Source organism: Tenrec ecaudatus, chromosome 4 (assembly GCF_050624435.1).
Source record: "Tenrec ecaudatus isolate mTenEca1 chromosome 4, mTenEca1.hap1, whole genome shotgun sequence".
Taxonomy (NCBI): Eukaryota; Metazoa; Chordata; class Mammalia; order Afrosoricida; family Tenrecidae; genus Tenrec; species Tenrec ecaudatus.
In genome coordinates this window covers 51,829,423-51,901,511 of record NC_134533.1, presented here as the reverse complement: position 1 = coordinate 51,901,511, position 72,089 = coordinate 51,829,423, and the positions used below count along the sequence as shown (strand labels likewise).

General features: G+C 44.8%; 1 protein-coding gene across 1 annotated transcript; it reads right to left on the bottom strand.

Annotated features, from left to right (window-relative positions):
• Window positions 1-44,237: 44,237 nt before the first annotated feature.
• On the bottom strand, window positions 44,238-47,852 carry LOC142445809 (mas-related G-protein coupled receptor member X2-like). The gene is made up of 4 exons (XM_075547698.1): window positions 47,722-47,852; window positions 47,532-47,662; window positions 45,801-45,939; window positions 44,238-45,222 (listed from the first exon to the last, which is right to left on the bottom strand). Exons 1-4 carry the CDS (start codon window positions 47,850-47,852, stop codon window positions 44,238-44,240), a joined length of 1,386 nt encoding a protein of 461 aa, XP_075403813.1.
• Between the last annotated feature and the right edge of the window lie 24,237 nt (window positions 47,853-72,089).

The window sequence follows — 72,089 nt, the reverse complement described above, 5'->3', positions numbered from 1 at the left end:
GAATTATAAATTATTTTCATATCTTACAAAGGCCTCTGTGTGTGTGTGTGTGTGTGTTTAAGCTATCAATCATTAAAAGTTTATTCAAAAAATAAAAGTTTATTCATCTTTCTTTCTGTCCCACTTGTCTTTGTTGTGCTTTTGACTGCCTTCTTTGCTTTTAGGCTTAAAAACGACTGTTTAAGCACAAACACAAGTTAACTAGTGAGCCTCTCAGCCGTGCTTGGGCACGGAAATACAAGTATATGCACTCTAGCAAGCAAAGGGTTAAAGGTTATTCTGAGAAAGGCTCATTTCCGCTTGAGTGAGTTTTTCTTGGGAGAGTTAGAAGGGACCAGGCAGTTCCCCTGAGTGTCCTTTTGCCTTGAAGCTGCTCCCCGATTTTACTCCCTCGTCATGGTCAGTGAATGTCCCTAGGTGTTCCTGATACGCGGAGGGAAGGCTATGTCTGTCTCTGAGGAGGGGATTTTATTTCTGCTGGTAAGTAACCTAGGGAATGGTAGTCTGCCCTTGGGAAGAAACACTAAACAGTGTTCGATATAAACCCCATGAGAGGATCCACCCATATTATGGTGCTAATTATATATTCTTAACTGAACATGTCTTTCTCTCTTTGGTAATACAGGTCTCATGCCCTAAGCAAGCACAATTTCAGATTTTAGCTTTGTGAAGTCAGCTCAGAAGGAGTTGATTTGGAAACCCCCTAAGGGATAGAAGGCACACCTGTTGCGGATTAGAGGAACCGAAACACCCCTTTGGGCTTAGAGCAGAGGCAGCCTGTGCATACAGAAGCAGATGATGGCTAGATGGCTATCCCAGAGTCGTAGACTTTGAAGTTATTAGACTCTGTTCATTCTCTATTGATTTTGCAGTTGCTCAATAATTGGAACCTGGACTACCATATATTTACTATTTTCAGGTTTTTCTTGATTTTTATTACATGTCTTTCTTAGTTGTGCAGACTAATAGTTTTGCTTGGGTGAAGGTGTTATTGGAATTGTTTTCTTGTGTAAAAGTAATTTTTTTCACTTAAGTTTTTTAATCTGTGTAAATGAACCTTTAAACACATTTTAGCCTAAAAGACCTTCCTATGTATGTATATTTTCCTTTTCTCGTTAGTGTCTTACATTTATACTTGTATTATGTATGTCTCATGGAGGTTACTTATTATTTCTAAAACGCTGATAGATATGCTGGCTCTGAAGTGGACCATAGATACATGAATAGATTTTGATCTTATACTTAACTATGCTGTAATCAGAGAACAATTTAATTTTTATGATGTGGCCCAGCTCCATACTGACTCTCACTAAGTAATCACTGAAAATATGAGTACTATAGAAATGTGTAGCAAAGAAATAAGATGGAGTCTGGATATAAAAAAGAATAGCATCTTAAAGCATTGTCTTAAAACAAGCAGCCATCTAAGTGAGGTCACCTACTCCACAGGGAAGAAGCACAACAACCTGTATGATCAAAGGATTGTTCATTTAAAATCCATGAAAAGCAGAGGGGTTATATGTTGTTGTGGTTGGATGCTATTGATTTGGCTCCAACTCATGGCTATCTGAGGTACAACAGAAAAAAACACTGCCCCGTATTGTGACATCCTCAGAATTGTTGTTCTATTTAAGCCCATTGTTGCATTCACTCTGTCACCCCTTCTCCTTGGGTGTCTTCCTCTTTTTCACAGCCCCTCTACTTTATTAAGGGTGTTCTTTTCTAGGGCCTGATCAGCCCTGATAACATTGAAAGTATGTGAGGCAGTGTCTCATCATCCCTGCCTCTAAGGAGTATTTTGACTGTACTTTATTCCAGAAAGATTCATTCCCTTGGCAGTCCATAGTTCTTTCAATGTTCTTCACTAATACCATAATTCAAATGCATCCATTTTTCTTCAGTCTTCCTATTCAATATCCAACTTTCACATACATATGAAGCAATGGAAAATACCATGGCTTGGGTCAGGCACATCTTAGTCCTAAAAGTAACATCCTTTCTTTTCAACATTTTAAAGAGGTTTTGTGTAGCAGGTTTACCCAATGAAATACATCATTTGACGTCTTGATTGCTTCTTCCATGAGCATTGATTATGAATCCAAGCAAGATGAAATCCTTGAGAATTTCAATCTTTTCTCCATTTATCATGATATTTACTATTGGTCCAGTTGTGAAGATTTTTGTTTTGTTTGCATTAAGTTCTAATCCATATTGAAAGCTGCAATCTTTGATCATCATCAGCAAGTACTTCAACTCCCCCTCACTTTCAACAAACTAGGATGCATCATCTGTATATCACAGGTTGGTAATAAGCTTTCCTCCAAACCTGGTGTCATTTTCTGCTTCCTATAGTGCAGTTTCTTTGATTATTTGCTCAGCATACAGATGGAATCAAAATGATGAGAGAATACAACCCCAAAGGATGCCTTTTTAAAAATTAATACTATGCAATATTCCCTTGTTCTGTTCACAAAGTTGCTTCTTGGCCAGGTGTTAGTCTGTGTAGACTAGAAAAACAAATCCACAGAAACTCATATGCATATAAGAGTTTTATAGAAAAGGTAAGTGTACATTAAGAAAGCATCACAACCCCGTCAAATCCAAGCCCATAAGTCTGACATTACCCCATATGTCCAACACTGATCTACAAAGTCCTCTGCAAACTCAAAACACACTGCAATGATGCTGAATGCAGGAGGAAAGCTGAATCAGTGAGCGTGTAAGCATCTCAGCGCTGGCAGGGTTCTCCACGCAGCTTCTCCAGCACCCAGGGCTGCATCAGGGAGGTCCATGTGGCTTCTCCTCAGGGGTGTCTCACAGGAAGTGAGCCTTGCCGGCTGAGGCAAAGGACTAGCTAAGGCAGCCACACAGTGGTCTGACCATCAGAGAGCAAGAGACCAGAGAACCAGAAAGGCAAAGCTCACCGAGCCATTTATCTCGCCGCCATTCAATTAACCCCACATGTGTTTATTGGTCAGGTTGGCACAATCAACCTTAATAATCTCAGTCCATGTATAGGTTCCACGTGAGCACAGTGAAGTGTTCTTGAATTCCTATTCTTCTCAGGGCTATCCACACAGATGAATGCCTTTGCATAATCAATAAAACGCAAGTAAGCATCATCTTTCTAGTGTTCTCTATTTTCAGCCAATATCCATCAGTTATCAACAATGACATTCCTTGTTCCTTGTATCTTCTGAATCTGGTCTGAACCTCTGGCAGCTCCCTGTTAATGCACTGCAGTAACCATTGTTGAATGATCTTCAGCAACATTTTATTTGCATGTGATGTCGATTAAAAACTCCCTGTCATTGAGGCGATGGCAACTCATAGTTGGACAGAGTAGAACTGCCTTGTGAGTTTTTGAGACTGTAATTCTTTATGAGAGTAGAAACCCCCCTGTTTCTCCCAGAGAGGGACTGTTGGTTTTGAACTGCTGACCTTGCAGATTGCACCCTCACATGTAATCACTATGCCACCAGGGCTCCTGTGATGTTGATATTGTTTTCTAATTTGCACATATTGTTGAGGCCCCGTTATTTGGCAAGGGTATAAATATGGATCTCTTCTAGCCAGTGGGCCAAGTAACTACCTTCCAAATGGACTGTCATAGTCAAGTGATTGCTTCCAATGTTTCAGAATCTTCTTGAAACATTTCAACTGTTATTCGACCAGTTCCTGGAGCCTTGTTTTTGGCGAATTCCTTCAGTGCAGCTTGGCCTTCTCCTTGTAGTACCATTGGCTCTTGATCGGATGCTTCCTCTTGGAACAGCTGAATGTTGACTTGTTATTTTTGTTAATACACAGTACTTGTTACTACTCGTTACTTAATACTTGTCAATACGCAGTAACTCTGTGTATCCTTCCATCTTCTTTTGACGCTTTCTAGGTCGCTCATAATTTTGCCCGTCAAGGCTTTCAATATTGCAACTTGAAGCTTCCGGGTTTTTTGTTGTTGTTGTTCTTTAAAATATGGTGAGTGTGTTACTTCTTTCTGGGTTTATAACTCTAGATCTTTTCAAATTTCACAATAGAATGTTACTTTGTCTTCCTGAGCTTCCTTTTGAAATTTTCTTTAAGCTCTTTGATTTCATCATTTCCTCCATTTGCCTTTGCTACTCTACAATTAACAGCAAGTTGTAGAGTCTCTTCTGACATCCACCTTGAACTTTCTTGTCTTTCCTGTCTTTTTTAGTGGCCCTTTTCTTTCTTGAAGGATGTTCTTGATGTCCTCCTTTCTTTGGAATGATAGAACAGGCTCACCTTAGTCTGTCTGTCGTTAGTGTTCAGCGCATCACATGTTTTTGAGATGTTTTTGAAATTCAGGTGGACTAGATTCGAGGTCATATTTTGGCTCTCGTGGACTTGTTTTCATTGTCTTCAGCTTTAACTTGGACTTACCTATGAGCAATTGATCTGTTCCACAGTCAGTTCCTGACCTGGTTTTAGCTGCTGATAATGAGCTTCTGCATTGTCTCTTCCCACAGATGTGGTCAATTTCATCTTTGCGTATTCCATTTGAAGAAGTCTATGTGTATTGTTGCCATTTGTGTTGTTGGAAAAAGGTACTAAAATAAAGCAACCTTTGATGTTGCAAAAATTCTACTATGAGATCTCCAGCTTCATTTCTATCATCAAGGACACATTTTCCTGCTACTGTTTCTTCTTCTATGTTCCAACTTTTGCATTCCAATCCCCAATGATTATTAATGCCTCTTGATTACCTATTCAATCAATTTCATCCTGAACACATTGGTAAAATTCTTCAGTTTATCACTAGCTTTATTGGTTAGTGCATAAATGAATAATCATGTGCTGCCTGGATTTCCTTGTACACAGATAGATATTATCGAATTAAATACTACATTGTACTTCAAGATAGATCCTGGAATGTCCTTTTTGACATTTGACAGGAATGACATGACATTCCTTTTTGATCAATCATTCCAGCATAGTAAACTTGTGTCTGTCTGATTCAAACGGACCAGCGCATTTCACCTAATGTCTACTGTATTGATCTATAGGTAGTCTATTTCCTTTTTGGCACCTTCCTATTTTCCTAGATTCATACTTTATACCTTCCAAGTTCTAATTATTCATAAATGTTTGCAACTGTTTCTTCCACTTTGAGTCCTGCCCCATCAGAAGATTAAGGCCTCACAGGATTTACTCCATCCATGCCATAATGGTCAACTCTATTTGAGGAAGCATTCCTCAGTTTTCTCTGATTACCGTCTCCATAGATTTACCCATCCTGACTTTCACCTACAGAAAATCATACAAATACACACACAGAGAGAGATTCAAAATGAGAAAACAAAGCAGAGAAAGATCTTACTAGAAAATAAAGCAGAAAATAACATTAAAAATGGAAACACCTTTAAAATGGATTAAAAGGGAGCTCAAATGACAAGGTGTTACATTTTCCCCTAGCGACATTGGCCATGATCGTCTGTACACTGCTCTCTGTGTGATAGCAAGACGATTCACATCCTGTACTGTGGTCAGAGGGGATTCACTGGAGGCTTAGTCCATGTGGGGGCCCTACAAATGGATTTTGGTCTCTCACTGTCATTGAATGATCTTAAGGACATCATGTTGAGGGGTTAAGGGAGCCACACTCCAAAAGTTATACATTGTATGATTCCATTAAGGCAACACTCTTAAAATGACAAAATTATAAACGTGGAGAACAAACAAATCAGTGATTGGTAGCGTTTAGAGAAGAGGGAGAGGTGGTGAGGGAATAGTTTTGTACCTTGAATGCAGTGGTGGTCATAATTTTGATGCAATTCACCCCTCAAGAATTCACCCCTCAAGAAACAGTTGTTGTTGTTGTTAAGTGCCACAGAAGCCTGCTTAACTCTCACAAACCCAATATATGGCTAAACAAAACTTGGCCTGATCCTCTGCCAGCCTCGCAATTTCTGCAGTGTTTGAGCTGACTGTGGCTGCCACTGTGTCAATCCATTTCATTGAGGGTTTTCCTCTTTGTCCACGATTCTCTGCTTTATCAAGTACAATGTTCTTTTCTAAGAACTAATCCCTCCTGATAACGTGTCCAAAGTCTGACATTCTCACTTCTAAAGAGCATTCTGATTGTACTTCTTGCAAGACAGATTTGGTTTCTTTTTTCTTCTTCTAGACAGAAATTCCAGTATATTTAATGTTCTTTGCTAAGGCCATACACCAAAAGCATCAATTATTATTCCTTAGTCATTTTCTGGCTTTTGCATGTGTATGAAGTAGTTGAAACTATCTTGACTTGGGGCAGGTAAACCTCAGTCCTTAAAGTGACATCTTTGCTTTTGAACACTTTAAAGGAAGTCTTCTTCAGCCTATTTTCCCAAAGCAATGTGTCATTTGATTTCTTAATTTTGGATTTCCATGGGTATTGATTGTGGATCAAATAAAATAGAATTCTTGACAACTTCAGACTGTTCTCCATGTTCCATGACATTTTGTATTGGTCTATGTGTGAGGTTTTTGTTTTCTTTATGATAAGATGTAATTGGTACTGAATAATGTATCCTTTGACAATTACCCCCGTCTTTATTCAAGGCAATGGCAAAACTGACTACCAACTTCATATGGAAAGGGAAGAAGCCCAGAATTAGCAGATAAGAAGGACAGAGTGGGAGGGCTTGCTTTACCTGACTTTAGCACATATTATACACTCACAGTTGTCAAAATCACATGGTATTAGTTTAATGACAGATACTCAGACCAATGGAAAAGAACTGAAAACCTAGAAATAAAATCACTAGCATACAGATAACTGGTCTTTGATAAGGGCTAAAAAAATATCCAATGGGAAGCAGATGCCATCTTAAACAAGTGGTGATGGAGAAAATGGATATCTACCTGCAGAAAAATTAAGTGAGACCCTTATCTCACTCCGTGCACAATAATAAACTCAAGGTGGATCACAGACCTCAAGGTAAACCCCCAAAATATTAGGGCAAAAAATGATGGAATTGGGACAAGTCTGAGAACTTTGGTGCAGGGAATACATAGGCTATCAAAAATAAGGAAGGACACAAATACAGATGAGTCTCAAATTGACAAGTGGGATATACTGAAGATAAAACACCTGTGTACATAGAAAGAATTCACCAAGAGAGTAGTAAGAGAGCCCACAGACTGGGAAAACATCTTTAGCAATGACACATCAGATAAAGGCCTTATTACTAAAATCTACAATACTATGCTAGCTTCCAAAGAGGAAAAAACCTTAATTGCCCACTGAGGGGTTGGGCAAAGAAACTGAACAGGAGTTTCATACGGGCAGATATCTGAATGGCCAATAAGCATATGAGAAAATGTTCACAATCATTAGCCATCAGAGAAATGAAAATTAAAACAACAATGATATAACACCTAACACCCTCAAAGATAGCCCAAATCAAAAAGTCAGAAAGCAACAAGTGTTGGAGGGGCTGTGGTGAGATAGGAACTCTCATCCACTGCTGGTGGACCTGTAGGTATGTACAGTCACTATGGAAATTGAATTGGTGATATCTATAACAGATGGAAATTGAGTTACTATACAACCCAGCAATCCCCCTACTGGGCATATACCCAGAAGAGACAAGAAACAAACCATAGTCAGACATCTGTGCTCCAATGTTCATCGCAGCACAGTTCACAATTGCAAGGAGTTGGAAAAAAATCCCGATTCCATCAACAGACGAATGGATTAAAAACTGTGGTACATACATACAATGGAGTAGTACACATCCCTAAAAAGCAGTGATGAACACATGGAGCACATCACCATGTGGGAAGAACTGGAGGAAATTATGCTAAGTGAAGTAAGACAAGCACAAAAAGACAAGTAGAACATTAGTCCACTGAGGTAAGCTTAAAAAATTCAAAAGGGGCATAGGGAAAAAGCTACTGTATACAAACATTCCTGGGGTGAGGTCCAAGTAGTATGGCAGGGGCCAGACCAAATCCATGGATACATATGGTAGCCAAAAAAAGGAGGGGGTAAGAAAAAGTCATGGGTAGCAGGTGAACAGGGCACTAACCCACCCAAGGGGAGGGTATTGCTTATATCTCCACAGGGAAAGTGGGACCAGACATCAACCCAGTGCTCCAAGATGTAAATGCAACATACTGGTATGAATCGGGGAATCAATAGAGATACCAGACCAAATCCCAGCTATTTGGACACCCCCTCTTCCCCCAAGAATTGACTTCAGAGGACAACACTGAAGCTGCTGCTCAGGGAGAGGGACATGTCTGATCAGAGCACACAGGAGCAAATGAAGGAGGAGGAAGAGAGTGGAGCACATCCTGGTCCACCAAGCCTTGACAACAATATCCCTGCTCAGAGCAGCCAATGCACAGAGAGGACCATATGACTGGCCTCATTATGAGACACAACATCCCTCACTGACCCTTAGCCCTGTGGGACCAACACCAGAGAAACAGTGTGGGAATTGCACCTGATCTGACCCCAGGAAAAATACTAAAGGCGTGTAACAGAGCAGCGAGGGGAGCAGAGCAAGGAAGTCCCCAGGGAATACCAAAAATAAACTTAGGGGCCAAGGAGTGGCACCCCATCAGATTCTACCAGAAAACACTCCCAAAGGTCAACAGACATTGAAGTATTTACAAGCTTTTCTTTTGTTTTTTTTCCATTGGTTTGTTGTTTTGTTGCTTTTTTTTGGGGGGGGGGTCTGTCTTATTTTTGTGCAAATTATTATCTCTGCAGGTCTATCTAAATAAGATAGGTGAGATAAACAATCTGGAGTGTGGGATAAACCAGCCCCTAACACATCATCATGGGTCCAGTAGACACAATTGTACAGCGATAATAAGTAAAGATTATAATAAAGTCATAGAGAGCATGAGAGATAGAAGAGAGATTAAAATAATGGAGTCAGGCACATTTCATGGTAGCATGCTCACCTCAGCCCCACTGGGTGGTCCACGTGGAGAGAGGGGGAGGAGAAGGAGGACAAGGGGAAAGGGAACAGGGGAGAGGGAGCCTACAAGAAGCCAAGGGAGGAGTCCGAAAGAGCTCTTTATTGCTAACCCAAGTCTATATATCTTTGGGGGGCGTGCAAGCCCACTAATTACAGGTAAAGACATACATCACAGGAAGGGGTTGCACTATCGGTTATACAGCAATGAGAGGAGGACAATCTAGGGATATACACGCAGTAGGAAGAGGAGGGATTGGGGGTATACATGTGACAAGAAAGGCAGATCCTAGATTCAGGATGGCAGCCTAACTTTGGATGTCACTGAGCCAGCTTGACATATTCTCTGGATCTCTATAGACACCATTATCAGTAGGGTGTAAACCCACCCACAGGAACCAAGCTAATGGTCATAAGCCTTTAGGGGGAAGTAACCCATTGTCCTTAACAGCAGGGAACAGGCCCTACCTTGGTGGGACCAGACAGTTGTCTGGTAACTGACTGTCTTTAAGGAGGATGTCTATAAGCATCTGGCTTCCCACCATATGCTGGCTAAAAGCCACTGATGTTTGGCATGTCTCTGTAGGTGGAATCCCAGGATCCAGAGCACCACCGAGTTTCCAGCCAGCCCACCCAGGCCAATGATGAGCATCAGACATATCAAGATGAGAAGCATCAGGTCAAGCATCTCCATGTCATCATTTAGTAAAACAATGATGTCGCTTTCATTGGTTTGTAGGAATTGGCTCCTTCCATCTGCGTAGGCAGACTCCCTGCTCTGAACCAGTCTGGGTTCCTAGACATTAACCAGAGTTGCTATGTCATCATTGATTCTCACGGCCGTCCTCTTGTGTGGGAGTTACTATCCTCTCACAGAGAGGGAGTAATTGATCAAAGATTGGTATGGGTGGTGGTGGAGCCTGAATTCAATCACAGTTCTCATTGTCTTTAAAGCCGTGTTCTCCCTGAAGTAACACATGACTGTGGCGTGGAATTATTCTGTGGTCTAAAGACCTCTCACACCTCCATGTGGCCTTGTCATGTCCCTAGGCTGTAAGTCTAGGACAGGCTCTTTGGGGCAGTGACATGGTTCAGAGCCCAGCATACCTTCAGCCCTGGGGGGACGGTTGTTCGTTGTAGTTGAGTTGGCACTGACTCATAGTAGATGTTCACACACCGAAAGAAACCTGCCTGGGCTAACACCATCCTTACAATTGTTATGTTTGAGGACGGGAAACAGAATACTCGGTCCTAAAATGCACAGGGTTTGCATGAAAAGAAAGGTGCTCTTGAAATTTCTAACTTGAGAGAGTGGATTAAGGCACATTTGGGTGAATAGTGGAAGTTGAGAATTTACCAGCTATTTCCTCTATTAATCTTCTTTATTTCCCCAAAACCATTTTATTGGGAGCTAGTACAGATATCACTGTTCCATAGTTCAATCTCATCAGGCAGCACTGTAACTCGCTCCACAGTCCATTTCAAACATTCTTTTCCTTCTTGAACCCTTGACATCAGCTCCTTTTAATCCCGTTCCACCCCTGCATCCCCCAGAAACCCTTATTCTACTTGCTGTCCATATAGGTTCATCAACCCTGGGTTTCACATACTGAAAAACAGAAAAACATATAACAAAAATTCAAGAGGGTCACTCCCAATGACAAAATGCATCTGAGATAAACCCCAATATGAATAAATGAAAATGAAACAAATAAAAAATGTTGAAACCAGATCAGGTCTAACTTGCATCAGATGGGGGATCAACTGACAAGATTTTAACTATTCAACTCAGGTTGATAATTTTTATTTTCTATAGGCATCTCTTCAATGCACTCTATTTGGTAACCAGTTTCTTCCCATCCCTCTATTATGCATAGAGGGAAATCACCGGAGACTTATTTCCTCTGTAGAGCTCCCAAATGGATTTTGGACTCCCACTGTCATCCAGAGCCTTCTGCAGACAAGATTCTCACAATTTAGGCTCTGATACTATTACCTCCTTTGGTTTCAGGTGATAGGATTTAAAATCCTTCAGTCATTGATGTTGGCGTGTTTCTTCCATGTGGACTTAGTTGACATCCCACTTAGATGGCTGCTTGGTGTAAACAAGCCTTAAAGACCCCAGCATGATTGTATCTGATAGCTGGGCACCATCTGATTTCTTCACCACACTTTATAACATATCTTCTGTGTTCCCTTCCTGAAGGTGAGTATTGAGCAGAGTCCTGATATAAGAACTACCGTATATACTCGAATATAAGCCGACCCGAGTATAAGCCGAGGTACCTAATTATTACGTGGGAAACCAGAAAAACTGGTTGACTCGAGTATAAGCCTAGGGTGGAAAATGCAGAAGCTATTGGTGAGTTTCAACAATCAAAACAAATGAAAATAAAATTACTAAAAATTGAGACATCAGTTGGGTAATGTATTTAAACATTTATTTTAAATAAAAACATAAATAAAAGGACAAGTCATTTAACATTAGTCAATCAGCACAGTAAGTGGAAAATAGGCTCAACAAAAACAATAAGGTATCAACAATGATACCTTAAGAGTACTATTCCCCAAGCTCAATCAGCAGCCAAGCTAAAATGGAAAGAGTTAAAATCCTTCAAACCTGGATTTCTCATCATCATCCGTATCCCAATGCAGAGTTCCAACTGGTGGGAGGTCATCATAGACGCTGTCCTCACTGAGATCGCCGTCATCACCATCACTGCTGTCATTTTCATACAAAGTGCAGTCTTCACTGCCATCCATAGCATTACTAATACTACATTTCTGGAAGGCACGTTCCACCATGTCTTCTGGAATGTCTTCCCATGCATCTTGAACCCACTTTACTATTAACTCTATGTCAGGCTTCATGAAATTTCCTCCTTTTGTTAGTCGGGCTTGATCAGATGACATCCATTCATGCCACTGACCTGTGTATAAGCCGAGCCTCAGTTTTTCAGCACATTTTTTGTGTTCAAAAACTTGGCTTATACACGAGTATATACAGTAATTATTCTTAAATTGGAACTAGGAATTAGTGTGAGCCTGAAACCCATTCCTGGATCTATATGTTTGTTTTGTTTTTTATCTGTCTTTGACTCCCTTTCAAAACCTCCTTGTTAATTTGTGGTAGAGAGTCTTATCGGTCATCTCCCTGGGGCATAAAGATCTTCCATTAATATTGTCATCGATTAGCCCCTGGTCCTAATTTTTTTAAAGCACTGTGGGCTAAGTCCTATTATAACCTCCATTTTACATATAAGGAAGTTGAAGCGCAAGGAGGCTGGGTGATTGCTCCAAGACTCATGCCAACAAGTAGTTGAGTCTGGATGGGAACCCACAGGCCTGAGTCAATTGTGTCCGTAATGTCTTGTAGTTCCCCTGCCAGTGAAGGGGGTCACTACACATGGGAATTGGGGGTGGGTGTGGATGTGTAGCTAGTAAGCAAGTAATATGCAAGTCAAATCCAAATTGGAATTTAAAGGATGAAGGCACCCATCTAGAAATGTGAGTGTAGCCACTTGGGCAGAGACTTGCTTTTTTGACACGCTGGATCCACCAATTCGGAAGTAAGAACATTCAATTCATTCAATGAGGTCACTAATAGGTGTAATGGATTTCTCTTATAGCACCCAAACTGATAAAGTAAAACTACTCATTTTTTAAAAAGGTGTAGAGACTTACTAAGGTTGTCTTCTGACTCTGAGAGGGGCCAGGAAACTCAAACTCAACATCAGTCCAATGGCAACTCATCTAATGCTGAGGTCAGGCATGTCTCCACCCTCTACTCCTCTCTGTCAATTCTGGTACCAACTATCCCTCCCAACGCACCCCCTACTTCCTGTGGAGTTCAACAAGTCACTGTAATACTGATACAGAACCTAAAAACAAAACTCGACAATAGGATTTACTAAGGAAGTTATAGCTCCAGTTAAAAAACCCTCAGAATATAGTTCTTCCAGTCAGGAGCACCTCTCTCTAGTCCTGGGACTCGGTCATGAAGCCCCTTGGCCTTTGTCTTGCTAGGGTAATGTTGGGTAAATCTGCCGCATAAAATTCCTTTAAAGTGTTGAAAAGCAAAAATGGTGCTTTGAGGATTAACGTGCACCTGCCCCAAGCCCTAGTATTTTCAGTTGCTTCATATGCATGTGAAAATTGGACATTCGATACAGGAGACTGAAGAAGAATCGATGCACTTGAATTGTGGTGCTGGGGAAGAATATTGAAGATATCGTAGACTGCCAAAAGGACAAACAAATCTGTCTTAGAAGAAAAACTGCCCAAAGATTCCTTAGAGACAAGGATGGTGAGATTTTGTCTTACATACTTTGAACATGTTGTCAGGAGAGACCAGTTCCAGGAGAAAGACATCATGCCTTGTAAAGCGAGGGGCAGTGACCACGAAGGTCTCTGACAGAGTGCACTGACACAGGCCCACAACAGTGCGCTCAAACAGAGGAACAATTTTGAGGATGGCACGGGCCTGGGCGGTGTTCCCTTCTGTTGTACATAGGGTCACTATGAGTTGGAACAGACTCGATGCCACCTAACAACAACAGGGCAAGGCTACAAAGCTCCTTTCATGGTGCCAGTAAAAGCTTTAAGGATATGCTACAAAACCTCAGTCCAGAGGTGCTTGTCCATTGTCCTGTGCTCTTGGTGCTGTCACTTCTTAACCACGTCACTCTTGTCACAGACCTGTCTCCTGGACCGAGGAGCTTCTGTGCACAGGGACCCTGTGGCGCCATGGATGTGCTCCACTTCTGCTTCTTGATCTCTCCTGACAGTAGTGAGGATGCTCTCCCCTGCTTCTGAAACGACCCATTTTATACTCAATGAGAAGACGTCATGGACCAATTCCCACATTAGTAGAGTTTTAAAGTTTTAATGTTAACCCTATTAACCATCAGTCAGATCTGAACGATATGATCGTGGCAGTGACTTGGCCCACCAGGGAAAGAAGAGCTACACCCGGTCTGCACAGTCCCATCTATCTTTGATGACTAGAAGAGCCCGCTTAAGTAAATGACGCATCTCATTTAGACAGTCCCCGTTAGTCCTTATTTTACTACCGCCAGTTTTCAAGGCATTTATCATAGGAGATGTCCCAGCAAAGGGACAGCAATGAAAAAAGGTTCGAACAGAAAAGAAAATGAAGCACACTTTTCAGCAGCTCCAATGGCAAACAGAGATGCAGAGTTCCAGGAAATGCGCACTGTGAGGATATGATGAGGCGCAGCACGACGGGTTTTGTGGCTGTTTTTATCATCAAGATGGGCTTTCCTTTCTCTCTACCCCGGACACACCCAGTTCGAGACCTCTCTCTGCCTCATGGATGGGCTTCCTCCCCCTACAACTCCTTGCTGACAAGAATCAAAGGGGACCTTACACAGATGCCCAAGGCAAGAAGGGACCATGGCAGGTTTGCAACCTCCTCTTGCCTTTCGCCTTCCTCCGCTGTAGTTCACAGGCAGGCAGTGGCAGCGGCAGCGTTATTGTCCCTGAGAACACAGCTCTATCCGGTGGGTCACAGCAGCAGCGGCAGCCCTCACTGAGATCTGTTACATTCTCCTGGTCCCTTATCTCTGATGAGGGCAAAACACCCCCCCCCCAATACACACACAATTTCTTACCTTTGGGGGTGTCCGTTACTTTGTGAAATCGTACCTTCATTAAACGTTCCTCAGCTGCCCCAGTGGGGACTGTCTGCAGCTGTCGCCGACAGATAAAGAAAGAGGAAAACTTAAAAAGCAAGAGCAGCCACGGTGAGCAGCGTGCGTGCGTGTGTGTGCGTGTGTGTGTACTAGAGTGTGTGTGCGTGTGCGTGTGTGCATGTGTGTGTGTGTGTGTGTGTGTTCTAACGCTCCCCGGATGAAGGAACGCTGCGGGTTTCTCAGCGTGGCAGCAGATGGAAATGTTTAAAACGACAGGCGGGGAAAATAAAGGCAAAATAAGGGGTGGAGGAAGGAGAGAGAGCAGAGGGAGCGGCCCCAGTGGGAAAACAATCCCGGGCTCCCCATTTGCATCTCTCATTGCTGTGGTCAAGAGGGAGCTTCACACTTCCTTCATTTCTCTAGGGGGACCCCCATCCCTTTCAGAAGGTCTCACCCCACGGAAGACCAGTGCAGCTGAGGACAGTGGTTTTGGAAATAAGATCGATCTTGATAAGCACTTACTTCCCTTATTCTTCTCGCTGAGATGGTGTGGTGACCTGCCCCCTTCTCCCTCTTCTGGGCAGAAAGATGTCTGCAGCGGGGAGTGGGGCTGGAAAGCAGTCTGGTATCTACATGTTGGACAGCCCTGTGATTGCCTGGGCAGAGGTGCAGTGGCTGATTACAACCCAAATAGGTTAGGTCAGGAGATGTCTTTCAACAGTTGATAAATTGTACAACTCTCGCTCCCCATCCACTCACTCCTACCCCTTATTATTGTTCTGGAGTTTTGCTCCTGGCTCTGCACTGCTAGTGAGTTTCTGCAGCTGATGCATAAAGCCCATCCTCCTTTGCTTGTGAGCAAAGGCTCACCACGCCTGTGCTAACACCCCTCTCCCTTTTCGAATCACTGCAGTAAGGCATGCACGTTTATAATTTCTTTCCAAACGACTTGGAAGTCTGTCAAAGAGAAGGAGACAGTCTTTCGGAGTCTGTTCTCTAAGGAAAAGAGCACTTTACCATTGCCACGGTACTTGTTTTACTGGTTGTGGCTCAGTGGTTGTTAGATGAAATTATGCTGAGTGAAGTAAGGCAAGCACAAAAGGACAAGTACATGAGTCCGCTGAGGTAAGTTCATATATATATATATGAGAGAACAGAAAGGTAAGTGCAAAAGGGGCACAGGGAAAAAGCTACTGTATACAAACACGCCAGGGGTGAGGCCAAGATAAGCACCAAGATATGTATACTACTCAGTTTAGGGAGATAATTTGGCCTAAATTGTTTTTTTCTGTTTTAGAGAAGAATGTGGCAAGGTTGACAATGGAGGAGAGAAAGATGGCAATGCAGTTATGTAGTTATTTCAGGCATGGAAATGTGGGATTATTAAATGATTTGCTATGATATGAACAATGTAAGTGAACTCATTAACTCCCCTAGGACTGGAATAGGGTGGGATTGAGACCTGATCTTAGTAGAGAGTATGAATCAAGCGACACCCTTTGTTTTCTCGATGGCATCTCTTCTTCTACTTTAGTAAAGGGTGACTTAAGATGCCATTCTTTGGAGGGTTTTTTGGATATAGAGAGATATCATCGTACAGTTCCAGGATTGCTTCACCCGAAAGGCAGACCTCCATTAATGGACTGAACTTCCGTAGAAGCAAGAAGACCTGCTGTGATGTTGGGACATTTTTTGCTTCTGGCTGGACCTTACCTTTGGCTCACCCCTGCCTCACCTTCGTATCTTGGTGTGAACAGCACCCACCAACACACGGGGCATTGCCTCAAGGGTTGCACAAGTTTCTGTGGAACGTCGCAGTGCATCACAGGACCTACGACACGAGGGAATACGCATATGAGAGGAGGTGAAGGGAAATGCAACAGAAGAGCAGCGTGGAACCACTGACGATTTGGGACATCTCTAATCACCAGCTCCTGGGCCCATGACAGCATTCACTTTTCTAAAATAAATTTCACCATAACACTCATGCAGATTTCAGACTAACTCACAGCAGGATGGAGATTTGATTTCAGACTAACTCACAACAGGATGGAGATTTGATTTCAGGATTAACTCACAACAGGATGGATATTTGATTTCAGGACTAACTCACAACAGGATGGATATTTGATTTCAGGACTAACTCACAACAGGATGGATGTTTGCTGATGGAGTGTGTAATTGTCAGGACCATGGGGTCCTCTAAATAGCATATGATGTAGGCATACCCTTAAACCCATTTTACAAAAAGGAAATATGGAGATCAAGTGATTTGTTAGAGATCTCATGTCAAACTGGTAGAACTTGGATATGAACCCACAGATCTGTGTAAGATCTGAAAGCACAATGTTGTCTGTGATAAGATAATATCTATCTGCATATAAAGAAACCCAGTCAATACAACTGTTATTCATATTTATGCACCAACTACTAAGGTTAGTGATGAAGAAATTGAATATCCTGCCAATGTCTTCAAAAATGTGAAATTGAACAAACATTCAATCAGGATGCATTGATAATTATTGGTAATTGGAATACAACAGTTGGAAAAAAGGAACAGTCGTTGGAAAAATGGTCTTGGTGATAGAAACTAAGCTGGAGCTCACATGATAGAATTTTACAGGGCCAGCGACTTCGTCATCCTAAGTATCTCTTTTCAACAATGCAAATGGTGACAGTGCACATGGACTTCTCCAGAGAGAATGCCCAGAAACAAAACTGACTACATCTGTGTCCAGAGAAGAGGAAGAAGATTAATACCAGCACCTAAAAATAAGCCAGTGACTGACTATAAAACAGGCCACCAATTGTTCATAGGTAAGTTCAGGTTGAAGCTGAAGAAAATTTTTACAAATCCATGAGAGCCAAAATATGACTTTGAGTCTATCCCTCCTGAATGTTGAGACAATCTCAGGAACAGGTTTGACTCATTGAACAGAAATGCAGAACACCTGATGAGCTGTGGGGTTACATCAAGACCACCACCCAGGAAGAAAGTGAAGGGTCATTAAAGAGGCAGGAAAGAAAGACAAGATCAAAATGGATATCAGAAGAGATTTTGAAACTTGCTCTTAATCATAGAGCAGCTAGAAAAAACTGGAAGAAATAATAAAGTTAAGAGAGCTGAACATAACTTTTCAACGGGCAGCTTGAGAATGCAAAGCACATTATTATAATGAAATGTGAAGAGACCTGGAGTTAGTTAGAAGATCCAAAGGGAAGAACAGGCTCAATGTACCTTAAACTGAAAGAACTTTAAAACAAGAATTCAAGCCATGAGTTGCAATATTGAAAAATTCTGTGGGCAAAATATTACAGAATGCGGCAAGCATCAGCAGAGAAGTTGGAGGGAAATGAGGAGCTAATGACTATGATTACAAGAATGAAGAAAGGCTTCTAAAACTGATTGTGGTGATAATTGCCGAACTCTTCTTGATGTGATTGAACTATTGAGTTGCATGATATGTAAATCTTGTCAATAAAACTGTTGGGGGAAAAAGATGGAAATAATGCACAGATCCACTGTACCAAAAACAGCTAGTTGACATTCAGCCACTTCCATAGATCGGGAACCAATGGTACTGAAGTCCAAGCTCCACCGAAGGCATTGACCAAAAACAAGTCTCCAGTAATAGATGGATTATCGATTGAAGTGTTTCCACAAGCTGGTGGAACACTGGAAACATTCATGCCAAAAAACTAGGGAGACAGCTACCTGGCCAACTGGCTAGAAGAGATCCATATTTGTACTCATTCCATGACTGGAGGAACGCCGAGATATGCAGATGCTACAACTTTGCTTGCTGGAATTAAGGAGGACTTGAAGCACTTGCTGATGAAGCTCAAGGATTGCTGCCTTCAGGGTGATTACAACTAAATGTAGCGAAGACCAAAGTCCTCAGAACTGTGCCAGTAATTACTATGATAAATGGAGAAAAGACTGACGTTGGCAAGGATTTCACCTTGCTTATATCCACAAGCAATGCTCATAGAAGCAGCAGCCAAGAGATCCAACACCACCACATCGCATTGGGTCAACCAGCTGTGCATGACCTCTTTAGAGTGATCAGAAGCAAGGCTGTTTCTTCGAGGACTAAGGTGTGCCTGACCCAAACCATGCCCTATTCAATGGCAAGTTGGACATTGAATAAGTAAGGCTACCCGCAAATTGATGCGTTTGAATTATGATGTTGGCAAAGACTATTGAAAGTACCACTAACTACCAAAAATCAAACAAATCCATCTCAGAAGTGTAGCTAGAATGCTCCTTGGAGGTAAGGCTTAATGCTCCTTGGAGGTAAGGCTCCGTCTCACATACTTTGGCCATGTTATCAGGAAAGAGAAGTCCCTTATGCCCGGGGAAGTAGAGGATTGGTGAAAAAGAGGAAAGCCTTTGAGCCCATGATGGGCTGAAGCACAGGCACATTTATGGGCGGTGCAGGATGGGGTAGGGTTTGATTCTGTCCGAGTCTGAACTGACTAGAGGGCCCTTACCAACAACACAAGGGACCCTGTCTGATGAGTTTATGTCCAACTCTTAACTCAAAGGCTGGGCCCTGAGCCCACCCAGAGGCGCTGCAGAGGGAAATCGTGGGGATCTGCTTCTGCGGAGATGACTGTCAGGAACACACGATAGAGCAGTTCTACTCCAAGAAATATTAAGGTTGCCCTGAGTTGGAATACACTTAATGGTAAAGGATTTGATTTATTTGTTTAACTTTGGCATTGAAGTGAGGGAAAAAAACCTGATTAAATGGAGCCAATGGGAAATACCACTAGGAGACTGGAGGGTAAGAGGAGAGCAACTGGAAGGGAGGAAGAGGGGTCTTATCCTCTGAACTCTCTCCCCACGAGGCCAGCAGCGACAGAGCTATTCTTACTGCCTGGTGCCCCTCTCCTGTGGCGCAGGTACAGATAAGGTCTCCCATCCTGTGAGCTGTGCCTGCCCCCTTTCCCTTAAGATTGGGGGTGGAAAGCAAAAACCAAAAAAGAAGAAAGAAACCCATTGCTGTCAAGTCCGTTCCGACCCACAGTGACCCCAAAAGGCAGGATAGGACCGCTCCACAGGATTCCTGACACGCTGCATCGTTGGGGGAGGAGAAAGTCCCATCTCTCTCCCGTGGGACTCCTGGTGAGTTCGAACTACCAACATGGTGGTTAGCAGTCTCAGTTTAACACAGTATGTCTTCAGGGCGCGCTGGTAGGGTGGAAATAGCTCTTCACTGTTGCTTACCTTGGATCTTTGGTGGTGTAGTGGTTACAGTTGGGCTACAAGGCGCGTGGTCCGCAGTTGGAAAACCAGCAGCTCTGAGGGAGGAAGACTGGGCTTTCTACTCCTGTAAACAGATTCCGTCTTGGAAACCCACAGGGGGTCTCTGAGTCAGCATTGACTTGATGGCAGTGAATTCAGTTTGCTACTGCTTATCTTAGGGTGCCTCTCCTTGCATTGTGGCTTCTCCTTGCCAACAGTTCTCATCTATCCTAGTCTGGGTCCTCTCTTCTACCCTGCTATACTGCCAGATACATAAAAGAAGAGACCTTTGACAAATAAGGGGAAATTGTCTTTTACCACAACTCAGCTCTGGGAAGAAATGCCCGCAGGTCACCGGGCTCCCTAAATCGGTGCAAGAGGCAGTATTGTCTCCATGATAACAAATTGGGAATGTTTGAATGTAGGAGAGAAAATATGAAGATGGGTTAAAAGGGAGAACAATTCTGATTGACCCCATTCAGCTCTCCCACTGTCAAAGCTGCCAGCACCAACGATGCTAGTGGGAACTTCAGGTCTTCTACCTTCACTGAACAAAGCACCGTGACCTCTGCGAGTCCCACCCCAAGGTGGAAACATGGGAGTGTGAACTTATACAAAACAACTGTCTTTGGAGATGAGGCCAGTTCTGATTGTTGTCTTTGCTCCATCCTTCTGACTGGCGGTGGACAGATGAGTCTTTCCGGACATGCGTCACTCCAGAGGACTCTTCTCTGTCTGCGCTCTGAACCACAGGATGCTGGTGTAAGTGGACTCAGAAGCAGGTTGCTTTGGTGTGGGGAGATGTGGATCTTCTCAGCAAGAGCATTATCTTAGGGTGATCAAAGAGTAGTGGGAGACTGGAGGGGAGAGACGACAACATGCAGTGTTTTGGGGCGTACATGGAAAAAGGAGGATGGGTGAGCTGAGCTAATAGGTCCATGAGTTTTGTCAGACATGGAAGTGAAATCATTTTGCATGCTGTGTGTTTTCCCATCACACTCAGCTTCCCGGGTGCAGGTTCGGGGAGCTGCATGTAACCAAGAAAGAAGACTTGCACAGACACTTCACCAGAGCTGATAGGTGCATGGAAAATAACCAGCGGAAAGATGTCTAGCATTGTTAGCCATGAGGTGCTGTGACAGACCACATCAAACGACCAATATTTGTGCGTTGAAACATTGGCAAGGATTTGGAGACACTGAATCCCTGTACTTTGCCACTTGAAAGTAAAATGGTACAGCCACTCTGGAAAAATGTCTTGCCGTTTCTTCAAAACTTATCTGTACTCGTACCATACAACCTAGCAATTCAATCCCTGGGCAGGAATCCCAATGCAAAGAAAACTATGATTACACAAAAAACTAGACACAAATGTCGGTCACAGCTTTACTTATAAAGACAAAAACTACACAAATGTCTATCATGATGAAAATAATTAAGCAAACTGTAGCATATTCATACAATGGAACATTATTGAATAAGATGCGTGGAAAGAACATAGATATATGAAGCTCAGTGGCATGAGTAAATCCCCAACATGTTATGCTGAGTAAGGAAATTAAGGACAACAAAAGAGCATATTGTGTACTTGTATGTATACGAAGCCAAAATCCAGGTATAGCTAATCGGAAACACAGGGAATCCAGGACCGAGGAACCCTTCAGGACCAGTGGTGAGAGTGGCAATACCGGAAAGCTAGGGTAGAAATGGGGAACTGATTACAAGGATCTACATATAACCCCCTCCCTGGGGGGATGGACAACACAAAAGTGGGTGAAGGAAGAAGTCTGACTGTGTAATACATGAAACAATAATAATATTTTATAAATTATCAAGAGTTCACGAAAGAGATGGGAAGGGGAGGGAGGGGGAAAATGAGGAGCTGATACCCAAGGGCTCAAGTAGAAAGTGAATGTTTTGAGAATGATGAGGACAACAAGTGTACAAATGTGCTGGACCCAATGGATGTATATATATGGATTATGATAACAGTCCCTAATAAAATGATTTAAAAAAAAAAAACCTAATTTATGGTGGTATACAGCAGAAGATTGGTTACCTCGGGGAGCAGGAGAAATAACCTGGAAAAGGTGTAAGTAAACTTTTTGAGGTTAAGGTACTGTTTATGTCTTGACTGAGTCTTAACGACAGCTTTACAAGATGACCTACAATTTAGCTCTCAGGTGTTCACACAAAGGACTTGAAAGCAATATTTTTGTAGTACTATTCACAATTTCATAAAGGTAAAAACAGTTCTCAATTAACAGATGAGCAAAATGTGGCGTAACCAGAGAGTGGATTATTAGTCAGTCATCAAATGAAACTCTGGCACATACTAGTCCTTGAAATATTATGCTGAGTGCCATTACTCCTGTGCCAACGGGGGATATTGCATGATCCCACTTTTATTACGTATGTAGAATAGGTAAATATATAAAGATGAAGGTTTACTCATGTTTACCAAGGGATGAGGTGGCGAGAAATAGGAAATTATTGCTTAAGAGGTATTCAGTTTCACTTCAGGGCTATTACGACCATTTGGAAATGGAGAATGGCGGTGGCTACGTAGCATAGGGATGTAATTCCTATCACTGGATTATCCACTGGGAAATGGTTAAAATGGCAACTGTTGTGTTGCGTATACTTTTACTACAAGAAAATTATAACCAGGCACTGAATAATGCCCATGTGGGCAACATCTAACTGTATACATGTCCATGGCCCCAACCTCTGCAAAGCACATTATATTAAAAAATGTAAGGTACTTACAAAGGTTCATAATACCAAAGGGGTTATGATGTGACATTCATCAATGCGTTATTGCTGGTATTTTACTGTGTTATGTTAAAGATGTTTTAATGTAGAAAGGTGCACTCGATGGACAATCTAAACAAATAGTTGATTAACTGCTGTTCTATATGAATCATACCTAACTGTTCAGAACTGTGTACAAATTCAACTCAAAGATACACTTCTGTGAAAAAGAACTTCCTCGGTCTGTATAGTGTCCACACAATGGACAAATCAGACAAAGTCTTATTTCAAAGAACATTTTGTGGATGTTAGATGATTCATGGTTGCATTATAAGAAGAAGCATACATACAAATGTATAATCCTAGCTATGAGGACAGGTTGAAGATGTAGCTGGGGAAGAAGTTCCTCCACAGGTGGAAGCCGAGGAGCCAGAGCACATCTCCCGCCAGCCACCCAGGGCAATGAGGCTCAGAAAAGTCAGCATCAGAAACATCAGGGTCTGCATGTTCATTTTCCCCATTTTCCCATCCAGAGGACCTGTCACGTCCGTTTATTCACTGGTTGGCGTTGGTCCCTCTGTTCTGTGAAGACAGGCTTCCCTGGTCTGTGGAGACTGGTTCCACGCAGAAACTCTCCGCTGGTGCTCCTGGAACATAAATAAGAGTAGAACTCCTGCTGTATGATCATTGATTCTCAGGACCTCTCTCTGACCTGCGAACTACTACTGCTTGTTAGACAGAGGGGGATGGGGACTCGCAGAAATGAAGCAATTTATTAAACGCTGGAGTTGGTGTGGGTGGAACCTGAATGCAACCCCACTTTTCATTGTCTCTAACGCTGTCCTCGCCCTGCACTGGCACTTGCCTTCCTGCCGTGGGGCTCTTCTGTGGCCCAAGCGCCTCCTGTCTCTTCCGGAAGCCATGCCACGCTTGTGGTATTTAAGTCTAGGACAGGCTCCGAGAGACAGTGACAGGTTCTGGAATTCCTTCTGTCCCGTAGTGATGGTTGTTGGGTAACTTCAAGTTGGCTTGAATGCATAGCAATCGTATGCGTATGTATCAATGTATGTACAGCACAAAGAAGCACTGTCCTGTCCTGTGCCAACATCACAATTATTGTAAACAGAAAGAATATTTGATTCTGAAATGCACAATGTTGTGGATGAAAAGTTAGATATTTGTCTGACTCCGCCTTGAGAAAGTGAGTGATAGAATCTGACTGGGAGACCTCATTGGTCTCACCGGGAGGACTTAATGTGGAAATCCCACTGAGTGAACTGGGAATGACCTCAAAATTACCTGTAAACCTTGAACTCAAGATTGAAACTCCCTGGTGTGAGAAGACACAAATGACTGCCACCCCAAAATTGTAGAATTGTTAAGTCTCTGGACCTTGTTTAGGATCTCTTGCTTTGTTGGCGTCCAATGAAAGGTGACCCAAGCCATCATATATTTACTAATTTAATGTTCTCCTTGCTTTACGATGACAGGTGTTAATCTGACAGGCAAGCTTCTGCCCTTGTGAGCGCATGTTACTGGGAAATTTCCCCTGTGGCAAACCCCGTGGTTAATGTAAACAGAGCTCAATCATTGACGAGTTCGATCTTTACAAATCAACAACTCATGGATTGCAGGTCAGAACTGGTCTATACTTGCACCTCTTCCTTTTCTCAACAGTATGTTACATTCTATGGATGAATTAGAGACACTGTCAATAGAACTAACATACTCTAAGGGGATGATTAATAGTGTTCTTTGTCACAGAATAACAACAAGGCCTCTAAAGCAAACCAGAAATGTACACAATCCAGTGACAAGTGAATGCATTTTGGGCTCACACTTAATTCTAGCCCCAACCTAAGAACGTGTTCTTATGTCATGGTCTTGCTCATTGCTTGTCCTCACGAAGAGATTACTAAAGATATGGGTGTGGAAGAAAGCAGATGGTGCCTGGCTATCAAAAGAATAGCTTCTGGGGCTTGTATTCAAACAAGCAGCCTTCTAAGTGAGACTTCAACTATGTCTGCGTGGAAGAAGCACACCATCCTACGTGATCCAAAGATGATAAATAACAAAGTCCAAATCTGAATGAGGGAAAGATCTCCGAGCTAAATTATGAACACCCAATTTTCAGAAGGCTATGGATGACATCTGCAATGAACCTGCACAGATTAAGTCTCTGGTGGATGCCCTCTGGCTGTAGTCAAGGGATGTGAATAGTCTTGATATCAGACAGAGACAATTGTAAACTTGATCAGGACAAATGGAATTAGGTTATAATGTGGCACCTGCTCATTAGATCTCCCTCTTGACCCATTTTGAATTCATTCTAGTTTTCAATATTGCTGAAAACTGGTTTATTTTACTACTGACACTGGCATTTTCTTTTGAAAAAATACTTGCTGCTGCTGCTGCTGTTTACTTGGTTTTGTACATGAAGCACAGGTTGGGTGGATATATTGATACAGTAACTGGTGTGTGGTTTATCGGGGACATGGGGCACGGTGGGGGGAGGTTAGAGGAAAATGAGGGGTAAATAATGAATGCAGGAGCAAGGGGGTGCTCTAGGACTGACTGTGGTGATGCAGATACTACTATTTTTAAATGCAACTGAATTGTGGAAGGGTATGATAAGCAACATCTATGTCAATAGAACTGTTGGAGGGAAAAGATTCTGATCAAACACTCAACAGGCATTTCAGCCACCAATCCTGAAAGCTCTAAGCGCTAAGTAGTGTTATCTCTATTTCTCAGAAAGGAAGCTGAAGAACAAAGAGGCTGGGTGATTGCTCCAGGCCTCATGCCAACAAGTGCTAGAGTCTGGATGTGAATCCACAGATCTGAGTCCATCATGCCCTTAACCAATCCTGCAGTCCCACTCCCAGGGTAGATGGTCTGCTTCACATGGGAAGGGGCGAAAAACTAAGCAGGGAATGTGTACATCAAATCCAAATTTGAATATAAAAAGGATGAGGGCACCAATCTAGAAATGGAAATGCAGCAATTTGGGAAGAGCCTTGACTTTGACACATTGTATCCACCAGACCAGATCTAACAAAATGGTTTCTTAATCAAGTCACTCTTATGTATAATAGTTTCTCATAGAGCATCCAAAGTCATAAAATAGAAAGGATATAGGGACTGCGACTGACCTCTGACTTCACATGGGGGAAGGAGAATCAAACTTAGCATCAGACTAAGGCCAGTTCCTGTGAAGCTGAGTTAAGACAAACATCCAGCCTCCAACCCTATTTACCCAACAACAACCATCACCCGCAAGGCACTCCCTACTTGTTTGCTGAGTTCAACTATTCATTGCAATGACCATACAAAATCCACTATGAAGGATATTAACAGATTATAACTCAGGATCAGACATTCTCAGGATACAGTTCTTCCATTCAGAAACACCACTTCTGGTCTTTAGCCTCTCAGACTCAAGGTCCCTTGACCTTTACCCAGTAAGGGAACTATTACAAAGATCCTTTTGCTCTACCAGCTAATAGCTACACGACATTCTACTCTACCACAAGCCTCAGTGCAAAAGAGCTCAGTTCTAGCAGTGTGGGTCAGCAAACTTATGTCCCTGATTACATGCCTACAGGCAACGTATCCCACAAAGGAGCCCTGCTTGAAGTCTGGAGACGTTCTTACTCTGTGGGTTAGGAAACCTGTGACTCTATCTCCTGATCTTGGTGCTCCCACCTGGGCAGCTGTTGCTCCTTCTCCACCCCTGCTCCCATGTCACTGTGCTCTGTCTCCTGGATTGAGGAGGCTCAATGCATCAGGTTCTTGTGCTCCAAAAATATACTGTGAGTTTTTTTATGGTAGTGAGATCCCCACATTCCTTCTTCTGAGATGGTTCACTTTATGCTCAGTGGGATGACAAAATTGACCAATCCCTTGTTAGAGTTCCAAGTTTTTATATTAACCCTGTTCAAATAATTCACAGCTGATCTTACAATCCTATTGGCATCTTCCCGCACCTTCTGTTTCCCAGACACAGAAGGGTGCACAGCCCTTCCCAGTCAACTTAACAGGGGCTTTGCCATCGAGATCTTTCCTTTCCCTCACCTTTCATGCTCCCCACCTGGAGATGACGTTTTGCCTTCTTGAAGTGTTCGCTTTCCCTCTGTATCCTGACTGAGTGATGTCAAAGGGAAAAGGGAGACCCTGACACAATTTTGGAGGGCAAGACGTAAAGATTATAGTTTTCACTTTGCTCTTGGCTTTCTCCTTCCTGGGCTCAGTCACTTGGGAGTGGTAGCGTTATTCTAGCTGAGGACATAGCCATATCTGGTTGGCCTCCGCTCACGTCACAGCCTCAGAGTTCTAGTAACTTCTTTGTGCTCTTCGGGCTTAGAGAAGGTAGGAGCTCCCTAAAATTTCCTGCATTTGGGGATTCACCCTCCCTTATAGATTTTGCTTTCTGGTGCCTTTCTTGCTCCAGCTATTCCAGTTTTAACCATGGCACTCTGACAGATACGTACAGGGGAAAACTTTTTAAAAGTAAGTAACAGTGAAATCCTGGGCGGGGGGGGGGGGGAGGGGCGGGGCGGGAGGTGTTGACAGCAATTTAGTTTGGGGAAGCAATGTGTGTTTGTTTTATGCTCCCTAAATGAAGGAAGACAGCAGGTTTCTCACCATGGCACCAGATTGATATGTTTAGAAGAAAGGGGGAATAGAGGCATAGAATCTAAGAAAGAAAGAGTCCTGGTTTCTCTCATTCCCATCTCCCTGTCACAAGAAACTGCCAAGAAGCAATGTGAACGAGGGGGAGCACAGAGGGGAGACCCAAAGCCCATCTGTAGGCAATTGGACATCCCCTTACAGAAGGGGTGTGGGGAGGAGATGAGCCAGTCAACGTACAGTATAGCGCCGATGAAACATACAATTTTCCTCTAGTTCTTTAATGCTTCCCCCCACCTCCGTCGCAACTATCATGATCCTACTTCTACCTTACAAATTCAGCTAGACCAGAGCATGTACATGGGTACAGATAAGAGCTGGAAACACAGGGAATCCAGGACAGATAAACCCCTTGGGACCAATAATGAAAGTAGTGATACAAGGAGGGGAAGGGGAAGGTGGCAGGTGAACTGATCACAATGATCTATATAAACCCACTCCCTGGGAGATGGACAACAGAAAAGTAGGTGAAGGGAGACATTGGTCAGTGTAACATGAAAAATATAATAAATGATCAAGGGCTCATGAGGGAGGGAGTGGGGAAAACGAAGAGCTGATACCAAGGGCTCAAGTAGAAAGAAAATATTTTGAGAATGATGATGGTAACAAATGTGCAAATGTGCTTGACACAATGGATGGCTGTATGGATTGTGATAAGAGCTGTATGAGCTCCCAATAAAATGATTTTTAAAAAGAAAAGAAATTGCCAAGAGAGAGCTTCAGGTCTCATTCCTTTTCCTACTGGAACCCCATCCCTTCCTGAAAGTCCCACCCCAAGAGAAACAATGCAGATGCAGACTAAGGAGACAACGCAACGGTGACTTTGGATATAAGACAGAGCATATATTCCCTCCATTCTTCTAGCTCAGTGGTTCTCAACCTTCCTAATGCTGCAACCTTTTAATACAGTCCCTCGTGTTGTGGTGATCCCCAAACCATAAAATTATTTTCGTTGCTACTTCATAACTGTAATTTTGCTACTGTCATGAATCAGGTGAGCCCTATGAAAGGGTCTTCTGACACACCTCCCCCCAAAGGGTCGTGACCCACAGGTAGAGAACCACTGTTCTAGCTGGAAATGGAGAGCTAATCTGCCCAAAAGCTAAGAGCTTGCCTACAATTGAGAGTTACCAGAGGACACTTATCTCTCCTCTAGAACTGGACAGAAATCTGGTGATAAAGTGAGGTTTATAAAGATGCTGGAGACAGCCCTGTGATTTCCTGTGTGGAGGCTCAGTGGCTTATTAGGACCCAAACACATGAAGTCATGAGCACTCACGAGATGTTTCCCAACAGTTGATCAAACTTTGATATGCCTTCTACAACCCCACCTCTCCCCTCCTCACCCATCAAGCAGTGTGGATATTAGATATAGACACTCCACTGCATAGGATGCCATTCCATTGATACCTATGAAATACTCTCCCCACCCTTTCTCATTACTGTCTCAACCCCAGGCTTCTTTGGAGAACCATCTTTGATAGTATATTATCCCATCTTAGAGCAACCGCTTCGTGGTCTAGAAAAGCTAGTAAAGAAGTATGGGTGGGCTATGTATTGCTTTCACACAGACACTTTCAAGATTGCACAAGATAGATCCAGCTCTTAGTAGAATAAATATGTACCTTGCTAGGGGGAATCTAACCTGACATGCCATGGAGGGCAAATATGATGACAAACAAAATGACAAAGGAGAGCTTAACAGTCAATACTACTGGGTATTATAATGTTCTCTGCAGAGCATAATAAGGCAGAACACAGCATCCACAGATACGCACACATACACACACATGCATGCATATACACACATAAACACATACACATGTACATGTAATAAGCTACAACTTTGGGCACCTAGGAGCAAGGAAACTGTGCAGATCACAGAGGTTCCCTCTGAACAAAGCCACCAGGAAGGCCAGACACAGGGCAGGACGCAGTGTAGTAAGTGAGTACGGGGTCGTTCCAGTTGCCCATTGCCAGCATGATTTTCAGGTTCAGGATCTAGGAGAGAACATGAATGACAAAATGAAGCCCTTCATGGAAATTTCGATCCAAGAGCTCATTGTTACCTGGAAGACACAATCATATAGGACAGAAGAAAATTATTGAATATGGTTGAAGAACTCCATCTCCATTCTTGAAATCTAGTAACTTCTGAAGTGCCAAACTTTACAAGGTGACAGGATAATCACCATTAACAACAGCTGCAAGTCGATTGCTATGAGGTGAAGGTCAGATATACATCCACTCTTCAACATTTTAACCAATTCTAGTACTAGCTGAAGTTAGATAATCCATTGCAATGGTCACACAGAACTCACTGAAAATAGTATTCAAATTAACATATCGCAAGACCTTAATTTTGGAACCAGATTTATTAATCCACAATGAAGAAAAGTGTCATAAAAATAGATGGAGAAACTAAAGATTCAAGACATTCTAATATAAAGAAAGACGAGTCACTCTCAGGGGAGAACAGGCTGTTTTAACTTTGGAAAGAAAACAATAAATAATGGGGTTATCTCAAAGAAGTGGCAAAAAAATAACTGAAACAGAAAAGAGGTAAATTAGTAAAAGTTAGGGAGGAATAAAATACCAGTAAAAGAAAAACTGACCAAAAAAATCCACAAATAAAAGGAGCTCAGTGCAGAATTATTGAAAGAACAAAGAAATGATAACAACACGCAAAGGAAAATGATAACACACCCATACGTATCAATAATGGCAATGAATGTTAATGGATTAAGATCACCAATCAAGAGACAAAGAGTAGCAGGCTGGACAAGAAAACAAGACCCATTAATATGCTGCTTATGAGAAATACACCTTAGCTATAAAGACAAAAGTGCACTAAAAAGCAAAGGATGTAACATAAATCAAGCTAATGCCAACAAAATGAAAGCAAGAATGGAAGTATTAATTTCCAATAAGATACACTTCAAGGCAAAGTCCATCATGAGAGACCAAGAAGTACAATATGTAATAATTAAAGAGACGGAAGAACAAGTAGACATAAACAAAATAAATATACATGCAGCCAGTGAAAGACCATGGAACGACACGAATCAAACTGTCATAACCCTAAAGAGAGAAGTAGACAACACAACAAAAATAGCAGGGGACTTCAATGCACCATTCTCAAGGAAGGATAGACCAACAGAACAGCAACCCAGTAAGGACACCAAAGAAACCAACAACATAATTAACCAACTTGGCTTCCTAGACATACACAGAACACTCCACCTGACAAGAATACACTGTATAGTCTTTTCCAGTGCACAGAGAACATTCTGTAGAATAGACACCATATATTAGGACACAAAGAAAGCAGTAATAAAATTAAAAATAGACCTATACAATCCAATTTCTCAGACTACAATGCTATTAAATTAGAAATCAACAATAAGAATAAAATAAAATACAGGGGAACTCCTAATATATTACTTTAAAACTATTGAGTAATAGATGAAGGTAAAAAATGAAATTTTTAAAAAGTACTTGAAATAAATGAGAAAGAAAATATATCATATGCCATATTTGGGATACAGGAAAAGCAGTTCTCAGAGGACAATTTATAGCAATAAGTGCAAACATGAAAAAGGAAGATAGACCAAAACAAATACTTCAGCTTATTATCTTCAGCAAGTAGAATGAGAATAACAAAATAAAAATTTAATCTCCAGGAGAAAAAAATCATAAAGATTAGAGCAGAAATAAATGAAATGGAAAACAGAAAAACAATACAAAACAATAAGATAAGAAATTGGTTCTTTGAAAGGATCACCAAAATTGACAAGGCACGGTGAACTTGACAAAGGAAAGGAAACCGAAGATGTAAATATAAAGCAAAAGAGATGTGCCTCAGAACCAATAATGACAGTAGCGATACCAGGAGGGTAAGAGAAAGAAGGGGGAAGAAATGGGGACCCAATCACAATGATCTACATATAACCCCCTCCCTGGGGGACGGACAACAAAAAAGTGGGTGAAGGGAGCTATCAGACAGTGTAAGACATGACAAAATAATAATAATTTATAAATTATCAAGGGTTCATGAGGGAGATAGGGGAGGGGAATGAGGAGCTGATACCAAGGACTCAAGTGGAAAGAAAATTGTTTGAGAATGATGATGGCAACAAATGTACTTGACACAATGCATGGATGTATGGATTGTGATGAGTTGTACTAGCCCCCAATAAAATGATTTTTAAGACAAATATCTTTCTAATATTAAAAAAAGAAGAAGAGAGAGAGATAATAGAACTACCCCTGTGGACTTCTGAGACCAAAGCTCTTCATGGGAGTGGAAAGCCTCATCTTTCTCCCGAGGAGTGGCTAGTGATTCCACACTGCTGACCTTGCAGTGGGCAGCTCATGTGGAGCCACTGTGCCACAGGGCTCTCCAACTCCCACTAAGAAGTTTAAAAATAGAGTGTGTGAAAATAAATAAGTAAGTAAATAAATAAATAAAATAAAGTGTGTAAAAAAAGAGATGAAAGAGGTGACAGAACCAAATACATTACTACAAAAGACTACTCTAATAAATTTAAAAACCTAGATAAAATTAATATGTTCCAAAAACACATGATTAACACAAATTAACATGTACTTTTGGTGTAGAAAACCTTAACAGACCCATAACAAAATAAGGAAGTTAAGTCATTAAAAAACTTCCAACAAACAAAAGAAGTCCAAGACCAAGCAGCTTTGCCAAAGAACTCTACCAAGCATTCATAGAACTATTCTGGAATATAGAAAGGGACAATGAAATCCCGAATTCATTTGATGAAGTGAGCACAACCTTGAAGTCGACTGGAATTTTGAACCAGACAGTAACCAGGGTTACTAGACCAGGAAAAGAACGGGGAGAAGGCGGAAAGGGGGAGCAGCTGATAACACTGGTGACTGTATAGCCCCACTAGAGGAAAGCGAACAATAGAATTGCATGTAAATGGGTACATTGAATGGTGTAAGATGCAGCAATAAAAATAATAATAATGGTTCCTGGGGGTGGTGAGGGGAGGGGAGGGAGGGGATAAAGGGCAGTTGATATCAAGGAGTTCAAGAAGAAAGCAAATATTTTGAAACTGACTGGTAGCAATTGTATAATACTGCTTGATGTGATTGAACTATGGAATATTGTGATATCTGTAACAATACCCCAAAAATGAATTTAAGAATAATAAGAAGAAAGATAGAAGGGGAAACACGGAGAAGTAAATACAGGGAGGAAGTAGAATAAATGGTAGCACATTGTGGGATTTGAAATCAATGAGATGAAACAAAATGTGTATGGATTGTTGAATGAAACACTGATGATCTGCTGTGTTAGTCCAGGTAGACAAGAGAAACAAACCCAGAGACACTCATATGGGTATAATAAAGAAGTTTATATACAAGTGCAATTGAATATTGAGAAAACACCCCAGCCCAGTCCAGATCAAGTTCATAAGTCTGATATTAGCCCATCTGCCAGATACCAACTATAAAGTTCTCTTCAGACACATGAAACATGTGCAATGATGCTGAATGCAGAAAAATCACAGGCCAATAAAACCTCATAATACCCAGAGCAGCCAAGACACAGAGATGAACATATGGCCGGCATACTATGAGACAAAACACCCCTCACTGACCCATAGCCCTAGGGGACAACATGAGACACAGCATAGGAATTGCATGCCATCTGAGCCCACCACAACAAGGAAAACACTAAGGGTGTGCAACAGAAGATAAAAGGGAGCAGAGCAAGGAAATCCTGAGGGAGTACCAAAAATAGACTTTGGGGCCAGGGCATGGCACCCATCAGACTCACCAGAAAACACTCCTAAAGGTCAAGAAACTGACCTTGAACTATTTACATGCTTTTCTCCTTTTTTGGTCATTATTTTGTTTTGTTGCATTGTTTTGTTGTCTTATTTTGTGCATATTATTATCTCTGTAGGTCTATCTAGATAAGATAGGCTGGATAAACAATCTGGAGGAGAAAACACTGGGACCGATGGTTTCAGAGAGACATGGGCAGGTGGGGGAAAAGACGTGGTGTTAACAAACCCAGGGACAAGAGTACAAATGATCCAAAATCAATGGCAGGAAGGGTGTAAGAGTCCTGGTAGGGAATGATCAAGAGCAATGTAACTGAGAAGAATTACTGAAACCCAAATGACGGTTGAGCATGATAGTGGGACAAGAAGAAAGTAAAAGGAAACAGAAGAAATAACTAAGAGGCAAAGGGAATTTCTAGTGGTCTAAATACAGGCAAGTACATATGTAAATATAGTTATATACAATGATAGGGAAATATATTTATAGGTTTAGTATTAAAGTGAATATATGTATAGGTTTAGTATTAAGGTAGCAGATGGTCATTGGGCCTCCACTCAACTATTCCCTCAACACAAAAACATGTTGTTCTAATAATCTAGCATTCTATGATGCTTACCTTCCCAACACAATCGCTGAAGACAAATGGGTGCATAAGCAAATGTGGTGAATAAAGCTGATGGTGTCCCCAGCTTAATGAACAAAAACCAGGCAACCATTCAGGAGGCTAAAAAAACACCAGTTAAACTGAATCCTAAGAAATCACCAAGTCACATAATAGGTAAACTATCCAACATTGAGGAAAAGGATAAAATAATGAGAGTAGCTAGGGAAAAACAAGCAATCACATAAAAAGGCTCCCAAATAAGAATATGCTCAAGCCTATGAGCGGAAACTATGAAGAAGAGGAGAGAGTGAAGTAACATATTCCAAAAATTGAAGAAAAACAGCACAAACTCAAGAATACTCTAACCAGCCAAATTACTGATCAAGATAGAAGGAAAAGTAAGATTCTTCCAAGACAAGGAAAAACTAAAAAAAATATGTTAGAAGAAACCCAGTCCTACAAAAGATCCTTACCAACCCAGTAGGGGCAGAAGAACAACACTCACCAAGCATAAATAAGAGACCACCACATAGAACAACCTCACCCAGAGGGAAACAATGAGAAAAAGAAACCAAGAAGCATTGGGTTAAGGATGGAAAGAAGTCAAGAATGATACACATGCACAACACACTAACAAGAAAGGAAGACAGGAAAACACCCAACACAAAAGGTATAAGTTGACACCACAGAGTCCACAGATGGAGATAATAACCCTGTATATCTATAGACTGAACTCAGGCATTAAAAGACTGAGGCTAGCAGACTGGCTAGAAAATACAACCCATCAATCTGCTGCCTACAAGAGACACATCTCAAGGCTCCAGACAAAAATAAATTGAGAATCAAAGGCTGGAGAAGGTATACCAAGCAAATAGCAATTCAAAATAAGCAGGGGTTGCAAACTTAATTTCGGAAAAAAATTGACCTCAAAGAGCAAACCATAAAAAGAGATAAGGAGGAGGAATACTATATAATGCTCAAGGAATCAGTAGACAAAGAACCACAAACATTGTAAACATATATTCCCCAAATGAGAGACCTGCTCAATACGTCAACCAAATACTCCAAAAGATGAAAAAAGAAATCACAGTCTCAACAATTATAGTGGACAACTTCAATACCCTTCTTTCTGAGAAAGATAGATCATAGGGAAAGAAACTCAACAAGGAGTCTAGAGATCTAAACATTACAACCAGACAATTTGACCTGATAGATAATTACAGAGCAATTCATCCAAATAGAAAAAAAAATACACATTCTTTTCAAGCCTGCATGACACATATTTGAAGATAGACCACATGCTGGGGCATAAGGTGATTCTACATAAATTGAAGGACATTGATATCATACAGACCTCTCTCTGTGACGACTGTCCCGTTCAGGCTGGAAATCAACAAAAGGAAGACAAAGAAAACAAGAGCAAACAATTGTAGGATGAATAAATCTATTGCAAAAGGTGTGCGTACTGGCACAGATCAGAGATGAAATTAGGAAATTTCTAGAAACCAATTAGAATAAGAACATGACGTACCAAAACTTATGGGACACAGCAAAGGCAGTTATCAGAGGAAGTTTCATAGCAATACATGCACACCTAAAAAAGGAAGAGAGATTCATGATTGATATGCTGGCACAAAGTTTACAACATGTGGAGCAGAGTTAACAGGACAATCTACTAATAGCAAAAGAAAAGAAATAATACATATCAGGGCTGAGTTTCAGGAGAGGGAAAATAAGAAAACTATGGAAAAAATTAATGCTGCTAAAAGTTAGTTCTTTGAAAGGATAAATAGAATTGACAGACCGCTGGCAAACCTAACAAAAGAAGGCAGGGATAAATTTCAATAGCAAGAATGAGGGATGAAAGAGGGGACATTAAAACATACCCTAATGAAATCAAAAGGATTATTACACAGTCCTACAAAGGTTTGTAGTCCTTTGAATTCAACAACGTAGAAGACATGGAAAAATTCTTGGAAAAACAATCCCTCCCTAGACTATCCCCAAAGGACATCAGGAATCTCAACAGATCCATAGCCAAGAAGAAATAGACAAGGCTATCAAGGGATTACCAACAAAATATCCCCTGGACCAGATGGCTTCACAGGCGAATTCTACCAAGCATTTAGGGAAGAACTAACACCAAATCTACACAAACTCTTCCAGAACATAGAAAAAGATGGCAAACTCCAGAACTCCTTCTATGAAGTTAGTATAACTCTGATACCAAAACTGGGCAAGGATCCCACAAGAATTGAGAACTACAGACCAATATCCCTAATGAACATCGATGGAAGAATCCTTAACAAAACACTGGTCAATGGAATGAAAAGTATATAAAACAAATAATTCACCAAGACCAAATGGATTCAAACTAGGGATGCAGGGATGGGTCAACATAGGAAAGACCATTAGTATCATTTGCCTCATTGACGTGAAAAACTATAAGAACAATATAATAATATCGATAGATGCAGAAAAACCATTTGATATCATCCAACACCAATTCCTGTTTAAGACACTTGAGAAGACAGGAATGGAAGGAAAATTCCTCAAGACAATACAAGCTATATATGAAAAACCAGCAGTCAATGTGGTAGTCAATGAAGAAAAGACTAACACAATCTCACTGAAAATGGGGACCAGACAAGGATGCTCCTTGTCCCCACTCTTATTTAACATCGTACTTGAGGTTTTAGCTAACAGTATAAGGTAAAGAAAAGACATCAGAGGTATTCATGTGGGGAAGTAAGAGGTGAAAGTATCATTATTTTCAGATGATATGATTTTATATATGGAAAATCCCAAAAGCTCCACAAGGGGAGTACTGGAAGCATTAGAGAAATATGGCTGAATGGCAGGTTACAAGATCAACAAACAGAAGTCCATCGGACTGCTATACACCTTGGATAAGCCCACAGAAGAGGAGATCCAAAAGGTGGTACCCTTCACAATAGTCAAGCACAAATTGAAATCTCTCGGGATATACCTGACTAAAAGAACAAAAGATCTATATGAAGAAAACTACAGAACACTGTTACAAGAATCCAAGAGTGACTTCAACAAATGGAAGAATATCCCATGATCGTGGATTGGAAGACTCAATATGGAAATATGTCAGTTCTGGCCAAGGCACTACATAAGTTTAAAACAATCCCAATATAATTACCCTCATCTTTCTTCAAAGAAATGGAAAAAAACTGATTAGCAACTTCATATGGAGAGGGAAGAAGCCCAGAATTAGCAGAGAACTCCTCAAGAAGAAGGACAGAGTGGGAGGGCTTGCTTTATCTGACTTTAGCACATATCATACAGCCACACTGATCAAACCCACATGGTATTGGTATAATGACAGAGACTCAGACCAATGGAAAAGAACTGAAAACCCAAAGATAAAATCATCAGCACACAGACAACGGATCTTTGATAAGGTCCCCAAAATATATCTAATGGGAAGCAGATGCCCTCTTCAACAAGTGGTGCAGGAAAAAATTGATATCTACTTGCAGAAAAATAAAGCAAGACTGCTATCTCACTCCTTGCACAAGAATAAGCTCAAGGTGGATCATAGACCTGGAGGTAAAACCCCGAACATCTAGGGCCAACAATGAGGCAATTGGGACAAATCTGAGTAGTTTGGTGCAGGGAATACATAGACCACGAGAAATAGGGAAGGACAGAAAAACAGATGAGGTACAAATTGACAAGTGGGATATACTGAAGATAAAACACCTGTGTACATCAAAATAATTCACCAAGAAAGTAATAAGAGAGTCCATGGACTGGGAAAATATCTTTCGCCATGACCCATCAGACAAAGGTCTTATTACTAAAATCTACAATAGTCTGCTAGCTTGCAAAAGGAAAAAAAACTAATTGTCCCCTGAGGACTTGGACAAAGGACCTGAACAGAAGTTTCACAGGGGCAGAAATTTGAATGGCCAATAAACATATGAGAAAATGTTCCCAATCTTTAGCTGTAAGAGAAATGCATGTTAGAACAACAATGAGATACCACCTAACACCCTCAAAGATAGCCCAATTCAAAAAATCAGAAAGAATAGGGAACCAGTGGACACCTGCCCATCCCCACCAGAAGAATTTATTTCAGAAGACAGCACTGAAGCTACAGTTCTGGGAGAGAAACATGTCTGATCAGAGCATACAGGAGAAAATGAAGGGGGAGGAAGAGAGAGTGGAGCACATCCTGGCCCACCAAACTTCAGGTTGATATTCCTGCGCAGAGCAGCCAATCCACAGAGAAGACCATATGACTGGCCCCACTATGGGACATGACATCCCTCACTGACCCATAGCCCTATAGGGGACAATACTAGAGACAAAGTGTGGGAAGTCCACCCGATCTGATCCCACCACACCGAGGTAAAACATTAAGGGCGTGCAACAGAGCAACAAAGGGAACAGAGCAACGAAGTCCCCAGGGAATAGCTAAAATAGACTTTGGGGCCAGGGAACCCCATCAGACTCAACCGGAAAACACTCCTAAAGGCCAACCAACAGTTCTTGACCTTACTAAAAGCTTTTTTTCCTCTCTCTTTTTATTTTTTGTCTTTGGCTTTTTGTTGTTGTTTTGTTTTCTTTTGTTGCTTGGTTTTGCTCTGTCTTGGTTTTGTGCATGTTATTATCTCCACAGGTCTGTCTAAATAAGATAGGTGGGATGAACAATCTGGAGGAGAGAACAATGGGACTGACAGTTCCGGGGGGGCATAGGAGAGGGGGAAGTGGAGGAAAAGGAATTTTTAACAAACTGGGACAAGGGAAAAAAGTGATCCAAATCCGTGGTGAGGAAGAAGTAGGAGGCCTGGTAGGGCATGATCAAGGGTAACGTAACCGAGAAGAATTACTGAAACCCAAACGAAGGTTGAGCATGATAGTGGGACAAGAGTAAAGTAATAGGAAATAGAGGAAAGAGCTCGGAGGCAAAGGGCATTTATAGAGGTCTAAATAAAGGCGTGTACATATGTAAATATATTTATATATGAGGATGGGTAAATACATTTATGGGCATATATTTATAGGTTTAGTATTAAGGTAGCAGAAGGACATTGGGCCTCCACTCATGTACTTCCTCAATCCAAGAACACTTTGTTCTATTAAACTGGTGTTCCATGATGCTCACCTTCCCGACACAATCACGGAAAACAAAGTGAGTGAATAAGCAAATGTGTAGAGAAAGCTGATGTTGCCTGGCTTTCAAATGATATAGCGTCTGGGGTCTTAAAGACTGGAAGTTAAACAAGTGACCCTCTAGCTCAAAAGCAACAAAGCCTTCATGGAAGAAGCACACCAGCCTGTGTGATCATAAGGTGCCAAAGAGAACAGTTATCAGGCATCAAAGAACAAAAACATCATATTCTGGTGTGCTCACCTCCCTGATATGATCGCCGAAGACGAATGGGTGCATAAGCAAATGTGGAAAAGAAAGCTGATGGTGCCTGGCTATCAAAAGATATAGCGTCTGGGGTCTCAAAGGTCGGAAGGTAAACAAGTGGCCATCTATCTAGAAAGAAACAAAGCCCACATGGAAGAAGCACGGCAGTCTGTGTGATCACGAGGTGTCGAAGGAATGAGGTATCATGCATCAAAGAACAAAAACCACATCATTGTGAATGAAGGGGAGTGAGAGATGGGGACCCAAAACCCATCTGTAGGCAACTGGACATCCCCTAACGGAAGGGCTATGGGGAGGAGACAAGCCAGTCAGGGTGCAGTGTAGCAACGATGGAACATACAACTTTCTTCTAGTTCCTAAATGCTTCCTCCCCACCCGCTATCATGATCCCAATTCTACCTTACAAATATGGCTAGACCAGAGAATGTACACTGGTACAGATAGGAACGGGAAACACAGGGAATCCAGGATGGATGATTCCTTCAGGACCAGTGGTGAGAATGGTGATACTGAGAGGGTAGAGGGAGGGTGGGATAGAAAGGGGAAACAGATTACAGGGATCTACATATAACCTCCTCTCTGGGGTTGGACAACAGAAAAGTGGATGTCGGACAGTGTAAGATATGACTAAATAATAATTTATATGTTATCAAGCATTCATAAGGGAGGGTCGAGCAGGGAGGGAGGGAGAAAAATGAGGAGCTGATGCCAGAGGCTTACGTGAAGAGTGGGTGTTTTGAGAATGATGAGGGTAACGAATATACAAATGTTCTTTATACAATTGATGTATGTATGGATTGTGATAAGCATTGTATGAGCCCCCAATATAATGATTTAAAATAAATAAATAGGTAGATAGATAGATAAACTGCCATTCCATGATGCTAACCTTCCGGACACAAACGCTGAAGACAAAGCTGGTACATAAGCAAATGTGGTGAAGAAAGCTGATGTTGAGTGGCTATTAAAAGATATAACATCTGGGGTTTCGAAGGCTTGAAGATAAACAAGCGGCCATCTAGCTCAGAAGCAACAAAGCCCACATGGTTGGAGCACACCAGCATGTGTATCACGAGGTGCCTAAGGGATCAGGCATCAGGCCCAGTAGTAAGAGTGGTGATATCGGGAGGGTAGGGTGGGAAGGGGGAATCGATTACAGGGATTTACATATAACTTCCTCCCTGGGGAACAGACAACAGAAGAGTGGGTGAAAGGAGACATCAAACAGTGTAAGATATGACAAAATAATAATTTATGAATTATCAAGTGTTCATGAGGGTGAAGGGAGTGGAAAGGGAGTGGGGAAAATAAGGAGCTGATGCCAGGAGCTTAAGTGGAGAGGAAATGTTTTGAGAATGATGAGGGCAATGTATGCACAAATGTGATTCACACAATTGATGTATGTATGGATTGCGATGTGTTTTATGAGCCCCCAATAAAATGATTAATAATAATAATAATGAAAAAAGACTGAAGAAGTAATATGTTTGAATTAATATGTTTGCAAAGAATAGAAAATTTACTATTGAGTGCTCCCCCCTAAAAGAACAAAAAAAATCATATCATTGTGAATGAGGGGGAGTGCGGAGTGAGGACCCAAAGCCCATCTGTAGGCAACTGGACATCCCCTTACTGAAGGGTCGTGGGGAGGAGATGAACCAGTCAGGATGCAGTGTAGCAATGATGAAACATACAACTTCCCTCTAGTTTCTAAATGTTTCCTCACCACCCACTATCATGATCCCAATTCTACTTTACAAATCTGGCTAGACCAGAGGATGTACACTGGTACAGATAGGAACTGAAAACACAAGGAATCCAGGATGGATGATTCCTTCAGGAACAGTGGTGAGAGTGGTGATACAGGAGTGTGGAGGGAAGGTGCGGTAGAAAGGGGAAACTGATTACTGGGATTTACATATAACCTCCTCCCTGGGGACGGACAACAGAGAAGTGGGTGAAAGGAGACATCGAACAGTGTAAGAAATGAAAAAATAATAATTTATAAATTATCAAGCATTCACTAGGGAGTGGGGAAGTGGGAGGGAGTGGGAAAAACAAGGAGCTGATGCCAGGGGTCTCAATGGAGAGCAAGTATTTTGAGAATAATGAGGGCAACGAATGTACAAATGTTCTTTACACAATTCTTGTATGTAAGAGTTGTATGAGCCCCCAATAAAACGATTAAAACAAAAAGAAGAAGAGACAAAATGGTAATATATGGTATCCACACAGATATAGTTGGTTAGGTAGACTGTCTTTGTCTTGTTTCATGGAAAGAGGTTCAATGTCAAAATCCTGAGCCAAATGAAAATTAAAACCACTCCACACTCCTTAGAAGAGCCCCACATAGAAGGAGTGATCCTGCCATGCATGTGCTGGCAAGCACGTGGGACAGCTGACATTCGCAGTGATTGCTGGTTAGACGATGAACTAGTACAACCATTTCAAAAAGCAGTTCTACAATGTCGCATTGCATGAAGCATACCACTTCTTATGACCCCAGAAGGCCACTTTAGGTGTTTGGGTTTGGGGTCTAAGATAAATGAAAGTATACATCCACAAAATGTCCATAGCAACTCTATTCACAGTAGCTAAAATAGAAAACTCCATAAAATCCCATAAATGTTACAACAACTAAAAGCTAGTATTTTCATCAATAGGACATTATTTAGCAATATCAATGAAAAAAAGCTTTAAAAATATTAAACTCAATAGCATAGGTGAATCCCCAAAATATTATGCTGAGTAAAGCAACTAATAACAGAGATGAGCACATTGTGTAATTTTACATACATGAGGCCAAAGGTCAGGTAAAAAAGTAATTTGTGGTGCCGAACAGCAGAAGCTTGGTTGTCTCGGGGGCGGGGGCGGGGGTGGTGGTGGTGGTCACACCAATGACGAGGAAGAGGCAGGAGCACACTTTTCGAGGTGATGTCAATGTTGACGTCTTGGTTGAAATTCAAGTCACCCCATATTGGTGTATCCTTTTATCAAAACTCATCAGAGGAATACGCACAATCTGGCTACTTCATTCCCTCCTCATCTCATGCCAATTTTAAACAGCAGCATTAAAACTAATTCATAATTTTTATGAGAAAGGTAACATTGGAAACATATATGTGCCATTAAAATAAACGTGGTGAAGTCTGTGGATTGAAAGGCAGAGGATGTGCCATCGAGCAATTGAAATCTGGAAGGACCCCCTGGAGAGCGGCCTTCCGAGAGGGAGGGTCCAGGAGAGCCAACGGGAAGGGATGGAAAGAGATGGGCACGGCTCAACCACAGGCAGGCAGTCTACCTCAGCCTTAAATGTTCCTTGAAGTTTATGTATCTGATTATAAAACTGCATGTCATGCTTCCAAAGTTGCAAATGCTGAAAGTAATAAATGACGATAAGACAAATCTGGTCTACGTCAGCTTGACTAGGGAATAAAACACATCCACCTATTTGTTTCTTTGCCAAGTGACTTATTGAATAAATATTTGTTAAACTAGGAAAACGTCATTAGACCTGCCACAATGAAAAGAGACCGCTTTTTGGAGGACAGATTGAACTTTAATTCTTCTTATTTTATTAAGACAAATTTTAGGGAAGAATCTTGTCATAAATATGTATAGATAGAGAGAAACTTGTTTTTCACTCCCAGGTGGCATAGTGGTTATGAATTGAACTTTGATTTGCAAGACAGCAGTTCTCCTAGGGAGAAGGATGGGGCTTTCCACTCCCATAGAGAGTTACAGTCTTGGAAACTCAGGGACAGTTCTACCCTGTCCTGTAGGGTTGCTATGAGTCAGCATTGATTCAATGGCAGTGAGGGATTTTTTGTTTGTTTGTTTGTTTGTTTGTCTATCAAACGCATCAATCAAAGAAATTTAGAATGGCCTAAACAAGGAGGCAGCATGAGCAATTCTATTCCCACCTCCCAATCCTTAGCTCTCGGAATCATAAGGGAAATGACCAGAGATCAACTTTGTAATAATGCTGAACAATCAAAGAGTAAGTGTAACAAGTAAGCTAATACTGAATCCAGGAAAGGGTCACCTTTTAAAGAGTAGGAAATTCAAAGGACAGCTTTGGCTTCTACTGCTTGACCCAGTGACTTGACTGTCTCAAAGGGGCCAGCAGGGCAGTGCAGCCTCTCAGCGAACTGGGACAAATGTCAGGCTCTGGAGTGAGTAGCGCTCCGACTAGTGGGTCATTGTTTGTGCCCCTCCTGCTCTCTCTGGAGGCTGCTTGGAGGTCTGGATGGGGGCACTCCTCTCGGTTGGAACTGTCTTGGGGCTCACACGGCGAGAGACGGCGTTGCCAGCCCCAGTTTTGGTGCTCCAGGGCTGATCTACAACAGTGCAAATCAGTGATGAATGCTCGGGTTGAACCTGCTCTCCAGATCACCCGGAGGCCATTAATTAGCAAAAAGAATACGAATAATGACTAGATCAAGTGATTAGGTGATCCAGATAAAAAGAATAAAATTACAGACGGAAGCAGCCTAGATTGATTCAAAGAGGAATAAAAACTCAACAGTCATTGCACGAGTCATCAAAACCCCTCAACAAAGAACAGTCTCAGACCATATGGTGTCATGGGGCTATTTATTCTACCAAGCATTTAAAGAGTAATCGATAGCAGTCATTCATAAGAGCTTTCGAAATGGAAGAGGAAGAATCACTGTCATGAGGTGTGTGTTATTCTTGATCTCAAAGGAAGACATAGCCAAGAAAGCTACAGACTAATCTCTCTTAGGAACCAGTTGCCAGTGAGTGGATTGTGGCCCACAGTGATCCTCTATGTTAGTGAGTTGAAATGAGCTCCCAGTGCCCTTGGATGGGATCCTCGTGGAAGCACACCACGGGGTCTTCCTTCGATGGTGCTACTGGCTGTGTTCAAATGGCTACCTCTGGGGTAAGTCCATAATCCCCGAGGCTGTGCACGTAGGCGTGACTGAGCAGGCACTGCCCTCTTTAATCATTGCAAGGAGGCACATTATCTCACCCATCTTTTGATCAGAGGCATGAGGATGGAAAAAATTAAGGAAGTCATACAAGTTGATGAGGACAAAGTGGACTTTAACGTCACAGCTGTGTCTGACAGAGGCAGAGGCTCTCAGCACTACACCACACTCTCTGCCCACTCCGGGGGTCCCTGAGGGGGGGCTCCTCCAGGTTCATCCCCCTCAGGAGTGTCCTGCAGTGCCCTCTGGAGAACCATCCTGAAGGATGCCTTCGGCTGCTGCTGCTGCCGAAAGGAGCCAACGAAGAAGTAGATGATGGGGTTGGCACTGCTGTTAACACAGGAGAGAAAATCCAACAATCTATAAAGTAAGAAATAAGATTTGAACGACATCCAGTGCATTGGGAACCAATGAATGTCCAAGGGCAGGCTACACAGTAGGCAGACCAACACAGTGATCAGAATGGTTACAGTGAGCCTGGTCGGCTTCCTCTTCTGGGAGCCACAGAACACCGTTACCAGCAGAACCAGGCTGGACGCACAGAGAACCACAAATAAGAAAATATTCCACACAGAAAGGAAGAGAATAAGTGACGGACACCAATCCCAGGAGACCATACAGTACTTCACATGCAGGGTGGTCAGCGCCACGAACAGGGCCCAAAGTAGGCTGCACATACTAGCTGATACATAACCTGGGCGGCGGCAGCGGTACCAATCAGGGCACAGGACGCACAGGCATCGCTCAGTGCCAATGGCGCTGAGGAGGCTCATGTCCAGGAGATAGAGGAGCTCTATCATAATTTTGAGGATAGTGAGATAATCGAAGACTCTGGGGAAGAACTGAAAGAGTTCCATCAAGTTTGACACAGTCAGGACGCAGAGGGCTAAGCAGTTGGCCAGGGCCAGGTGGAGAAAGTAGACGGAGAAGGGGTTCCTCCGCAGGCAGAAGCCCAGCAGCCAGACCACGATCGCGTTTCCTGCCAGCCCACCCAGGGCAATGGTGACGGTCAGAAAACTCATGGTCTGCATCATCATGTTATCACCTGGAAAACTAAATGGATCACTTTCATTCATTATGTAGAATCCGTCCTCCCAGTCTGGGATGGTTGGCTCCATGCTCATAAACTCTCCACTGGTGGTCCTGGAAAACAAACAAGAGTTTGAGCCCTTGCTGAATGGTCACTGGTTCTCAGGGCCAGCCTTCTTTCCTAGTGGGAAGTTCTATCTGCCTTGTACACAAGAGGAAGTGGAGGCTCTCAGAGATGAAGTAATTGATCAGAGGCTGGGGTGGGGAGGAGTGGGACCCTGACTCTCATTGTTCTTGAAGCTGTGTTCTGCCTCCAGGATCTCACAGCCTTCTGGTGTGGGTCTATTCTACGGTTCACACAGCCCTCACACTTTCCTAAGGCCATGGCATGCCCCTAGTCTAGGACAGGCTCCCGGGACAGTGACGGTTCAGGATCTGTCATTCCTTGTGTCCAGGGCGAGTGTTGGATGTTAGGTGCAATCAAGTGGCTTCTGACTCATAGCAACCAGACCTGTAAGGAAACAAAACACTAGCCTGCCCTCCACCATCCTCACAAGTGCTCTGTTTGAGGTTTGAAAACAGAAAGAGTCTTTGTTTCTAAAATGTGCACGGTTGTGCTCATGTGACTTCCAACAGGAGAAGGTGGACTAACATGCGTGTGGGTGGATAATGGAAGCTAACGGAGCACTTACCTGGTATTTCCATTATTCATCTTCTTAAGAGCTCCATGCACTAAGTACTGGGAGTCTCTCCAGTTGACAGAGAAGGGAACCTGAAGCTCCAGGAGGCTGGGGAATTTGCTCCAGGACTCATGCCAACCAGTGGTTGAGTCTGGATGTGAACCCACAGGTCTGAGTCAATTGGGTCCTTATGCAATCCCACATCCCCCTGCAAGTGTAGGGGGTCAGCTATACATGGGAAGGGGGGAAGTAAGCAAGCGACGAGCATGCCAAATCCAAACTAGATTATAAAAGGATGATGACACCAATCGAGAAAGGAGAGTGTAGCAATTTGGGGAAAGGCCTGGGTTTTGACCCATTGGATCCACCAGTCCAGAGCTAAGAAATTCCTTTCTTCATCAAGTCGCTACTATGTGCAATGGATTTCCTTGAGAGCACCCCAAGTCACCAAATTAAAATCATAGAGGGACTGTGTCAGACCTCCTCTCACTTCATCAAGGGGAAGGAGAAGCAAACTGAACACCATCCCAAGAGGCTTCCCCCTGGAGCCGAGGTCAGACCTGCCCCCACCCTTCGACCCTGTTGACCAATGCTGACCATTCCTACCAATATCCTTTCTGCTTCTTTGCCGATCAAGAGACTTCCCCCTGGAGCTGAGGTCAGACCTGCCCCCACCCTTCGACCCTGTTGACCAATGCTGACCATTCCTACCAATATCCTTCCTGCTTCTTTGCCGATTTTAAGGATTCCTTGCAGCCAATTCTTCTGCCTTTGCTTACCACCAGAGCAACTGCATGGTCCCACCCAGTCATTGGGTAGGAGCTACGGAGACGAGACTAGCCATGGCAAGGAAATACACTGTGCACATTTAGCAAGACCCCTTTAGTGCTAATTTTGCTGGATTGGGTTTTCAAGGTATTTATGATGGTGAGATATTGTCCCAATAAAAAGAAAGCGGAGAAAAAGGTGCCAAGCAACAACAAAAGAGAGCACACTTTTTACTAGAACCACTGAGAAATCAAGCTAGTCGCGCTGAGGTGGAGAGAATTCCAGGGAAGACATACTGTGGTGAAGGTGGGGAGAGGTGTGGTGGGTTTGGTGGTGGATGGGGCTTCTACTCCTGCCAACCGTTCCCATTGCAGAACCTTCAAGGGCCAGGTCTACCCTCCCCTATGAGACACTGGGGGTCAGCATCGCCTCTACGGCAGTGAGCTTGTCTTTGTTGGGTTTGATGTCAACAAGATCTCCTTCCCCCTCTCTCTCTCCTGCCTGCAGCCCAGTTCTTTGCCTTATTGGTGGGCTCCTTTCCCCTCTGGCCGCTGGCTTATTGGGGCTGAAGGAACACCCTGACGTGAACCTGGAGGCAAGAAAAAGAAGAAGGTGGTGGTGGTTTTCCATCTTTCTCTCGGCTTTTTCCTTCCTCCACTGCAGTTCGTAGGCAGTGGAAGAGTGATTCTGAGAACACGGCCCTGTGTGATGGGCCTGTGCTAAAGACACAGCTACAGCTTCAATGACAGCCCTCTCTGAGTTATGGGGAGTTTTGCTTGCCCCTTAGGAAAGTAAAACGGTGAAACCTGGTGATAAGCAAAACGCTAGTTGGGGGAAATGCTGTGTGTTTGTTATGCTGCTCGCTAAGTGAAGGCAAGCGGCGGGCTTCTTACCCTGGCACCAGATTGAAATGTTTGACTGAATCGGGGAATATAGGGTCCAAGAAGGGGGACAGTCCCAGTTTCCCCCACTGACATCTCCCAAAGTCTGGAATGCTGTCATCAAAGTTGCCCAGCGAGAGCTTCATATCTTTTTCCTTTACCGACTGGAGCCCCCCCATCACTTCCAGCAGGTCCCAGCCCACAGTGGAACCACGCAAAGGCTGACTGAGGAGACAGATGCAACAGAGACTTTGACTAAAAAGAGAGCTTCGACAAACTCTTACCTTTCCTCCATTCTTCTTGCTGCAAGTGGAGAGTTGGCGTATCCAGAGGTTAAATGCTCTCCAGAGGACACTTCTTTATTTTCTGAATTGGGGTCTGAAAGATAGAGCGTGAAATCTGGTGAGATAGCCATCCTTATCAAGGTGCTGCACAGCCCAGGGATTTCCTGTGCAGGGACCTGGTGGCCAATTAGGACCCAAAGGCACCACGTCATGAGCACTCATGAGCTGTTGATCAAACGTCGATATAACTTCTACAGCTCCATCATTTCCCTCCCTTCCATCCAGTCTCGTGCCTTGTGAGTGATTGCCAAAACCGAAATTCTAGGACTTGCTGCTGACTCTGTATCACTTGTAGGGAGAAGCAGCACAGTCCACACTTGGAAACCTCTATAGCTCAAATACAAAGTACGTCTTCCTTTTCTTGTTTTTAAAGGTCCGTGATGGCCTGTTTTTATATTCCTCCTTTTTTAAGAGACAGCAGTGATATATGCATGTTCATAATTTCTTTCCAAATGGTTTGAATGTATATCAAATAGAAATAACATTCTTTATGCATCCTCTTATCCAAGGCACACACCTTTTTACCATTTCAACTTATATTTTATTAGGCATGGTTGTCTTTGAATAGTGCGTGTTTCTGTTTCTTATTGTATGAATATGAACAAAATCCACCGATACCTCCTTGTAATAAACCAAGAAAAAACTTGTGAAGTTGTAACAAACTTTTAAACTTGAAATAAACACAGATACCCCTTGTAATAAACAAACAGTAAACTTGTAAAACACAGTGTAGCCAGACGCAGCTCCCTGGGAATGGGAACAGGTGAGAAATGCATGAGAGTTGACTTTAACCAGCGTGGGGTTTGACTTCTAAGAAATATTTAAGAAAGAGCTCATAACAGCTGTGTATCCTGTTTTTCAGAACTGAAAAGATAGAAGACTTTTTAATTCATTGGCTGAGACCAGTTTATCTATGCTACCAAAACTTGGTGAGGGGGCTGGGGGAATCCCTAGATTATGAAATGACAGACTGACATCCTTTATATACAAGAGCAATTGGATTTTAGACAACATCCCAGCCAGGTCCAGATCAAGTCCACAAGTCCAATATTAGCCCATATGTCCTATATCAATCCAAAAGGTCCTCTTCAGACTCACGAAACACATGCAATGATGCTGAGTGCAGGAAGATCACAGGACAGTGAGTGGGACGCCTTGTGGATCGGTGGCAGGGGTCTCCACATGGCTTCTCCAGCTCCCAGGGCTGCATCTGGGTAGGTCCATCTGGCTTCTCCTCAGGGATGTCTCGGAGGAGTGAACCGAGAGAGTGTCTCCTGCCTCCAAGGAGAAATACAGGACTTCCCAGAATTCTCAGGAGAAGGTCATGCCCACACAGAGGCCTCATTAGCGATACAATGATTGACAGTCTAGCGTTCACCCCTTCACTCTTAATCTTCAAATTGACACCGTATTATATAACTACCACAGTTGCTTATTGCTTTTTATGGTCTGGTGGAGAGTTGTAGGACAAAGGATTTCTCTTTATATATCACCTGCATGACCTTTGAGGAGTCTTCGTACAGTAGTGGTTACACACTGGGCTGCTAACTGCAAGGCCAGCGGTTCAAAACCACCAGCTGCTTCATGAGAGGAAAACGGGGTTTCCCATTCTTAGAAATTCACAGAGGGAGTGCTACCTGGTCCTATAGGACTGCCATCAACTTGAGTGATGTTTGGTTTTAGAGTTTTATGACCTTTGGTTAGTAGTTTTTCCAAGAAGATTTGCTGGGCCAGGATCTTGCAAAGATTGGACCATTTACGATGCAAATAAGGTAGATCAAACTTCTTGCAGGGAATGTTTGGTCGCTGTGCAAACTGTGTGAACATATCCTGCATAAGGAATTGGCCAATTTTGCCATCCTGCAAAGCTTTTAAAAAAGTGTATGATATGGCAATCTTTTTTTTTTTAAGAGCCAATCTGATAAAGGCTACCATGGAGAAAGAAGAGCTGGGAGTGGAGTGTGTCCTTTTAACCCAGGATTCCTGTGCTGAGAACCTTCTAGACCCTGGAAATAAAAATAGTTAAAACACTGGAGACAGCACAGGACAATGTGATATGGTATGAGATGATATGATAGTACGAGATTGTATCAAAATGATACAAGACTGCATAAGAAGCAAGACCTAGCAGACTACAAAGACTATATCACTCCCATAGATGTAGTCCGTCTGATTCCTGGGTTTTCCATCTTGTGAAGGTGATCTGACATAAAGCCATTACAAAGTCTATTACATTTGCTATATGCTCATCACAGTATGCATTTCCTGGGATTCTCTCCATCCGTGTGATTGGGTTGATTCCTCAGCATTTCTACTGAAAAGAATGCTCTGCGTGGATTTTTGCTTGCACCTGTTTTCTTTCCTCTCATTTTATTGGGGCAGTGGGTTGTATTAGCTTGTAGTCATATAGGTATTATTCTAGCACAGACAGCAGGGTACATCAAGACCAATTTTGAAATGTTCTTCTAGATGGTGAATGTGATGTCTTTACTCTTGAATTTGGCATTCCAGGTATAGTAAACCATGTGACTGTGTGATGCTGGCGCTGTGGTGGTTACACACTGCGCTGCTCACCACAAAGTCAGCAGTTCAAAACCACCAGCCGTTCCGAGGGAGAAAGACAATGCTTTCGACTCCCATACAGAGTTATCGTCTCAGAAACCCGCAGACGTAGCTCCACCTGTCCTACAGTACTCTGAACAGATGGAGGGGCATGAGTGAGTGAGTGAGTGAGTGAGAGCCTAGGATATCAAACTTCATTCATTCCATTTTGATAACTTCTCATTTTCCTAGATTCATACTTTGTGTGGTTCATGTTCCAAATATGAATGGATATTGGGAGCTGTGTCTTTTCCTGTGTCTTTTCCACAAATCAAGGACCTGAAAGCTTTCCTCCATCCATGATGTGGATGGAACAAACTTTACAGGTACACTAAACAATGAAATCACTTAAGGACACTAACTCTCACTCACCTTGCTGTTGAAAATGGTGATGTGTGCCTATAAGGTGGCTGTGAGGAGTGACCGTGTATTCGTGAGTGCTTAGGGCAGCACTGACACGTGGAGACAGTTCCATGATGGGCCAAGGCATGGGCTCATCTTCAATGTCATCATCGTCCTTATGAACCCACTATTACTGTCCCAAAGAGCCCTGGACTACGAGCCAAAAGGCAGGCTGCTGGAACCCGGCATGTCGCTTCCAGGAGAAAGACGAGCCAGTCTGCTTTCATGGTCAGCTCCACAGCGGTGGGGCTGCTTCCTCTCATCCTGCCCTGGTGCCATAGGGATGACATGTTGGGCTGCTCGCTGCCAGGTCGGCCGTTTGAGACTACCACCTGCTCTGAGGATCTGAGGGAGCGAGATGGGGATTTTTACTCCGGTAAAGGGTTATAGGCTCAGAAACCGACAGGGAAATTCTACTATGTTCTATAGCAGGGGTCCTCAAACTACAGCCCGCGGGCCACATGCAGCCCGCCGAGGACATTTATCCCGCCCGCCGGGTGTTCTTGTCCCATTTGTTTTTTTACTTCAAAAAAAGATATGTGCAGTGAGCACAGGAATTAGTTTATGTTTTTTTTTTTAAACTATAGTCCGGCCCGCCAACGGGTCTGAGGGACAGTGAACTGACCCCCTGTTTAAAAAGTTTGAGGACCCCTGTTCTATAGGGTTGCGATGAGTCAGAATCGACTTGATGGCTTTTTTCTTGTTTTGTTTTTATCCTGCAAATTCTCCAAAGCTTGGTCCTGCCATCCAAATTCCCAAGGTTCCTGGTGCCTCCAAGGAGAGCAGGGGCCAGGATTTTTCCTCCAACCACTGTGATCTAAGTGTCCTTTCTACATCTGCTCCTGCTTCCCGACTAGCCCAGAGAGCTGGGGTAAACATGGGCGTGTACTCTGCAGTCCGGTGGAAATGGAAAGGATCGCTGTATCCAGTGCCATGCAAACCCCACAAAGACCATCACTGAGACACAAGAGTGAGACTCATTGCCGCAGTGAGTGAGAGGCCAGCAATTCGCTCCTCATCCTTCTGGGTTTTTGGGGAGTCCTCTGACTTCTCTGTCACCACCACCCCCTTTCCCCCCACATCCTGCTATTTTGGTAAGATCTAAAAACTTCCCTGTGAGGCCAGCCAGTCTGGTTCTCCCCAACTTCCTTCCAAGGGTATTTGAGCAGGGCTGGGGAGGAGGCAGAGGGAAGATGTGCCTGAGCATCCTTACTGAAACCACCCTTCATGAATCACCTGGAAACACTTGCCATGAATCGAAATCTTGGCGGAAGAAAGGGCACGGGTCTGGAGGTTGGAGCCTAACTGTGGGAGGCCAAGGGCTGTCCCAGGTCTGTAGTCCAGATGTGCTGTTGGTGTGGAGAAGAGCCCGGGGCTTGGGAGAGGGTGATTCTCTGCAGAAAATCCCTCTTGAGGACACCTGTGTTGGGGTAGGACCCTGCCCCCGGTGCACATGACAGTGAGACAGGGGGCCCTGTGGGGCAGTTGTTAAGCGCTCGGAATGGTCAGTAGTTTGAAGCTACCAGCCGCTGACCGTGAGCAAGATGCGGGAGTCTGCGTCCGTCAATTCTCGGGGGTGGGTCTACTCTGTCTGAAAGGGATGCTGGGAGCGGGAATCAGCTCTGTGGCACCAGGTTTGGCGTTTGCGGTGGGTGCGGTTTGTGACTCTGCTCCGAGAGCCTGGCAGCGTGTGCGCATACGTCCGCACAGTAACAAATGCCTTCCCACCAGCCACTCTGGAGCGCAGCCTGTCCCCAAGCAAGGTTGACTGAAGTCCTAAGGCCCGCACGGGTGAGCGTGGCTTTGTTTGGGGTGACGGAGTTTTTCTTGGCAGGTGGTATCAGTTGGACCAGTGAAGTCCTAACCAACGGGGGATGGTAGTGTCCTAACCCTGGTCCCCATTGAGTAGCATCCTATTGCTTTTTTAAAAGGATGGATGCACACAGAGGGACCCATACAACGTGAGGCACTGGATACAATTCAAGGACTACAGGTGACGCCAGGGGCTTCCAAAGATGAAGGGAGACGTGGCTCTTCCCTAGAAATCACACAGAGAGGAACTTGGTCTGGCCCTGCCGGAATGTGAGCTTCCAGCCTCCAGATCAGTGAAGAAATAAGTGTCTGCTTTTTGAAGTTCCCCCACTTGGAGGTGTCCTGTCATGGGCACCCTAGGAGACGCACCCAGCATCTCGTTCATGTGAGACTGCTCCCAATCTCTCAGCCGTTACCCAAGGGTGCTTCCCTCGGCCTCTTGTGGTCCTTTGTACCCATGAAGCCCATCAAATTCCCTCTGGAATCCTGTATTCACAAGCCATCCCCACGCTGCTCTGAAGTGAAGTCTGTGGGTCTGTCTTATCTCCTCCTCAAGCTCAAAGCTTGCTGAGGACAAGCATTCCTCCCATGTGGCAGGCCCTGGGGACTGGAATCGGCAGAGTGGGCTCAGCCCATGTGGGCCTGCCTGCGTGGTCCTGAACCGAAGTCAGAGAGCTGTGACTGCCCTGAAGTCATGGTGAGGCTCTTAAGAAATGCCTCCCGGGGGCCGAGTAGTCATGCATGACCCCTCCCTCTGCGTCTCCCTAACTGCCCCTGTGTTCACAGAGGCAGCTGGAAAGCAACCTTTGAAAGTATCACAAGCCATCTTAGGGAGGTGATTAGAAGCAAATGCAAGAAATTGCAGAAGACACAGAGTCGGGGACCTGATGACTCACTGGTAGGATGTGTCTAGGCGCTGTGGTTTGGGCAAGGGAGTGGCCATGTCACGTGAGCACAAGGCCAGTAGTGAGTGAGAATTCCGGGAAGGAATGTGAGTTGGGAGGAGGGATGGGCCAGCCCCCACCTGTCACTCCTTTCCATGTCCTGAAGATTGATACACCCCTTCTCCAGGGCGCTCCTCCGTGCAGGGAACATGGAGGCTGTTTCTCTGACTCCGGGCAGCCAGCCCCGGGGGCTCCCTAGCCAGGGGTCCTCAAACTTTTTAAACAGGGGGCCAGTTCACTGTCCTTCAGACTATTGGAGGGCCGGATTATAGTTATTTTTTTTTTAAACTATGAACAAATTCCTATGCGCACAGGACGAGTCGGCTGCTAAGCACGACAGGCAGCGGTGGCAAACACCTGGCGGGCAGGATAAATGTCCTCGGCGGGCCACATGTGGCCCACGGGGCCATAGTTTGAGGACACCTGCACCTAGACGCTGTTGCCTGGGAAGGCTCTGCAGTGCACTGGGCTTCTTTCTTGCTCCGTTTCATGCATCTGCAGCTCACTTTGGCACCTTGGCCATGGACGTGGCAGCCACCTACCTATACGCAAGCGTAATCTGGCAGCGCTTCACCCAGGCTGCACAGAACACCTGAGATGTATATTTATACTGCGCTAATCAAAAATCAGGTGAGGGTGTACAGATTAGGTCATCAGGAAAACCAGTCCCTAACACATCATCACGGGTCCGGTAGGTGCAATTGTACAGCGCTAATAAGTAAAGATTCCAGTAAAGTCATAGAGAGCATGAGAGAGAGAAGAGAGATTGAAATACTGGAGTCAGACACATTTCATGGTAGCATGCTCACCTCAGCCCCGCTTGGTGATCCACGTGGAAAGAGAGAGTTATTGCTAACCAAGGCTTATATATTCTCTGGGGACGTGCAAGCCACCGAATTACAGGTGAAGACATACGTCACAGGAAAGGGTTGTGCTATAGCAATACAGTAATGGGAGGGGGGTGATCTAGAGGTATCCACGTAATAGGAAGGGGAGGTAATAGGGGTGCATATGTGATAAGATGGGCAGATCCTAGATTCAGAAAGGCAGCTTAATTTTGGATGTCACTGAGCCGGTTTGACTTGTTCTCTGGCTCACTATAGAAAACATTATCAGTAGGGTGTAAACTGCACCCACAGGGGCCAAATAGATGGCTGCAAGCCTTTAGGAAGAAGTAGCCCATTGTCCTTAACAGAGGAGAGGGGAGGGAGGCCCAGACAGTAGTCTGTAACTGACTGCCTTCAGGGAGGATGTCTCTAAGCATCTGACCTCCCACCATGTGCTGGCAAATAGCCTCTCATGTTTGACATGCCTTTGGGGGAGACAAAGCTGGGGGAAATTCTCTTTATAATCCCACAGTCATCATTTTGGGGTTCAGCACTTTCTCAAACCTCCCAGTGGCTGGCCCTGTTAGCATCACTTGTTCCCACCTCCCTCTGGCTGAATATGATCTTCTGCCTCACCTGAGTTAGTCCCTGCCTCCCCTCCCGCCCACCCTGGGATCCAACAACCTCTGTTTCCTTTGGTGAGAAAGACTTCCCTTGGGGGGTTCTTTTCAAAACAGTGGTCTTATACAATATTTGTGCTTTGGGAACACAAATCTTAGAGAAATTGTGAAACCGGCTCAGGTCAAGGGGCTGATTGCAGCCAAGCCCAGGGTCAGTCTTGAAGGAGTCCCAACGCTTTCCCTTTCATTGCCTTCATTGAGGCCCTACAAACAGCTCCAAAAGGAACTTTCTTTTTGTGACACAGTGACTCAAAAGAGACGTCTTCCATTAAACTCTCGAGTTTAAAGGGTGCAGATGACTGTTTGGGCAGCTTAGTGCTGGAATTACTAAGAACAATAAATGTATAAGAATTTGTACCAAATTCTGGACCCACTTCTTGTTGCTGTAAAATATTAATAATGGTACAGACAGTAACTATTATCACTTTGGCAGGCCCCATAAGTAATTGAAATACAGACCCTGCTTTATGGAATCCCCCTCACCCCGATGATGTAAATTATTGGATGGAAAGACATGCCAAATGACTGCCAACCCGAACATCCACGGAGAGTAGATCAATGCGATTCTGTAGCCACGATGTTTTCTTACAGCCAGAGTGCAAAACTCGTGGCGAAAACTAGCAGCAGGAGAAGGTACTGTGTTGTCCATCCTCAGTTCTGTACATTGTTTTGCTTACAAGTTATTCAGTCCTCAGTCATTGAATTCTCAATTTTTTATGAATGGATCTAACGGTTGGTACATCTCAGACTTGATCAGTACACCTGAAAACAGTTCAGTTCACAGAGACTGTATCTTGCCACCTTTAAGCCAAAGACATGATTTGAGCTTAATTTATGAATTGGAAACAGAAATTAATGAAGAGTATCCGTACTGGAAAGCTATTTCTGGATGAGCAATCACTGACTGTGGAATATATTTTCAAGAGAGAAAGAATGTGTTTGGGTCCCCACACCATGGAAATGGAGTGAGTTTACTTGACTTTGTTGCTCAGTTTGTCACCGAAGCAATAGAAAGGCACGGGCATTAACAGACACGCTCCAGAAGCTTCACTGAGCCCCAGATCAGCTTAGAGTAACCACTTCACAGCACCATCATTGACATCCTGGAATCTTGCATGAAAAGATGGCCCAAAGGGTATGAAATTCTTCCAGCTGGATTTTTCTTCTTAAATAATGTGGCAGATTATATACAGACTCCATCTGAAGGTGTCAACGGAAGTGCAGACGTATCCGTCTGGTTTAAATACAAATCTTTACAAAGAAGGGCATTCTTACATGGGAACTAAGTTCACAGATTTAGGAAAGACCAGTTTTACTCATGGAGGGATGTACGATTCCATGTGGAGGGCAAAAGACAATGCATGTTCCCCATGTTGAAATTGCACGTGTTCCTAGCATCAATGATCCCACACCGTCCATTACAACGCTTTTTTATTCCTGGAGACTCAGTCGCCTTCAAAGTACAATAAAGGTTCAAGAAAAGACTCTGGCCATTATTCTTATAATGTGTGAAAGTAGATATTGTTTTAAAAAAAATGAGGAGCTGATACCAAGGGCTCCAGTAGAAAGAAAATGTTTTGAGAATGATGATGGCGACATATGTACAAATGTGCTTGACACAATGTATGTATGGATGGATTGTGAAAAGAGGTGTATGAGCCCCCAATAAAATGATTTTTTCTAAAAAAGAAAGTAGGCATTGTTCAGCAGCTTAATTGTGATAAAAATCATTGAGGACTTTATAAGAGCAGAGCTGATAAAGAAATGCTTAAATTATAACATGTTGAAGATGAAAGATCTAAAGGAATAAGTGAATAAAATACAGTAATTTGTCGTAAAGTTTATGTTCTGATCATTCTATTTTCTTTTGTTTATTCCAGGTTCATTTCTTTTCATTTCCTTTTCATATCTTCATTTATAATTACAGCACGTGTTTCAAAACAGGCATCAAAATTCAAAGGCGAGCCATTCAAAGCAAAGTCTGCAAAAGTTGACTTGTTGTGGAAGGTCAACAGAATTGTTCAAATTATTGAAACAAATTCACTAACTCGTTTTCTTTGTTGTAGAAAATGTGGAATATTTGTTCTGTAGCAACTGTGGCACACAGGAAAAATCTCAGTACCCCATTGTGTTAGTCTGGGTAGACTGGAGAAACAGTAATAGACACACATGTGCATAGAAAAGAGCGTCATACAAAGAGTAATGGTACTTTAAGAAAGCATCCCAACCCAGTCCAAATCAAGTCCAAAAGCCTAATATTAGCACATATGTCCAATACCAATCTATAAAGTCCTCTTCAGACTCATGAAACACATGCAATGACGCCAAATGCAGGAAGATCACAGGCCAATGAGTGGGAAGACTTGTGGATCCAGTGGCTTTGTAAGCATCTCAGCACTGGCAAGGGTTTCCACGGGGCTTCTCCGGCTCAAGGTCTGGCTCCAACAGCCTCTCTCCATGTGTCTTCTCCACAGAGATGTCCTACAAGGAGTGAGCAGAGAGAGTGTGTCTCCCGCCTCCAAGGAGGAAATACAGGAGTTCCCAGAATCCTCAGGAGAAGGCCTTGCTCACACCAAGGCCTCACTGGCTGTATCCTGATTGACAGGCTACACTACCCCTTTACTCTTTTTTTAAAATCATTTTATTGGGGGCTCGTACAATTCTTATCACAATCCATACATATATCCATTGTATGTCAAGCACATTTGTACATTTGTTGTCCTCATCATTCTCAAAACATTTACTTTCTACTTGAGCCCTTGGTATCAGCTCCTCATTTTCCCCCTCCCTCATGAACCCTTGAAAATTTATAAATTACTATTATTTTGTCATATCTTACACTGTCTAACATTTCCCTTCACCCACTTTTCTGTTGTCCAGCCCCCAGGAAGGAGATTATTGTAGATCCCTATAATCAGTTCCCCCTTTCTACCCTACCTTCCCTCCACCCTGCAGTATCGCCACTCTCACCACTGGTCCTGAAGGGGTCATCTGTCCAGGATTTCCTGTGTTTCTGGCTCCTATCTGTACCAGTGTACATCCTCTGTTTTAGCCAGATTTGTAAGGTAGAATTGTGATCACGATGGGGAAGGGGAAGGGGAAGGGGGGAGCATTTAAGAACTAGAGCAAAGTTTTATGTTTCAATGTTGCTACACTGCACCCTGACTGGCTCATCTCCTCCCTGTGACCCTTCTATAAGAGGATGTCCAGTTCCCTACAGATGGGTTTTGGGTCCCAAATATTCACTCCCCCTCATTCACAATGGTATGATTTTTTGTTCTTTGGTGCCTGATACCTAATCCCTTCGACACCTCATGTTTCTAACCCTACACTCTTAATCCTCAAATTGACACCAGATTATGTAACTACCACACCCATAGCCACTTAACCTTTTATAATCCAGTTACCTCATTCTGCTAAAATGGCATACACCATATGGGACTCTCAAATCTGATTCCCAGCTGCTTCCAGACACTGTCTCCTACCAGGCTCTCCCTGGTTCCCTCTACTCCAGTCACCCTGGCCTCCTGCTGTTTCTCAAACAAGCCACCTCCCATCTGCCTCAGGCCCTAGGTTGTTCCCTTACTTAGAAAGCAGGGCCCTAGCCACTGAAGGCAGAGGCATTAAGAGCCAGGGGGAAACGATTGCACTTGGGCTGGGGGTGGCTGTGGAGGTGAGGGAAGTGGATGGTCTGAAACAGAGCTGAGGGTGAAGGGCTGCAGAACAGACCTCATTTCCATACCTGGCTAGACTACCTGACCCCAGAGGTGCCCACCGGGCACCATCCCTCCAGCACAGGACTTGTCTTTGTTCTCAAGGGCTCTGCTCAGGCACCTGGATCCCATTGCTTAGACACACAAAGCCTTCCTTCTCTGCCAACCCAGGCATTTGAATGGCATGTGAGTTACAATGGGGGAGGAGGGGTTCTCTCTTAGCTACTCACGATGTAACTTTTTTTTTTAATGCAATTTGGGTGAGAGTTTACAGAGCGAATGTGCATGCCATTCCGAGTTCACCCACAGTTTGGTTTGTGACAGTGCGTGAAATCCCCACAGAGAGGTGCTTGTCCCAGCTCTTCCCAATGTGTGCTCTTTCCCTCTGCCCATCTCTCCTAGCCCTCCCTGGTGGCTGAGCTTCATCCCTGGGCGAAGGCTGCCCCCTGGGTCTCACAAGGTCGGTTGTCCAGGGGGTGCATACCTCCCTGGTGGTAGTCCTCACCGGACAGGCCTGTCTTTTGTGTGGTTGAAAGCGGAGCCACAGGGAGAAATTCAATCCGGAGTAAAATTGGAAGCCACTGGGCGGTTTTGAGCCCAGCACTTGGTGTCCTTTGACCACTGAATCTCCACAGCCATGCTGGGAGGTGGCAAGCCTGGTTTCCCCCAGGAGACAGAGCACGGAGAGGGTTAGAGACTCACCGGGAGTCACTAGCCAGGAAGTGAGGGACCAGGTTTTAACCTCCCACCCCCCACCCCTTACCTCCCTAGAGCCCATCACACTGCCTCTTGGCACCTGTAGCTTAGCACTTAGGCTTGGCATGAGATTATATTTGAAAAGAGGTTCTGAGCTAAAAATAGGATTTGAAAGGCACTGGTTTAGATCACCTCTTGGGACCATATGGTCCACCTCCTGGGATGCCTTCATTCATTCTACTAACAGTGATGGAGAGCAGGGCCTTCTGCCAGGCACCAAGGAAAGGCAGCAAACAAAGGAGTTCAGCATCCTGCTTCTGTGAAAGCCAAAACCCAATGCCGGAAAGACAAAAGAACCACGAGACAGCCAACAAATAAGGTAACCGGCTGCTTTGCTGGGGGCCTGGAGGGAGCAAAGGCGAAGCTGAGGCGGAGAGCCTCTGGGGAGCATGGGGGGGAGGGCGGGGGGGTGGTGGGGGGAGAGAAGGAAGGCCCCTCTGAGGAAATGATGTAAACTGTGGCCCGCAGGGTGGCAGGGAGGCAGGCAGGAGAGGCACTCAGGGAGAGAAGGCACACGCCTGGCAGAGGAACTGGCAAGGGGAGGGCGTGAGCGGCCTCTGTGAGTAGAGCAGAGGGGGGCGGGGGAGAAGAGGATTTAGTCCGAGTGAAAAGTACGTGAAGAGCTTTAAGCAGGAGTGAGATGGGATTGTTTTATATGAAACAGATCTCCTGGCTACTGAGAGCAGACTACCTGGCGGAGATCTCCCAAGGAGATCTATGATGGTAACTTGGGTTGGAGGCGGCTGCGGAAGTGAGGGGGTGGCCTGGGTGAGCACTGAGGATGGGGGTGGCGGCAGGGGTGTAACGTGACTCTGCAAAGTACCAAACAGACCTCATTTTCTCACCTGGGCAGACCGCCCAGGCATCATCGCTCGAACTCAGCGCTTCTCTGTGCTTTCCACGCTTCTGCTAGCACAGGAAGGTCACCCCTACCCTCGAGCCTAGGTATTTCCTGAGATGCTGGGCCCTGAGCTTCCCCTCATTGACATTCCTTTAATTCGGCATTCAGCTGAGCCATCCCTTCCCCTAGCTAAGTCTTCCTGGCACACCTTCCCCACACCCCTCAACTCAGCCCCTCTGTGACATCCCCCTACTTTGTGTTCTTGACTTTCACTCTCTGAAAGGCTCCTGTTCATTTATCTGCTTGGCTCTTTCCCATCTGCTTCCACTAGAACGAAACTCCACCTGGCGACGTAGCACCTGGTCTGTCTGTCTGCAGCAGAGCTGCATTCTTCCACCAGAGGGCGCGCGTACGTTTTCTGATTGTTTGCCTGTCCAGTTTCTGTCTGGGAAATTCCCCAATTGCATCCTGACTCAAAGTGTGCAATTTAGGCAGCTGCCGACGTGCGCTGTCATGTTCTCTGCCTTCTGCGTTAGACAGACAGAGGTGTTCTCTGGACTGCAAGGTCTTACTATGAGCTCGGTGGCAGGTAGCCTCACAGACCCAGTTTCCTCCCACCTCTTTCTTCTAGACTAGACCTAGGTTGCCTTTTGCTGCGAGGGCTTGTGCCGATGTCCCACTAGTGTAACCAGGGCTGGGCCAGCAACTCTCGCATGACGGGGTCCAGAAGTGGGTGCTGGGAGTGGGGAATCCCAGAGTTAGGAGAACAAGAAGGGGGTGGGGCAGGCAGAGAGTGGTGGTTAGGAAATATTCAAGGTCATGAATATAGTACACAGTGCAGTCGTGGGAAGGTTGAATTTAGTGGCCAAGGAGATAAGGTGGACATTACTTTTTTTTTCTTTAATAGTGTGTTGACTCTAGTGTAAATAGCAAGGGATACTTAGTAGTAAACACATTAATCCCCCCTCCCACCCCCACCCTCCCAATAATCAGCCAGGGGGACCAGAGCCCCATGCATGTCCTGTGGCTTCTGAAGACAGACTGCTCAGGAGCAGTGGTTGAGAATTGCCTGCAGACAGATGGGGATTGAAGATAAGGATCAACTTTTAGAACAGGTTGACAACCTGAGGGCAGTGAGGTGAGCTTCCCCCTCAAGGAGGTATTAAATGACCCTCCAGAATACACAGATAAAGGATTCCTGCCTGAGGTGGTAGACAGAAGGTGAGCCCTGAGTCCCCTTCGGCTGGTGTGGGACAGGCGCTGTCATCCTCTTGGTCAACCCTGATAAACCTCTGCAGAGGATGGCTCAGAGCTGTCTGTTTGGAGCAGGAGCCCAGGTAACCCAGAAGACACTTCTGGTTGTTCCAGTCTCTGGAGGTATTTGGGGATGTTTTCATTGGTAAGAAAATCTCTGGGCCTTACCTGTGGCCACTTCCCAGGCCGGGTTTCCTTGGCATACACAGAAGGAGGGAATGCGACACAGCAGGTTCCTATCTGGGGCCTCAGCTGGGTAAATTGAAACGGGAGCCAGTGAAACCCATTATGATCTACCATTGAACTTCCCAGAGCTGATTTCCTAAAATGCCCTCATCCAACCAAATCATCGGAGCTTGCAGCCATGAAGGCTCCGAAATGTCTTTTGAAGAAACATAGTGTACTTTTCTCTCTGCCCGACAAGCAGGCTGAGCCTGGTTTCCTGAAGGACACTGACTTGGCATTTCGAGCCACATCTCCTTGCATAGAGACTCCTCTTGACTACGAGGGGGTAGCCAGAAAAAAATTTTTTAAGGATTTTTTTTTACAAAACAACCTTATCACCTTCAAGATACTCTCTATTGCACTTAATACGTTTGTCAAATATGCAATTCCATTCTTGGAAATATTTTTCAAACTCATCTGTTTGAATGCCTGGCGGCACCTCCTTCGTTTTGTCCTTCACCTGTTCTCTGTCTTCAAATCGTCTCTCTGCATTGACGGAAACAAAAAGAAGTTAGCAGAGTGAGGTCAGGTGAGGAAGCTGTGTGGGGCAAGAGAGGCATGCTGTTTTGTTTTTGTTGTTGTTGGCAAAAACTGGTGCACTGAGATTGCTGAGTGAGCAGGTACATTGTCGTGGTGGAAAAACAGCCCACCCACCCCCCATCTGCCACAAATCAGGCCTTTTTTGTCACACACTATTATAAAATCTTTTCAGAACCTCTAAATAGAAAGCTTCATTAACAGTCTGACCTGGTGGAACGAACTCCAAATGCACTACGAGTTGACATTTTCATCTGTTTGGGAAGTTGACAGACGTCCAGATGAGGTTTGTCATCGACATTTCACCTTTTTTAAAACAAGAAAAACAGTACACATGAGGTGCCTTCCCATGGCGCTGTCCTTGTGTGTTCAACGTCACAACAGTTTCTGCAGCATTTTCCTGAGCAGGAAACAAAATTTCACAGCCGCACACTGTTCTGTGACATCAGCCATAAAAAGAAATGAGGTTCTAGTGAAGCTGCTTTTATGAAAAAAAATCCACTGTGACCAGAGAGAACCTTCCCAGGCATCACCCCTTGGGGCACTAGCTCAGGGTGAGGTGCTTGATGCTCGCCTAGTGGGAAAAATGCTTGTATGAAAGCTCTGCTCTGCCTGGTGCAATTCTGTATTTGGGGGGGGGGGGTTACCTCATATGCACAGTGGCCATTGTTGTCGCTGTGCCTTGAGTCTGTTTGAACTCACAGCAACTCTCTGTACAACAAATCCCTGGTCCTGCGCCATCCGCACCACCATTGCTCCGTCTGTCTCACTGACAGCCTTCTTTCTTACCGGCCCCCTCTTTGAGCCAGCCAGGGGCCCTTCTCCAGCTAACATGTCCAAAGTATGTGCAATGAAGTGTGTCCACCCTTGCTTCTGAGAGGCTTTCTGGCTGTACGTCTGCCAAGACAGGCTTGTTGGTTCTTCTGGCAGTCCGTATAGTTGTTGGGGTGCCAGCCAGTAGGTTGTGACCCGTGGCAGCCCACAGGTCCTTCAAGATGCTTCACCAACATCATGCTTCAAACGCTTCCACCCCCCTCTTCCATCTTCCTTATTCATTACCCAGACTTTGCAAGCATGCGAGGAGACTGAAAATACCAGGACTCGAGTCACTGGCATCTTCTTTGATTCTTCAAAGTAGCATCCTTGCACTCTGACAGTTTAAAATGGTCTTCTGCACGATGCCTGGATGAATTGAGATAAGAGCTGTAAGAGGCCCCAATAAAATGATTTTTAAAAATTCTTTCGCCACAGATTTGCTCAATGTAATGCATTTTTTGATTTCTTAACTGCTGCTTCAGTGGGTATTGATTATGGATCCAAGTAAAATAAGGTCCTTGACAAGTTCAGTCTTTTCTCTGTTTATCATGATACTCGCATGGGTGCCGTTGTGCGGATTTGGGTTTCCATATGGTGAAGAGCGCTGCGTACTACGACGACAGTCTTAGATCTTCAGTAAGCATTTCAAGCCCTCTTCGCTTTGGGCAAGCACGGTTACGTCATCTGCATAAAACAGATCGCGTGTGAATCTTCCTTTGGGTCTGGGGCTGCATGCTTCTTCATAGAGACCTGCTTCTTGGATTGTTTGCTCAGCATACAGATTGAATAAGTATGATGAATGGATACAATCTTTTTCTGATTCTAAACCTGATTTCCTTCCCTTGTTCTGTTCAAACCATTCCCTCTTGCTGCATGTGCAGTTTCTGCATGAGCACAATGAAGTGTCCCGGATTCCACATGCTACTCCATATTATCCGTAATTTATTATGAGCCACACAATCAAATGCATCGGATAGTTCACAAAACACAGCTCAACTCTTTCTGAGGAGCCCTGGGGGTGGAGTGGTTACGCGTTAACTGGCTAACTGCAAACTCAGCAGTTTTAAGCTACTAGACGCTCTGCAGGAGAAAGAAAGGGGGCTTTCTACTCCCAGGAAGAATTCTATCTCAGGAACCCCCCAGGGGCAGTTCTGCCCTGTCCTGCAGGGTCGCTACAGGTCAGCATCGACTCAGTGGCTGTGAGTGTGGGCTTTTGGGAACCTCTTTCTGGTGTTCTCTGGTTTCAGCCCAGATCCATCTGACATCTCCATTCCACGTACTCTTTGAATTATGCAATGACATCCACATGCACACATGTGTCCCTGTTCACTCTCATCTGAGCTTCAGAAGACCCCATTAAAGGTGGTCAGGGGTAAAGGTCCTCCAGGTCATCGGAAGTTAAGGACCGTGAAACCCCGAGAGATGGAGAGGTTAAGCACTTGAGCAGAGGCCCGTGGCCTGTACGGAACAGAGCTGGGATTGGCGTTCAGGACTGGAGGTTCATTTCAGCCCCTTCTCAGAGGAGATGCCGTGGCTTGGTTCATCAGTGCCGCTCTCAGGATGCAGGGCGGAGGAGAGTTCCGTCTCTGGGAGCCTGAAGGCAGAAATGCTCCACTCTCCTCTCCTCCCACTGCCTCTCTCCCGTACTCTGCAGGGAATCCAGGGGGGTCCCTCGTGGCTACGATGTTCAGGCTCTTGTCCCAAAGGAAGACGGTGTTGCCCAGTGACTGAGAGCGTAAGTCCAAGTCCTCGCTCCTCACTAGCTATCTTGTTATGGCCATCATGGAAGCAGCTCTGACCCAAAGCGACCTTATGTACAGCGGAACAGCGCGCATCCTCACAAGTGTTCCTATGCCTGAGCTCATTGTCACAGCCGTGGTCCCCATCCATCTTGTGGAGGGTCTTCCTCGCCTTCACCGCCCTCCACGTTACCAAGCATGACGCCCTTCTCCAGGGACAGGTCTCTCCTCACAACACGTCCAGAGTATGTAAGACGAAGCCTTGCCGTCCTTGCCTCTACGGAGGACTCTGGCTATGCTTCAGCGATGTAGCCTTGGACGGGCTAGCTAACCTTCCTGGACCTCCATTTCATGTAGCTGGCCCCTTAGGGATGCGGCGATGATTGAATGAGATAACGCACTGGAGAGGTCCGCACAGGGCTGGACACAATGGGTGCTCAATCAATATAGATGGAGTACTGTGATATCAAGCAAGACCTCAAGGTCAAACCCTAGAGCTGCTCAGTTCCAGGTACTCTCAGAGACATCACCCACTGGCCCCACATGACACTCCTTTCCGACGGTGAACATTATTTCCATTGCACATATGAGAAAACCAAGACTGACTTGCCGGTGACTAGTGTTCGGTCTCTAGCAGAGCTAGGGTTTAAAGTTAGCCTAATTATCATCCCAACACTCGGCTAGCGACTAGAGCAGCAGTTCTCAACCTGTGGGTCACAACCCCTTTTGGGGGGTCGAATGACCCTTTCACCGGGGTTGCCCAATTTATAACAATATCAACATAACAGTGATGAAGTAGCAATGGAAATAATGTTATGGTTGGGGGTCACCACAACATGAGCAGCTGTATTAAAGGGTGGCAGCATTAGGAAGGTTGAGAACCACTGGACTAGAGGGTACCAGCATGTAGAGATTGCAGAAGATGCCTTATTGATCAGGTAACTTGACCAGAGTTCCTAAATTGGGGGAACCAGGAATCGAGCTTCCAGCTGTGGTTCTACCCCAACTCCCTGTGCAGGGCTGCTCCCCGTCTCAGCACCTGGCTGGGCCTCACTGGCTTCATCTGCAAACCAAAGAGGTTGGACGAAGGGTCTCAAAGATCCTTTCTAGCGTGGCCTGCGTGCCGCTCCGGAGACCAAGGACAGCCCTGGGAATCTCCAATCAGTGCCGCCTCTGGGACCCACGTGTTCCTTCCATGTGGATTCAGAATCTGCCGGAGAAAGCCTCTAATTACCCTACAGAGACTAGCCTGGCTAGTAATTACCGCTATTATTTATAATTGTATTTTATAAGGTGTCTTTCATCCCAAGATCTCAAAGGGCTTCTCAAACATTCATTAAGCAAGCCCCACCCCCTCCCGGCGTGGCTATGAGAGGCAGAAGCTGATTTTAATGTTGGAAAAGGAGCGGTGGGGGAGACAAGAGGGAGCAGGATCTCGGGAGTAATTTTGCCTCTGGGTTCAAAGGCGAGAAGAGGAGAACTGTGGGGGGTGGGGGGGTGAGGCTCGTCGTCTCTGGGATATTGCAGGGCAACTGGGTCAGGAAATAGGCCTCCTTTGGGGAAAATCAACTTCTGCCCAGGGAAGCATTGTCCAGGGGGGTCCTTCTACGCAACTGGCCTCATTTCCCTGTAGACGGGATGGATTGCCAGCTGTCCCTGGAGCAGGTCTGCGGTGCACGTGCCTGTGGTAAGAGATGTGAAGCACAGAGACGCAGCAAGGGTTTCAGACTCTCCTCACTGCAGATGCGGGGGCAACGGCGTATGCAGCTGGAGCAAGAGGCCCAGAGGAACTTTCCACAAGTGAAGGACTGATCCTAGGCCGTCACTCCCTAGCCCATGGCTGTGGCCCCTGGCAGCCCAACACCGCTTGCCCCTTGGCAGTATGTGGAGGGCGAACACGTATCAGGGTTCATACGCTAAGTCCAAAGAACTCTTGGCAAATGACAGAGAAGGACCCTATTGAAGAGTTTGTCCTGGCGGCGGGGGTGGGGGTGGGGGGGGGGGTGTCACCTTTCTACTTCACTCCTCACACGTGAGGACCCAAGCCCCTAAACGACACTTGAAGTGTGGCTGTCTGTTGCCATTGAATCGGCTCCAACTGACGGCGCAGCCACGTACAGCATTGGGCGATGTTGCCCGGACCTGCCCGGCGTCCACAATCGTTGGCCTGCTCGAGTCCGTTGTTAGGGCCACTGTGTCTTATGAGGGCCTGAACACCTCACCTTCTAACGCCATCCTGGGCAAGGTTCTGTTGTGACCCATAGAGTTGTCACGGGCTGATTGTCAGAAGCCGGACGCCAGGTCTTTCTTCCTAGTCTGTCTTAGTAGGGAAACTCCACCCAAACCCCAGCACCACAAACCAGCAGAGGAACCCGGAAATACCAATGACACAGCTTCCAGCCTAAAGGCAGCATGCAATCTGGCTCTGGAGACAAGCTGACAGCGGGGCATTTGTGTTCAATTCTTATTCCCTACCACCCACCCGACCCCCACCCCCCAGGGAATGTCGGAGGGACCCCTATGGAGCATGAGAAGCTTTGTTGCCGTGGTCACTTTCCTCGGTCTTCAAGCTCAGTGAGGGGCTCTTGGTCTTCCAATGATCAGGAGCAAGTGCCTGGGGGACAGGGCTTTGCCTGCCTAGCATTGTTCCCCAATCCCCCCGCCCCCCACCACAGTGTTGGGCAGAGACTGATGCTCGGACTCGCAAAACAGATCACAAAGCCAACAGTGTTTGGGGGCTTGAAAATGGCCTGATAGAGATGAGGGGGAGACCCCTTTCCTGCTTCAACCTGGAGATGGCTGAATCCAAAGGACCGCCAAGACCACACAGTGCCAATGACTTCAGGGACAAATACTGGAGTCTTTGACAAGGAGGGAGAGATTGGGCGCTGACGCCCTGACAGATGGCACCGGGGTGAGACGGCATGGGAAGTCCAGCAGATGATGGGAGGTAACAAAGAAAAAGACTGTTGTGTTTTCAGGGAGCATGGAGGTCCTGGCCCCATGGGGTAGGACTTCTACCCCTTACTCTAAGGCAGCGATTCTCAGCCTGTGGGTCGCAACCCCTTTGGGGGTTGAATGACTCACAGGGGTTGCAAAATGACAGTTATGAAGTAGCAACAAAAATAAGTTTATGGTTGGGGGTCACCACCACATGAGGACCTCAATTAAAGGGTGGCGGCATTGGGAAGGTTGAGAACCAGTGTACTAATGCAAGCTCCAAGAACCCTAATTCCTTTCAGGGTGATACTTAGAAGGATGTTGGTGACTTTGAGGGAAAGGCCCAGCCTTGATCTCAAAACGCTGGTAGTTTTGTGTTGGAGATTAGACTTCTGGGCAGAACAATTAGCCAACAGTGCAGGAGGGAGGTCGGCCAGAGAGTACACTGGGAGTTGCCGGTCTAGGGAGAGGCGGCTCATTCACAGTGTTCTTGTGAGGCTTGACAGAAGCCTGGGTGTGGGTTCTTCTCCAGACACACTCGATGAGTAATTGCCAAACTGGTGGCACAAAAAGTTCAGTGCCACGGGTCAGAAAAGGGATGCGTGCACAAATAAAGTCTTGGAAAGGCTCCAAGAAGGAGTCCCCATGGGCGGCCGCTTCATACATGGCCAGGGGAAAGCAGCCGTTTGCATCTTGTCCAAGGGCTTTCATGGCCCAGAAACCATGCCCCTTGGAGGAGGAAACCCAGCGGTGTGACCACCCTGCTCAGCGTGTGTGCCCACTCCTGCTGGCCAGGCTACCAGACCCCCTCTCAGACACGCGAGGAGTCTCTGGGGGTACATTCCCTCCAGACTCTGGATGGAATCAGGCGTCAGACCCAGCTGATGTGAGGACTGCACTTTCCTGGCCCCGGGGATTTGGTCAGGGGTGGGCATATGACCCAAACTAGGCCTGGCAGAGCCGCTGAGGACTTCTTACAGAATTCTTGGGAGAAGACGCTTTCTCCTTTGGCACTGCGGAACCAGCAGGATGGAAGGACCAGCGGCCGGTGCTGAGCCTGGGCTCTTTGTAGGAAGAAGCTGCCTTAGAATGAAGCCAACCCGTCAGAAAAGAGGATGAGAAAAAGGGCATCAGGTATGATGATGACACAGCTCCGTTTTGGCCCCCTGAAGTCCCTAAACTTGGGCTTTTGTCACGTGTGACAGAAAAGTCCTGGCTCACAGGCACACTGGTCAAGGAGGAAGACTGGGTCCTGACTCTCCCAGTTACTGTCCACTTTCACCTCCTCAACAGCCCTCCGGAGAAGCCCCCCAGCCAGCCAGCCACTGTGCATACATTTAATGAGTGTAACTCTTGCTCCATTCATATTTTTGAATTCATGGAAAGGCTTGGTCATCAGCTTCCCGAGGAGGACAGCCAAGCACACCCTGTGGAGCAACTTCACTGTGGAGTACACGGGACGCCGTGAATGGAAATTGCCTGGTTGGCAAGAAGAGTGCTCTTGTTGTTGTTTCTGGGTCTAATTTGTCAGCATGCATTTCATGACCAAGGTGAGTGCGCCTCCTCTTTTATCCTAAATGGAGATTGGTCAACAAAGGGCACACTAAGTTCTGACCCCCAGAACTTGGCACTCCGTCAGATCTCAGCCCCCACACCCGACACCACACTGGCAGGGCAATGCTGCTTCTCAGCAGTGGGTCAGCACAAACTTGATTCTGTCTACCTGCCGGTGCCGCAGCGCACGTGGGAGGATCCAGGACTTCCCTGACAGCAAGCATGCAGGCTGTCTGTAGGAGCTGATGCCGATACTGTGGGCTCGCCCCGGACATGCGAGGGCGGCGCTCCCACGGAGGACTTATGTACTCTGCCCCTGGGAGGCCTGCTTTGCATTTGGCCACATGAAGCAGCAGAACTGCCCAAGAGCTACACCACGTTTTTGCCTGCTGGTTCCAGAGCAGGGTGCCTGCGACCTGAACTCAAGAAGTAAAGCAAGTCAGAAATGAGTCGGTCACCAGTCTCAAAGTCCTCTTCGTCCATCAGGACAAACGTTTTCATACCAAAGGAAATAGAGACGTAGACGTTGATGGCTACCAGGGAGGGAAGAGGAAGAAGTAGGCTAGAGGCAGTCTGGGCACCCGTGGTGAAGGAGAACATGGTATTCCACAAGAGAGAGACACGGCGCAGGCAAGCTATTGGAGGCATTTGGGAACTAGCTGACGTTGTTGAATACAAAATCGATGATCAGAAATGTAAACCCCCAGCTAATTCAGAATTTTAAAATTATTCTTTGAAAATTCCTCTTTTCCAAGGAAAACCGAGACACAGAGCCGAGGGGAGGTGCCCAAAGACACAGAGAGAACTGGAAGGCAATCTCAACTCTGAACTTCTGGCTCCCCACCTGAGGCTTTGCCTCCTAAACCATGTCCCCTCCTTGCGCCACATTCCAAAACAATTTCTCCTGGAAGGCCCACTTCATCTTTGATCCGTGGCCGTGTTGGTAGATCAGAGAATGCCTTGGGTACCAGCTTCTGTTTCCAAGATGCTTTGCACGGTGTTTGCCATTGTCTGCTTGGAGACTGCCTAGCACAGTAAGCATGGATGGATAGACACAGTGGTCATGGAATTGATGTCTCCCCCTTTCTCTCTGAAATCCTCAGTCCCTTCCTGCCTCCCTCCTCCCTCTTGGTTAGCTGAGAGCAGACACAGAAGCCACGATTCTCTGCAATAGCAACCTTCGTCTCTTTCTGTTGTCCACCAATTTTCTTCCAAGACCAGCATATCCTGGTTGCTCATACTTCTGCATGATCCACCATGTCTTCATCTTTAACAGCCAGGCTTCCTCCCTTGGCATTAAATGGAGACGGTTCTCTCCGAAGGTGCCCTGATGCACAGGGGCTAAAGCCAAAGGCCGGTCATGCCACCCTACCAGCCACTTGATGGGAGGAAGATGTGGCTGTCTGCTCCTGGGCGATCCCTTAGCCCAATCACCATGCTTTACAGATGGAAAAACTGAGGCCCAGAGAAGGGAGGTCCTTTGTCTGGGGCCCCACGGAGTTGGTAGAAAAGTTAAGAGTAAATCAGAAGTCCCTTCCAACGCATCCCTGACCTGAGGTGCAAATGCATTGCTTGACTTATTTCCTTCCACAACCAAAGACCCACTGTGCGAACGCACGTCACCTTTAAATATGCCAGAAGACACATGCGAGAGATTCTAGAATTAGAGCATTTTTATGGAAAGAAGAGAAAATGTTCTGGGCACTTAATAATGGGTCATAAAACCCAGGGCCATAGGTTAAGTGGCCCAATCATTTTGAAGCAAAACTAGGATTGGATTCAAATGCATTGCCTTCAGTCTACTATTTTTTCATGAGACCAAGAGTCATAAGGTAACTGCCTGAGGTGGAATGTTGAGCTGAAAGTGGGCTGTGAGCCTACTGAGCGTAGGAGTGCCCAGGATAAGCACTTGCCCTCCCCTCTACCACAAGTCCCTCCCCTCTACCACGAGTCAGAGCCGGCGTCAGGGGGCATGTGGCGTGTCCACACGGCACACTGTGCTCCTCGGGGCTCCTGCTTGGCTTAATGCTCTGCTGTGGCCATCTTGAGGCTCTTAGTCATGTTTAACAAGGGACCCCACAAATTATGGATCCTTTCCTGCTCCCAGATGATCTCTTGGACTGTTTCTACTTCAAGCATCCCCCAGAGCACTCGCTTGAAGAGGTCTCTGTTCTCCTCATCCCCCCAGGAAGCATGAGTGAAATGATCACCCCAATTGAGCTCAAACTAGGCCTACCAGGTGGCTCTCTCAACTCTGGGCCTCACTGCCTGGAAGGGCGGTAGCCCCACTGGACACTAGGGAGCTCTGTTCTCCAGGGTCACAACAGAAAGCGGGATTTGGTGATCGAGAGCCACCTGGTCCAGGAGCCCAAACCCCACCGGTTTTATCACCTTCTTCCCTGGGTCAGGAGTCTGGTCCCATTTACCTTTACAGCCGCTTCTCTCGCTGTTCACATTACACAGTGTCTGCTCTGACCGCAGGATCTGCTGCCCTTTCTAGGTCCTTTACAGGCGTCTGACCTCGTATCTGCCCCTTGACCCGACTCCGTCTGGCCCAGTGCTCCTGCTCTTCTCAGCAGATCTCTTGTTCTTCGGGTCTCGCTTTGACCCCATTTCCTCTGCAACGAACCTTCTCTTCCTCTAGTCTTCGGGTCTATGGCCTTCCTT

Coding starts and splice junctions, on each gene's coding strand:
- LOC142445809 (XM_075547698.1), bottom strand. CDS start 47,852: ATGGCTATCTCACCAGATTTCACGCTCTATCTTTCAGACCCCAATTCA. Junction 47,663..47,721: donor GCAAGAAGAATGGAGGAAAG/GTAAGAGTTTGT, acceptor CTGTCTCCTCAG/TCAGCCTTTGCGTGGTTCCA. Junction 45,223..45,800: donor ATGAATAATGGAAATACCAG/GTAAGTGCTCCG, acceptor TTTGTTTTCCAG/GACCACCAGTGGAGAGTTTA.